Source organism: Mustela putorius, unplaced genomic scaffold (assembly GCF_011764305.1).
Source record: "Mustela putorius furo isolate JIRA1106 unplaced genomic scaffold, ASM1176430v1.1 tig00000054_pilon_pilon_pilon, whole genome shotgun sequence".
NCBI lineage: Eukaryota > Metazoa > Chordata > Mammalia > Carnivora > Mustelidae > Mustela > Mustela putorius.
In genome coordinates this window covers 765,268-835,204 of record NW_025421262.1, presented here as the reverse complement: position 1 = coordinate 835,204, position 69,937 = coordinate 765,268, and the positions used below count along the sequence as shown (strand labels likewise).

General features: G+C 48.1%; 3 protein-coding genes across 7 annotated transcripts in view; 2 read left to right on the top strand and 1 right to left on the bottom strand.

Moving 5' to 3' along the window:
• Window positions 1-17,685, top strand: part of LOC101682667 (zinc finger protein 343) — a 20,200-nt gene extending 2,515 nt beyond the window's left edge. Inside the window, exons 1-5 of one of the 3 annotated variants that reach the window (XR_006606982.1) lie at window positions 4,415-5,995; window positions 6,157-6,215; window positions 7,589-7,646; window positions 10,856-10,982; window positions 15,137-17,685. Coding sequence is in view for 2 of the 3 variants with exons in the window: in XM_045080735.1 (XP_044936670.1) it covers window positions 5,965-5,995; window positions 6,157-6,215; window positions 10,856-10,982; window positions 15,137-15,456 (537 nt within the window). In the remaining variant the exon portion in view is untranslated. Of the gene's footprint in view, window positions 1-4,412; window positions 5,996-6,156; window positions 6,216-7,588; window positions 7,647-10,855; window positions 10,983-15,136 lie in introns of those variants that run through there. The other 2 variants (XM_045080735.1, XM_045080774.1) reach the window with 2 other exon arrangements.
• Window positions 17,686-21,466: 3,781 nt separating this feature from the next.
• SNRPB (small nuclear ribonucleoprotein polypeptides B and B1) lies at window positions 21,467-31,047 on the top strand. 3 transcript variants are annotated; one of them, XM_004772919.3, is made up of 8 exons: window positions 21,467-21,618; window positions 24,311-24,462; window positions 26,800-26,911; window positions 28,781-28,933; window positions 29,434-29,572; window positions 29,902-30,027; window positions 30,769-30,816; window positions 30,901-31,047. In XM_004772919.3, exons 1-7 carry the CDS (start codon window positions 21,616-21,618, stop codon window positions 30,777-30,779), a joined length of 696 nt encoding a protein of 231 aa, XP_004772976.1. In that variant the 5' UTR covers window positions 21,467-21,615; the 3' UTR covers window positions 30,780-30,816; window positions 30,901-31,047. The 3 variants fall into 3 exon arrangements, with proteins under 3 accessions (XP_004772976.1, XP_004772975.1, XP_012901526.1); XM_004772918.3 differs by lacking the exon at window positions 30,769-30,816; XM_013046072.2 differs by having other exon boundaries at window positions 30,769-31,047.
• A 15,446-nt stretch (window positions 31,048-46,493) lies between these two features.
• TGM6 (transglutaminase 6) lies at window positions 46,494-66,414 on the bottom strand. Its single transcript, XM_004772941.1, has 14 exons — window positions 66,387-66,414; window positions 65,531-65,644; window positions 59,528-59,701; window positions 58,788-59,030; window positions 57,930-58,048; window positions 56,627-56,755; window positions 54,872-55,049; window positions 54,212-54,350; window positions 51,771-51,874; window positions 51,450-51,692; window positions 50,465-50,806; window positions 47,937-48,091; window positions 47,502-47,635; window positions 46,494-46,647 (listed from the first exon to the last, which is right to left on the bottom strand). The coding sequence occupies exons 1-14, from the start codon at window positions 66,412-66,414 to the stop codon at window positions 46,494-46,496; spliced, it is 2,256 nt and encodes a 751-aa protein (XP_004772998.1).
• Between the last annotated feature and the right edge of the window lie 3,523 nt (window positions 66,415-69,937).

Here is a 69,937-nt window from a genome sequence, read left to right as displayed (position 1 = left end):
CCGAGCCGAAGGCAGCGGCGTAACCCACTGAGCCACCCAGGCGCCCCTGCATCTGTGTTCTCAGTGCTTGCTTTTTTTTTTTTTTTTTAAGAGTATCTGCTTAGCTGAGATCCTTTAAGATTTCTTTTTTTTTTTTTTTAAGATTTTATTTATTTATTTGACAGAGAGAGACACACACCAAGAGAGGGACCATAAGCAAGGGGAGTGGGAGAGGGAGCAGCAGGCTTCCCACTGAGCGGGGAACCTGATGTGAGACGTTATCCCAGGATCCTGAGATCACCACCTCAGCCAAAAGCAGACGCCTAACGACTGAGCCACTCAGATGCCCGCTCCCTTTTCTAAAGATTTCATTTATTATTTGACAGAGAGAGAGAGAGAAAGCGAGAGAGGGAACACAAGCCAGGGGAGAGGGAGAAGCAGGCTTCCTGCTGAGCAGGGAGTTTGACCCGGGGCTCAATCCTAGGACCCTGGGATCATGACCTGAGCTGAAGGCAGATGCCCAACAACTGAGCCACCCAGGCGCCCCTGGAAATGCTTTTCAAATGTAAGTTTCCAGGAGCACCTGGGTGCCTCAGTTGGTTAAGCTTATCTGACTCTTTTTTTTTTTTTTTTAATTTTATTTATTAGGCAGAGAGACACAGAGAGAGAAGGAACACAAGCAGGGGAAGTGGGAGAGGGAGAAGCATAAGCAGTCTTCCCACTGAGCAGGGAGCCCAATGTGGAGTTCGATTCCAGGACTCCAGGATCATGACCTGAGCCGAAATCAGATGCTTAACCGACTGAGCCACCCAGGCACCCCAACTTATGTGACTCTTGATTTTGGCTTAGATCATGATCTCTAGGGACTTAAGATCGAGCCCCAAATTAGGCTGCATGCTTAGTGTGGCATCTGCTTGAGATTCTCTCTTTTCCTCTGCCTTTCCCCCAACTTGTGTCCGCATGTGCTCTCTCCCTCTCTCTCTCTCAGATAATTAAATAAAATCCTTAAAAAAGATAAATGTAAGTTTCCAGTTGTTTCTACCAGTATTTGTAAGCACAGTTGACGTTTTTAGGTTGACCCTTTATATCCTGCCACCTTGCTAAATTTAAATTCATTTATTCAAATTTCTGTTTTGATTTTTTGGATTCTAGGACACATTCATGTCAATATAAATACAGACACATCTATTTCCCATAGATAATCAGTTTTATTAATTTTCCATGTATCCTTCCAGGATTTTGTTTTTATGAAATCACTCAAAGATTAAACAGATACAATACATGTTTCTGCCACCCCACCTCTTCTAAAGGTGTCTTTGGTTAAACTGAAGTATTTAATCGATAGGTTGTAAGATTTATCCCCCTTCTTCCTTAATGGCTTCTGGATTTTATGTTTTTTTTTCTTTCTTTCTGAAGATCTATCTTTTCTCAAGTTCTGATGTATATTCTCCTGTATGTTACTGAATGTTTATATATTTTTTGTTTCTAATCTTTAGCTCTTACATGCTTGGAATTTATTTTAATGTAAGGTGTGAACAAGGAATGCAACTTCCAATAAGATAGCAGCTTGTCTCAACCCTTTGGGAAGAGGCCATCTTTTCCTGGCTGTGTTGAGATACTGTATCCAGCACTCATTAATCCCCAGATACACATGATCTCTCTCTCTCTTTTTTTTTTAAGATTTTATTTATGTATTTGACAGACAGAGATAACAAGTAGGGAGAGAGAGAGGAGGAAGCAGGCTCCCTGCTGAGCAGAGAACCGGATGTGGGGCTTGATCCCTGGACCCTGGGATCATGACCTGAGCCAAAGGCAGAGGCCCTAACCCACTGAGCCACCCAGGCGCCCCCCCCCTTTTTTTGACAGAGGGAGAGAGATCACAAGTAGGCAGAGCAGCAGGCAGAGGGGGGGGGAAGCAGGCTCCCCACTGAGCAGAGAGCCTGATGTGGGGCTCAATCCCAGGACCCTGAGATCATGACCTGGGTGAAGGCAGAGGCTTAACTCACTGAGCCACCCAGGCGCCCCTGATCTCTCTATTCTGTTCCATTTACTGTCTGTTGCTACACTAAATCACAGTTTTATTTTTTGTGCCATTATATACTTTCCTTTTTATTAACAACACAGGAAACAAAGCCACACCAAAGAGTGTGGATTAAGAAGGAAGTGAACATCCAGGTCAAAAAGGAGAACTTTGTTGGTTTCCCAGATGTTCCTCCATTTGTTTGATTCCAATGAACGCCTTTGTCTCTCCCTTCCAAAAGTAACCTTTTCCTGAATTTCACTAAGGTCAGTGACCTAAGTATGCATCTTTATAGTTTAGCTTTCTTCTTTTTTTTTTTTTAAGATTTTATTTATTCATTTGACAAAGAGAGACACAGCGAGAGAGGGAACACAGCAGGGGGAGTGGGAGAGGGAGAAGCAGGCTTCCCACTGAGCAGGGAGCCTGATGAGGGACTTGATCCTGGGATTCTGGGTCGGAATCATGACCCCAGCCGAAGGCAGATGCTTAAGGACTGAGCTACCCAGGCACCCCTAGTTTAGCTTTTTTATCTAAAAAATCCCCCAAAAACCCAATATGATTTTTAAGGGTCTTTTTAAAGTGTCTTTTATTTATTCATTTATTTTAAAGATGTTATTTATTTACTTGACAGAGAGAGGCACAGCAAGAGAAGGAACACAAGCAGGGGGAGTGGGAGAGGGAAAAGCAGGCTTCCCGCTGAGCAGGGTGCCCGATGCAGGGCTCGATCCCAGGACCCTGGGATCATGACTTGAGCTGAAGGCAGACATTTAACCAACTGAGCCACCCAGGTGCCCCCATAGTAGGTCTTCTGATATTAAACTGTCTTGTCCAGTTCCTGGGATAAATTCTACTTGGTGGTGGTGATGTATTATTATTTCCTTAAGGTACAGCTGGATTCAGTTTGTTAATGTTTTATTTAGGATTTTTGCACCTAGTTTTAGAAGTAAAATTGACCCCTGATTTTCTTTTTCTGGAGTGCCCTTGCTTACTTTTTGTGTCCTTGATGAATGAGTCAGAAAGAATGCTTTTAATGCTTTGGAGATCTTAATCTTTCTTACACAAAGACTTATTCCTTGAAGTTTTGCTATAATTAGCTGGTTTAATTGTCTGAGGCCATTGCCTTTGGGAGAGGTCTTTTGTCTTTTCGTTTTCTTTTTCAGTTAACAGTTTTTCATTTTCATTATCATTTTTTTTACTTGATTTTAGGCAATTTCTATTCTTCTAGGAAATCACCCATTTCTTCTGGTCTTTTCCGTCTCTCCTCCCTCCCTCCGCCTCTCTCTTACTGAAGGCACTGTCTCCTTTGCCTGCAGCGCTGCTTCTTGCCTGGATGTCCAGACTCCACCTTAGGCTCAGAAGAGCAGCGTTCTGTTCACTACTTTGGATCTCCCACGGTAGAGTCTTGATCTTTTTGTGCTGAGTTACGCTCATCCTGGTCATTATCCCTGCTCGTTCTTCGTACAGGGACCAGGGACCAGGGACCAGCACATGTCCTTTAGTTTTATATCCTGCGCACAGCCACAGATCCTAGCACACTGGGGCTGGGGGAGAATCCTGTTGACCTTGTAATAGAAAGCCGTGTAATTGGTCATCGGCTATCCTAGCATCCCTCCTGTGTGGCCTCTCCCTCTAAGTATATGGCCCTACGCTGTTGAACTCAGAAGTGACCATGTGACTTGATTTGCTCATGAGCTGTGGTCCCAGGTATCACTTTGGGTCAAATTTGTAAGTATGGTTCTCTGTTTTTTATTTTCCTCTATCCGTCCTCCTGATCATGTTCCAAACAGGCGCTGCTCCTGCTGTGTTGGTCTAGGACTGAAGATGGCTTGGAGCACAGTTGCAGATGACACATGATGGACAGGGATCCGGAAGGAGAAGGAAATTGTTACTTTAAGCTCTGGAGATTGTGGGGGGAGTATTCACCATTGCAGAATAACTTGACCCATCTTGACTGATACAGACCCCTCCTCCCCTTCACTGTGAGTGTCCTATCTTCTTTAAGGTGAACTCTGAACCCTGTGGAAATCTGGTTACTCTTGGCATTTCCATTGAGGCCTTTGTTTGCTGGGCAGAAGTGAAGGGGATGAGTTTTCGAATGAGAATTCTGGATTCTAGGTTTGGCTTTAACACTTCATAGCTACAGTCTTAAGGATACATCAACTGACCTCTTAGTGCCTTAGTTTCCCTCTTTGTGGAGATGGAAAAAATAGCAGTGTCTACCCCTTGGCTGTGTTGTGATGATTTACAAACTCTGGATAGTACTTGTTTTATAGGCATTAGTATTAATAGGAACAGAGATTTTTCTTAAAAGATTTTATTTATTTATTTGACAGATAGAGATCACAAATAGGCAGAGAGGCAGGGGGTGGGGAAGCAGGCTCCCTGCTGAGCTGAGAGCCCAATGTAAGGCTCGATCCCAGGACCCTGGGATCATGACCCGAGCTGAAGGCAGAGGCTTAACCCACTAAGACGCCCAGGGGACCCAGGAACAGATTTATAGAGATTTACTAGCTTAGGCCAATTTGTCGTGCAGTAACATGTGACCCCCCCCCCCCAGATCTCAGTGGCCCCCACAGCAATCTAACTTTAACCCCAGTCTTATTCCTCCTCCGTTTTCGGTTGCTTTGTAGCTCCGCACTGTGACTTTTTACATTAGAACCTGATCCCTTCTAGGGGACATGCTTCTCTCAGAACACGAGAGTTGGTGGAATCATACGTTGCTCAGAAGTGGCACTGTCCCTTCCAGTCATACCCCATCACCCAAGGCAAGTCACAAGACCAAACCTGATTCAGGGGCAGGGAAGTATAGGCTTTTTATAGAGAAATAAATAATTGTGAACCGTGGTAAAATCTACCACAAAGGCCTCTTGCATCCTAGCTATTAGGATTAGGAAAATGACTGAGATGTTATTTCTTACCAGAAGCTCTTAATCTAGTAAAAATGGTCAAATAAAGAGAAAAATTGCAAACTAGTGTGAGTAAGGTGGGATGCCCAGGTTGGACAGAACAGGAGTGACCTGCCTGTGGAGTTAGGGGATGAATCACAAGGGCTCCTTGGGGTAAACTAGCCAGCCTCATAAGGGTTCCTGGCAACAGTATGACTGTAGTCCTTGGGGATGATATCCTGGACAGGGTATCTGAGGTACTTCTGAAGGTGTTTGAGCTCCAAGGCCACCTGCCTCCTTTGGAGCCACATGGGTGAAGGACTCTTACTTGGGTTCATCTGGAGACGCCAGTGCACAGTTCTGGCAAGGCCAGGTGGGTAGGAAGGTGGGGGTTACCTTCACAGAGTCATCCTGAGGCCTGGAGTCTGACCTAAGGGAAGGGCTCCACTGAGACCCCGAGTCCTCGGAGGACAGGGACACAAGATGGAATGCTGGGGCCTAGGGCCAGAGGAGTCAGAATGCTAGCTTGGTCTGGAAGGAGACATTCTGGGCCTCTTTCTCCACAGGAATTACGCCGTTTCTTCCCTCTGACTCTGACTCCATGTAGTGGAGACTGATACGACACATGGATTGAGTCTGAGGGTGAGGATCGAAGGAATTGCACATCGCATCAGATAAGGAAATGAGGCAGGGGACAGCCTTGGAGGGTATACAGGCTGGAAAGGGATGAAGGGAAGAAATCCAAGGAGGCCCTGGAGCCCGAGGCTCCATGTTGAACGAGGAGATGTGAGAGGACAGGGCCCCTGCAGAGGAGGCCTGGGCTCAGGGCCCACAGTAAAGCTCCCGGCAACACTCAGTGGTCTCTCCGTCACACAGGTCCTGGTTTGGAAGCAAGATGGGCTTTCATAAGGCTCCAAGAAGTACCCCTGGGCAGCAGAAGTTGATCTTGAGAGGAAGTAACTTCTACCTGGCCCCTCTAGCTGAATTTCACAGCAGGCACTAGGCTGACTCTGTCCTGCCCGCTGAGAGCCAGGCCGGGGACAGGTTTTGCCTCTGGAAGACAGGGAAGACACAGAGACCATGAAGGAACGGACTCAAAATCACCCGGCAGGTGGGAGTTGGTGGGTCTGGGGAGGCACCGGGGGTTCAGCCAGAATGTTTCGGTGAGCACAGCTGTGCCCAGAGGCTCCTTTGTCCCTGCCAGGCCTAGAGGAGGAGCTCTGTGAGCAGCATGGGCGGCCCAGCCCCTCAGAGTTGCTCCTTTTCACCCAGGTTTGCCTTCTGGCTCTACTGACTGGCTCCAGGGAAAAGAGGGCAAGGCCCAAATGCTGGTGAGTTGGGTTCCTTTTACTTTTTTTTTTTTTTTTTTTGCCTGAAATGCTGGCTTGTTTCCCAGAGAATAAGCATATATTCTCTTTCTTGAAAAGGGGAAAGACAGCCGTTCCCGTCTGTGTCAGACAGTCTTAGTCATTTGTGTGTTTGATTTTCTTTGTTGAAAAATATACCCCGGGAGCACCTGGGTGGCTCAGTGGGTTAAGCCTCTGCCTTCGGCTCAGGCCATGATCTCAGGGTCCTGGGATCATGCCCCACGTTGGGCTCTCTGCTCAGTGGGGAGCCTGCTTCCCTCCCTCTCTCTGCCTGCCTCTCTGCGAACCTGTGATCTCTGTCTGTCAAATAAATAAATAAAATCTTTAAAAAAGAAAGAAAAATATACCCAAGATTAATATTAAGAGTAACTTTTTAAAAAATTAATTTTATTTATTTGCCAGGGGAGTGGGGCACAAGCAGGGAGAGCGACAGGCAAAGGGAGAAGCAGGCTCCTCGCTGAGCAGGGAGCCTCACGTGGGGCTTGATCCCAGGACTCCATGACTTGAGCTGGAGGCAGACATTTAACCGACTGAATCACCCAGGCACCCCGTATATTTAAGTCTCTTATGGTTTATTTCCCTCTCTCCTCCCCCGCTCCCCATCCCTGGGTTCATCTGATTTGTTCAGATTCCACAGGAGTAAAATCATAAGGTGTTTGTCTTTCTCTGATTTCCTTATTTCACTCAGCGTAATACTCCCTAGTTCCATCCATGTCATTGCAAATGGCAAGATTTCATTCTTTTTGATGGGTGCGTAATAGTCCGCCATTTATCTACACATCACATCTTCTTTACCCATTCATATATCACTGGAATTTTGGAACATGTAGAGAAGTAGCGAGCAGAGTAAATAATAGGCCCTCAGATCCCATTATCCAGCTTCAAGAATCACCTATAATGGCCAGTCTTATGTCGTTTCTACGCCTCACTTTCCTCCATGGATTATTTTAGACAAGTCTCAGACACAGTAACATTTTCTCCATAATTCCTGACAAGAGCTGGAAGAGTGTGGTGATGGTGGTCATGCTCTTTGTTTCAGAAGGAGGAGGTCTGGCCCAGTGGAGTGTGTGATCTGTGCACAGCCACACTCGTCTTCCGCATCGTGGAGCCGGCAGTTAGACTCGGCTCTCTCTGCCTCTCCAGCTCCTGCACCTTCTAATGTACTGAATAGCCTTCTTGCTCTTACATAAATCTCCATCTGAAAATGTGGGAGCATATTTTCTGACCCTTGGGACTGGGTCTGTATCATTTGAGGAGTTTCTCCTACAGAATGGTTTCCCTAGAAATAGCGTCCCATCCCCCAATCCAAACTTCCAGCCTGCGATCTTCTCTTTCAGAAATGTAATGTATTCTTTCACGAGGATGGGGATGAGATTCTGCCGGCCCAACCAACAGGTAGGTAAATCCACCATTCTTGTTCTCGAGCCTCTGAGGTCTCTGGAAAAACGTGCGAAGACCAGCAATGATGGCTGTAACAGTAATTTTTATGGTCGTGGTTGGAATGGCTGCATGATGGTCAGCAAAGGTGTTGGCCAGGTGCTGGCCTAAGGCTTTCAGACCAGGCTCCAGCCCCCGGTAGTGGACTGAGAAATTCCTAGGACACAGAAGCGTTTCTGGAGTGGCGGTGTGAGGCACTTGGTGGACCTTCTCCCCAGCAAAACATCCAAAATGACAAAAAGCACAACTATGTAAAGTCTGGAAATTGTCCTAAGGATGTACAGCAAGCAGAGAAACATTTATTCAAGAAAGTCTGAATCTCAGTAAGAAAAGCAAGTGTGTGTGACATTTGTCCCATGGCCTGTTCCCTCCTGTACTCCGATGGGTGCAGCCAAAATGGTGGGCTCTCTCGCCCCTGTTCTCAGTCTGGGACCTCACATATCCCCCGCAGGGGCAGGCCACCCACAGTTCTCAGTGCTACAGGCAAGTGTGGGCAAGTGGTCTGGGGTCTTCTTCCTCCATTGGCCCCTTGTTGTAGGGTAGAAGCTCTGTCCTGGGCACAGGAGGTCAAGAATCAGGAGAGCTTCTTGCCTTTTCTGCAATTTGCTCCTAAGGCAGGGATCCTGGGCCAGGAGGGCAAAGCTGAGGAGAAAAAACAAAAACAAAAACGGGCTGTTGGGTGCCCAGGGGGAGAGGCAGGCCTAAGAACTGAGCACCCCTGGTGCTTCCTCAGAGGCTTGGCTCTGTTTGCAACAGAGCAGAGGGAAGTTGAAGCCTCAGCCTTGGAAAATGATGGAGATTTCGGTGGTGAGCAGTCAGGAGGAAGCTGGCTGTCCATGAGACCAACTGGCTACATTCTTTCTTTCTCTTCTTTTATTTTAGATTTTTAAAGAGATTATTTATTTATTTATTTGACAGAGAAAAACATAGCAAGAAGGGGAACACAAATAGGGAGAGTGGGAGAGGGAGAAGCAGGCTTCCCGCTGAGCAGGGAGCCCAACTCGGGGCTCGATCCCAGAACCCTGGGATCATGACCTGAGCTGAAGACAGGTGCGTAGCTGTGACGAGCCACCCGGGCACCCCGCCTAGTATTGACAGTTAAAATTCACTTGCATTTGAGGGGTCCTGGGCAAACGTGTGATCACAAAGCACCACTGCTTGGGTGGAAGAAGTCACTTCATGGAGATTTGAAACGTGGAGTCTTTGCCCCGTTCTGAGTTTCAGGAGGGAGACACATTGCAAACCCCTCATTGCTCTTATTGCTTCCATCTGTAATGTCTGCAGTAAGTGGTGACACGCTGTGTGTGGCCTCCAACATTACTGTCCCCGTCAGGCCCTATGTCAGGAGCATTCGGAGGGAAGAACATTCTGGTTAAATGTGTCTCCAGTATGTTCAAGTTAAGTACCTCTGAATTTCTTGTTACAAAAATCTAAATTGTGGACACTTAGTTCATGGAGTATTTAAGTACGTAGATCCCATCCTTTTCCCCTTTTGCCCTTTGACCTGCTGCCACTATTCTCGAGATCGGGCGTGTAAGCTAAAAAGTGCCCTCATCATGCACCACGGCTCGTGGGCAGACGTTGCAAATCGTAAGCAGTTTTCTGGAAAAGAAGCACTTTAAATATTAGGAAAGCATGAACTCTCACCTGACCAGGCTAGGGCATTTTTGTTTATTTTAAATTTGACTGAGGTGTCATAGTCCTATAACAAAACGTGTAGTTAAAACATGTACTGAGACTCTCCGAAGTGAGCACGGCCATGTAACCAGAGCCCAGATCAAGAGACAGACACTCAAAAGAGAGCATTTCACTCGTGTAAACCTTCCAGTCTTCCAGAGAGTCTCCCCCGCAGATAACTCGCTCCTGACTTCTAATATTGAAGATTACTTTTCCTACTTCCTGTTTTTTAAAATGAATGTCATCACACAGTCTGTCCCCTTTTGAGTTTGGCTTCTTGTGATCAACATTATATCTGGGATTCATTTACGGTAGTATTTGTACTTCATTTTTCATCATGGTTTGTTTGGATATGGAAAGGCCCCCACATTGCCAAGGTATTCTTGAAGAAGAACAAAGCTGGAGAAATTGATCAGATACCAAGACCTCTCGTGATGCCGTGGTCATTAACGCAGTGGGGTGGGGTATAAGGACAGACAGGTGGACCAGTGGAGCAGAAGAGAGTCCAGAAATAGACCACATGGAGACGGTGGCCTTAGTGATAGCAAAGGGGACTGCGGTGTGTTGAGGGAAGGTAGACTTCAGAAGAAGTGACGTCACTGGTTACTGGTCACGATGCGCACCTGTCACTTACACAGTGATCGGCGGACTGGAGAGCTAGCGGCAGAGGCTGCTTGAGGCACTTATTTGCCGTTAATACACTGCAGTAACTGACATTTGAACCATTTTGGTCAGGGATTGATGTTATTTAACTAAACCATGGCAACTGAGAGTTGTGCAAGGAGTGCTGGTGCTTAAAAGGAGTGAATTTTCTAAAGCAGTGAATTTTAAAGTATACCTTGATAGAGTGTCAGGCTTTAAAAGCAGAGCAGATTATCTGTAAATGGCCCTGCCATTCCCCTGCCAACGGTTTTGCACACATGACATGTTGCTTTACCTGACAAGTGAAGCGTTCGGGGCTTTATTTTAAAATCCCAGGCAAAGAGAGATTTAGTAAGCTGCCTCCTCCACAAGTGCTCAGTGTGGACCCTGTCTTTTCTCTGCAGTTGAAGACTGTTTCATTTTCTCCTCTGAATCTCCACCAGCCCCTGATGCCCAGCACAAGCCCCGTGTATGTGTGCTTCTCTCCTCTGTGCAGCGCCCCCTCTGTGCTTCCATCTCAGAATTCCTCCAGAACGGATCCTCAAGGTCACTTTCCTGAGCATTTCTTGAGGTCTGCTGATGGAGTCGCAGATTATTTCTCCAGTGAAATCCCAAGTGTCTGAGGGCCAGGAATGGATTTTATGCGTCAGCTGTGCGCCCCTCAGATTTTAACACAAAACCTGGGGATGGGGGGACCAAGGAACCTGACATAGAGAACTGTGTACTCTGAAAAGAATGAGTTCAACTTCTCACATGTCCAGGCTCTCCAGGGTCACAGGAAATGCTCCTCACACTGGGAACATGGACAGTGGCTTTGCTGTGTGGTAACTTACCGCTTGTTTTTATAGGTACTGGTTACATTCGGGGGTGTGGCTGTGGTCTTCACGGATGCTGAATGGAAGAGACTGAGCTCTGAGCAGAGGAGCGTCTACAAAGAAGTGATGCTGGAGAATTACGAGAGCCTGCTCTCATTGGGTGAGGGTGTGTTCTTTCCTTCATTCATTCAGTAGAGACTTATTGGCCCCCTACTACATGCCAGAAAGTGTGCTAGACGCTTAGCACACATTAGTGAGGCATCCTGTGCGTGGGGTCTTACTTTCTAGGAGGTCAAACAAACCAAAAGCTTCCCATGCAGGGATATCATAACATGGTATGTTAGAAAGTGATAAACTCCACAACGTATAAGATCATAATAAAATAGAGCAGGATGAAGGAGTGTTGAGTGTGAGTGGGTGGCTGGCTGAGTTTTGCAATTGAGGGGTTGAAATCAACGAGGAGGGACCATGTGACCAAAGGTAGAATTCGGTAAGGCAGTCGGAACTCTGGGTATGTGGGGAAAGAGGATTTCAGGTGCAGTGACTTGTTGGTGCTAAGACCTTCTGGAAGGGATGTGCCTGCCAAGCATAAGGAACTGCAAGGTGGCCAGTAAGGCTTGGGGGCACAGTTGGCAAGGGGGAGAGGAGGGAGACAATGCCTTTTGGCGCAGAAGAACCTGTATGGCTTTTGGGTTTCGTAAGTCATTTTTTTGTTGTTGTTTTTTCATTTACTTAAAAGCTAACATTGGTTGCTTAAACCTAGATTGGTAAACTCTTTAAAATGGGATGGTATACTCTTTCAAATGGGACGTTACTCTGGATCAGGAGTTGGCCAGTGTTTTCTCTGAAGGGCCACATAGTAACCGTTTTAGGTTTTGTGTGCTGTATGGTCTCTAACTGCTCTGGGGTGTGCCCTTGGAGTGCTAAATTGCCACAGACAACACGTAAATGAATGAGTGAGGCTGTGTTCCAATAAGACTTGATTTGTGGACCCTGAGTTTTGAATTCCACCATCGTTATTCTTTTGACTTTTTCCCAACTATCTAAAAATTCAAAAACCATTCTGAGGTTGTGGACAGAAACAGAGGGCCCCCTTGTTCTAGGTCAGCGCTGTCCACTAGGAATATCCTATGAGCCAGGTGGGAATTTTAAATGTCCTAGTAACTGCATGCTACAAAGTAAAAATATGTGGATGAAATTAACTTTAATAACATTTTCTTTAACACAGTATGTCAAAAAATCTTATCATTTCAACATGTTAATTAGAAAAGTTAATTAGATTTTTTTGGTACTAAGTCTTGAAAATCTGGTGTGTATTTTACACTGAATATGTGAAGAATGAGAGGAAGAAAGGCTGATTTTGGAAGAAAAACGCTACGAACTCAATGTGCTCTGAGAGCATGTCTTCATTCAGACTAGCCCACCTTTCAGCTAAACCCTTGTGACCAGTGGCTACCGTATTAGAGCGTGCCCTATTGGATATTCCTAAATTTCTAGATAAATCATGGAGAGAAGAGTCACATTTTTGGAGACATAAACCAGTTCAGGCAGAAGTTTCTTCAGCCGTTTCCTTCAAATGGCATAGCTATTTCCCCGATATGAATTAATCACACTTTTGTTGTTCCATTTCTATCTTGTCCCATGTGTTCTGATCTGATTCCATCTATTTTGAGTTCTGTCTAACTAGGGATGGCTTCGTCCATTTCAGTCTGGTTCTGTGTGTTTCGATTTGGCCTTAGCTAGTCAGCCTGACTAGACTTTATTTTTATTTTTCCTTTTCTCTTGCCCTATTATTCTCTTCCTTTATGTTAATGCATTTTATGGGTTCAGAGGAAAATGTTGAAATGACCTGATTTAGATTATTCTCAATACTGAAAGCCTTGATTCCTTTATTTTGCTCAACACATAATATTCTACAGTTCTCTAGCCTGGGCTCTTCTGAGCTTTCTCATATTTCTTTCTCTTTTTGTGGACTCATTTAGCGTCACATATGTCTTTTTTTTTTTTCTGTGTCTATATTCCCACCCTTAAACAGTTTGTGAACTTTAATGATTTTGCCTGTCACATGATAAACCCATTTTTTCTGTCACCTCTGCTTTATATTTCTATTACATTACACAGCACAAGTTAGGTTATATTTCTATTAGGTTAAGACAGTACAAATTGGGATAGAGGCTTATTAGTAACACAATTAAAAATAACCTTAAGTAGGGGCACCTGGGTGGCTCAGTGGGTTAAAGCCTCTGCCTTCAGCTCAGATCATGATCCCAGGGTCCTGGGATTGAGCCCCGCATCAGACTCTGTGCTTGGTGGGGAGCCTGCTCCCCACCCCCCGCCCCCGCCTGCCTCTCCACCTGCTTGTGATCTCTGTCATCAAATAAATAAATAACATCTTAAAAAAAATTTTTTTTTTAAAAAAGACAGCACAAATTTATTCTCGGACTTGCCAAAAGTTGAGATCATAGCGTTTTTCTTCCAAAATCAGCCTTTTTCTTTTTCTCTCATTCTTCACATATTCATGTTATGATGTCTCTTCTTCATGGGTACTGCTAGACATAAGTGGGCCGATTTCCACTGAAATAATCTTTAAAGCTTTCCTAGGGCTTTTTTTTTTTTTTTAAAGATTTTATTTATTTATTCGACAGAGAAGCAGCAGTAAGAGAGGAAGCTGCAGGGGCAGTAGGAGAGGGGGAGGCAGGCTTCCTGCTGAGCCGGGGAGGAGGGAACCCGATGTGGGGCTATATCCCAGGACCCCAGGATCATGACCCCCACCCCCACCCACACCAGGAAAGGCAGACACTTAATGACTAAGCCACCCAGGCATCCCCTAGGGGGAGTTTTTGAGTTAGCTTAGACTAAGTAATTCCGTGGTAACAAACCATCTCAAACTTTGGTGGCTTGTCATAGCAAATGTTCCTATACCAACTGTTGTCTAAGTTTAGGTGTGGTTCAGCTCTGTCGGTTCTGGCATTCAGACAAAAGGAACAAGCTCATCTGAGTCATGGGGTTCTTAAAAAAGAGGGCAAAGAGCAATGATAGGACCACATGGTGCCTCTTATTCTTTCTTTCTTTTTTTAAAGATTTTATTTATTTGTGAGAGAGCACAAGTGGGGCAGGGGGCAGAGGGAGGAGAAGCAGACTTCCTGCTGAGTGTGGAGCCCAACGTGGGGCTCAATCCCAGGACCCCCGAAATTAGGACCTGAACTGAAGTCAGATGCTTAACTGACTGGGCCACCCAGGTGCCCACATGGTGCCTCTTAAAACTTGTTTGAGGGGCACCTGGGTGGCTCAGTGAGCTAAAGCCTCTGCCTTTGGCTCAGGTCATGATCTCAGAGTCCTGGGATCGAGCCCCTCATTGGGCTCTCTGCTCAGTGGGGAGCCTGCTTCCCCCTCTCTCTCTGCCTGCCTCTCTGCATACTTGTGATCTCTGTCTGTCAAATAAATGAATAAAATCTTTAAAAAAAAACCACAAAAACTTGTTTGAAAGTGGCAATAGCTTTTCAGTTATCATTGGCCAAAGCAAATCCCATAGCCAAGTCTGATGTCCTCGTGATGGGATTGGTTTGAACATAAGGGGCTGGAATCCTGAAATCATGGACCGTGTTTTTCTTGTCTACTGCTGAATCCACAGTGCTTAACACTTAGATATTTCTTTTTTTTTTTTTAATTTTTAAAATTTAAAATTTTAATTTATTTTTTAAATTAACATATAATGTATTATTTGCTTCAGGGGTACAAGTCTGTGAATTATCAGTCTTACACAATTCACAGCACTCACCATAGTACATACCCTCCCCAATGTCCATCACGCAGCCACCCCATCCCTCCTACCCCTTCCCCTCACTTAGATATCTCTAATAAGTGTTTGTATGTAGATGGGAAACCTGACATTCAGTTTTATTTCACATACAGTCTTTTTAACCACTGATCCATATACCGTTTCCTACGTTTGAAAGCCCTCCAGGCCAAGTGACTTTTTATGTCTATCCACCTTGTTTTGTACTAAGAAAAGACAGGAAGGTGATTTCCGCATAGGTCACAGAGACTGTTACGTCCAAGTAGAACTGAGCTGTGGACAGTATGTATGGCTGTGACTGTCAATGGCTTCGGTTGTTTAGGAGAAAGGGTTGTGGGTTGCAGAAGATGGAATGTGCAGAAATGAATGTAAAGGAATTATTGGTGAGGAACAAATTGTGTTGTACATGTATTGTTAGTTATAGATGTGGCATGAAGACCCTCTGTCTTAGGACAAGGCAGAGCTGCCCAGTGACCCCACATAGGGCTTCTTTATCTGAAAAATCTCTCTCTCTCCAGCAGAACCAAAGCCAGAAATCTATCCCTGTGCCTCCTGCCTTCTGGCCTTCTTCTGTCAGCAAGTCCTTAGCCAACATGTGCTTCAGATCGTCTTGGGCTTAAATGTAGAGAATCTTTTCCATCCAAGGGATTCTGGCCCCAGGCATTGGGAGTGGCAGTATTCGCTCAGAGCTGCTGGTTTGGAAACACAGAAGGTCATCAGAGTGAAAGTGGTTCCTGGCCTCTATGTGTGGGGACAGAGGAGACAGAGACCTCAGGAGCATTCCCCAGCCTACCCCGAGCATAGTCAGCAAGAACTAGAGAAGGCCCCATGGTGGTAAAGACAGAGCCTAGCTCAGCCCAAAGGCTAAACCCTGTGCAAACAGACAGGGGAGGGAGAGACGCCTCAAGACCCAGGGTACTCAGTGGTACAGAACCTGAACCAGACGATCGCCTGAAATCAGACTTTGTTACAAAGCAGATGACCCACTTGCGGGAGAAACCCTGTTTGCAGGGAGTGCGGGTGAGGCTTTAAAGTGGATTCAACCCTCATCAGACACCAGTGGACACACTCAAAGAAGAAGCCTTATGGGCCCAATGAGTGTGGCCGAGGCTTCAGCCAGATGTCAATCCTCATTAATCATCAGAGGACACACTCAGGAGAAAAGCCATATGTGTGTAAGGAGTGCGGCTGAGGCTTTAGCCAGAAGTCCAACCTCAACAGACACCTGAGAACACATTCAGAAGAGAAGCCTTGTGTGTGCGGGGAGTGTGGGCAGAGCTTTAGAAATAAGTCAGTCCTGATTAGATGTCAGTGGACTCACTCTGTGGAGAAGCCTTATGTCTGCAGCGAATGTGGGCGAAGCTTCAGGGAGAAGTCATACTTCATCAGACACCAGAGGACACACTGCGGGGAGAAACCCTATGTGTGCGTGGAGTGTGGTCGAGCCTTTGGTGATAAGTCAGCCCTTAGAAAACACCAGAGGACACACTCAGATGAGAAGCCTTACGTTTGTGGGCTTTTGGGGTAAGTCAGACCTCAGCATACACGACAGGATACACTCGGGGGAGAAGCCTTCCTTGTGCGGTGAGTGTGGCCAAGCCTTAAGCCAGAAACCACTTCTCATTCACTAGAGGACCCACTCCGGGAGAAGTATTATGTTTTCAGGGAGTGTGGGCAGGGCCTTAGCCCTAGGGTAAATCTTCTCATACACCAGAGGATACAGTGAGGTGAGAAGCCTCCGGTGTGCTGGGATCCTGGGCAGGACTTGAGCAATCAGCCAGGCCTCGTCATGCACGAGAGAGCCAGATGGGGAGAATCCCTATCCATGCGTGGAGTGTGAGTAGACCTTCAGAGACGTGTTGGGCCTTATCGGGCTTCGAGGCACCTTCAGGAAAGGAGCCTCGTCTATGTGGAACGTGGGTGACTCGGTAGCCAGAAGTGCAACTCTCACTGCACAAAAAGGATGCACTTAGGTGGGAGGTGCTGTCTGTGAGGCAGGGACTATGGGTGGCGCGATCTGCGTTTACCGACTCCCTGTGGCAGACTTGGGAGACATGTCTTGGGTTCACAGGAAACTGGTAGACCTCAGGGAGCAGAAAAACAGGCAGGCAGGGGGACCTGAGGTGCGCCCTCAAGGGAGGAGCTGGCTGCTTGCCGGGAGCATGGGCGAGACTCTTGCGCTCAGCCTGCCTTCTCCACACACCATAAGGATAATCCCTATGTGGACACCCCAGGGAGCTCTGCCCATGGAACCCCTTCAGGGCTGGCACCCCGGCTGCTCCATAGGACTGCTACTGGTGGCCTCCCAGACGCCTTCCTCACTAGGACTTGCAGTCACAGGGAACTGCCTCCTCCCAACAGGTAGCTCCTGGCCAGTGACCCATTGATCTGGGGAGAACAAAACCTCAATGTCTGACCCAGCTGGGACAATCCAGACGGTTGTTCCAATTCCAGAGGTCTCCATCAGACTGAATGACTTCTTGGTTGTAAATGGGTTGCAAGCCAGCTGCTTCCTCAGCCAGGTCCCACCCTCACTCCTGGATAGACCAGTCAAGTCTCCATTTCATTGTATCCGGGGAATCTACTCCGAGACAACTTACGTGTGCAGGGGCTGGGAGCAGGGTTTTAGCCATAAGTCACCCCTCAACAAACCCCAGAGTATACAGAATGGAAGCTCCACATGTGCAGGAAGGATGGGAAAACAAGCCTCAGTATCCATCAGGAATGGAGGCTTTAGTGGGATGTGAAGCCTCATCTGGCACCAGAGGACACCCTTAGGGAGGGATCATGGCTGCAGCTTTATCCTACCATCTTCTTGACAGACTTCAGGGGACAGAGACTTGCTGGCACAGACCACGCTGCCTCATTCACCTCTGAGGGGCCTTCAGAAGTCTTGACGGCAGGGAAGATGGCGCACTCAACTACAGAGACCCCGGTTTTCCCCTTTTTATAACCAGATGGAGTAAAAATGTAGAAGGCTTTAGTTAAGTAATCCAGGAATGCTCTAGTTGTTTTATTTTCATACACCAATTCTTTCCCAGTTTCTCTTTTTCTTTTGTTCTAGTAAACAAAAAATTTTAAAAGATTTTATTTATTTGACATAGACAGACATGGCAAGAGAGGGAACACAAGCATGGGGAGTGGGAGAGGGAGAAGCAGGCTTCCTGCTGAGCACAGAGCCCCCTGCGGGCCTCGATCCCAGGACTCTGGGATCATGACCTGAGCCGAAGGCAGATGCTTAATGACTGAGTCACCCAGGCACTCCATAAAATCTTTTTTGATAAGTGCAGCCTGCGTACCTAGAAAGGAATTCAAATCCACAATCTGGATTTCCTACATGAATTCAGCCATCAAGAAACAAGTCCCAAATCAATCTAATAGATTTATAGAGGAAGCTGAACCTCTATGCAGGGAGGATGACCCAGGTTCTGGAGACACGTCAGCCGAAGGGAGGGGCTTCCCAGGTCCCCGAGCACTGGAGGGCTGCTGCCTCTCCTAACTGATCTCCCTTTGGCTCTGGGAAAGCTCCTTTCCCAGGGTTTCCTTCCTTCCTTCTTTCCAATCTCTCTTCAGGTCTCTGCTGAATTCCTCTCTACCCCTTGGAAGCACTACCGTTCCTTGATGGTCTCTTCACATTCTCCGATTCCTGGGATCCTTTAGCCACACTCCCTTTGAGGCTTAACCATGCCCAAACTGTTCTCTAGCCACGAATCATGGTTTTGGGCTTCTTAGCGATCCCCCGTGTCAGTTCATAGGTCTAAAGACCCCTAAACACAGCTCTGATACCATGTCCTCTCAGCCCTCTGTTCCTCGGGTCCAGTCCTCCTAGTGAACCCCTCCATCAGCTCTCTGCTCACTGGTCCAAGACAACCTAGCCGTACACTTGCCCTTGTTCGTCAGTAGTGAGATTGCTCGCATAATCCTTTTCCTAATGGAAATGTAATATAATAATACCATGCTACACTATTTTTATTTTTTCCTAATATGTATAAAGTATAGAAGTCCATGTTCTCCTTATATAAAGATGATTTTGTCTTGCCCTGTACTCAATTCATTAATTTTAATCTAGAAATTGTTTTGGAGACTAGCCAAGCATGCACTTAATCTTAAAGAGAAGTTTGGGACAGGTTGCAATATGACATTCTGGAATCCTGGGGAAAAAAAAAGCCAGATTCCTAGAGTTCCATCCACCAGTGTTCTAAAGGATAAGAACATCCTTCTCTGAATGTTGGGGCAACAGCCAAGGATCAGAAGATCTTGCAAAGTCGGGTTATATACAAGGACAGGCTTTGCCCTGCTAATGTAGATCACTGGGGCAGACCCGGCCACCCTGCTGACCAGGCTCCGAGGCAGAGCTGACTTCCTAAAACCCTTTCCGCTGCTACTCATCAGTTCTTTTTCCAACTTCCTCCTTCCTCTGAGAACTAGAAAGCTCCTCGGCCAGTGCAGTTTTCTCCCATGCTAAGTGCTTGCAGGACACAGCTTTCTCCAACCAACTGGCCACCATGTTTTCTCTGGCTCTCTAATCAGACAGTGGTGGCTTAATCGGGAGCCCAGAGTCTCAGCCCAGGTCACTTCTGTTCCCTCCATTCAGCCCCATGGACACACACCCTAGGGCCCCAGGGGGCTGGCTGGCAGGCAGATCACTTGACCTTGATCCTGGGCTCCTGTTTGCTGGTTGCTGCTCCCCGGACCTTCTCCTTAGTTTTGCGTGTATGGGCCACTGGGGTCTCAACAGCCACTCTTAGCTGCCCTATCTCAAACTGTGCACTGAGCACCAGGTTCCAGCAGCACTCCAGTGTCCATTTCCAAGGGCACTTATGGCAGTGCCTTGAGTTCTTCTCACTAGCTCATCAGTCTCCACTCACTTGTGCCCCAGAGGTCTGTTTGCTGCAGCCCTTTGGATGCAGATACTATGCAGTATGTGCTTTGTGTCAACATCACCCTGGCTCCCTGTGCACATCCTACTCCCTCTGTGACTCTGCCTCCTAGCTTTGGTGTGCCTGATGACTATAGATTGGCTCTGGCCCGTGCAGAGGACTCCCCCTGCAACTTCATCATCCCATGGACTGGAACCACGTCTTCTCCCATGAAGGCTGAACCCCAGCCTTAGGGAGGCATCTTTCCTTTACCCTTCTGAGTTTACTCTACTTTCGTTTACCCTTCTGAGTACTCTCCTCCTGCTGAGGGTTTTCTTTCAATATTTACAGCTACTCTCCTACCATTGCATACTCATTCTTCATGCTAAGTTTCCCATTGAAATCACTGTGTGGTTTCTGTCTCCTCATCAGACCCAGATTGATAAAGAAGTGAATGTGCATGCATATAACTTCTATATGAGGGCAAAGACATGAACTCTGTACCTGCATTTATTCAGTGACTCCAGTGACAAGCCAAAGAAACAGTGCAAGTCAAAATTATTAATAATACTAGCTGGGGCTATGGCCTTGAACTCAGACACAGAAATACAATGGTTTGGACCCTGGGATGGCCAACTACAGGCCTGAAGACCAAATCTGGTCTGACACCTGTTTTGGTAAGACCTGTGGTGTAGGAATGATTTTTATATTTTAAATGGTTGAAAAAGAATTAAAAAAAAAGAATAGCATCTGTAAAGTTTTATTGTAACACCATATATTTGTTATGTTCTCTTGAGCTGCTTTCATCCTGTTATGGTTGAATTGAGTCATTGCAACAGAGACCATGTGACCCATAAACCCTAAAGTGCTATCTGAGCTGACCCTTAACAGGAAAAGTTTCCCAGGCCCTGATCTAGACTGAACCTCAGGAACACTTTACCAAACAAAGGCCAGATGAATTCATGACCCCCTTTTTCTTGTTTGTGGAAATCGACAAGCTGATAGTGGCTAGGAGAGCATGGTATAGTGGAGCAGGGGACAACATTCAGATTCAAGATATTTTGTAGGTGAGGCCCACAGGACTTGCTGATGGATGAATTATGAGATGGGAGAGGAAGAGAGGAATCGAGGATGCTTCCAAGTTTGTCATTTTACTTTTTTGCTTTTTTAACTCGAGAAACTCCTGAGTCGGGGAACACTGGTAAGAAGTGGGTTTGGGAAGAAGAGTGAATACAATCAGGAATCCAATTTTCATCATGTTAAATTTAGTAGACCTCCAGCTCAAGCAGGCGGCTGGAGATAAAAGGCCACGAGATAAATGAGGAGCCCAGCATTAGAGGAATGAATTTGAAATTCCTGAGCATTTAGGTAGTAGTCACAATTACCAGGATTGGAGGGGATTGGTTGATTGACTCGTTCAGTCATTCAAATACGTTTTGTTAAGCAGTGTTCCAGGCATTGCTGTAATGAAAAATACACAAAGGAAAATTTACACCCTCAGGATTTCCATTCTAATGGGAGGAGTAATAAAATAACAGAAATATACAGTGTATTAGGGATCAATGTTAAGGAGAGAGAGATAAAGCAGGGATGGGTGGGAAGGTTGTAGTTTTAATCAGGATGGCCAGCAAAGTCCTCTGTAGGAAAATGTTTGAGCTTAAATCCTGCAGGAAGTGAGGGCATGAGTCGTGCACATAGCTGGACGATTAGTATTCCAGGCAGAGGCAACAGCAAATGCAAAGGTACTAAGGCAGGAGGACGACAAGCTAGTTCGCGGAAAAGCAAGGACATTGTCTGCAGAAGAGGCGGGGGAGAGTGGCGGGAGATGATGACCTAGAGGTAATGGGCCCGGGTTGGGGACCGGGACTGAAGTGGAACTAGGAAGGTGACCGAGTATCTCCGGAAAATTCAGTTTGACGTTAGCCCCGCCCCCAAAGACCCCGCGGGCTTTAGGCTCCAAGCTCCGCGTTTTGGCCGGAACTCAAGAGCCGACGCCGGACCGGAAGTTGCTTTTACCCGACCCCATTTTATCCGAGGCCGCACTTCCGGTGGCGGCGGCGGGAAGCGGAGCGCAGGAGGACGACTAGGCCTTGGGCGAAGAGAATCCGGCGGGAATCGGAGCCATCAGAACCGCCACCATGGTGAGGAGGCACAGGCTGGCGGCGCGGGAACTTCCGAGTCTGTCGTGGAGAGCTGACCGCGACTGATCGGGAGTTGGCGGGGGAGGGGGGGAGGTCGTGGGTTGGCCGCTCATGGCGGCGAAGGCCCGGGCCGCGGCCGCCCCGTCCCAGCAAGGGAGACCCGGACCTCGGCCATTCGGCGGGGTCGGGGAGCGGAAGGCTGGAACCGAGGGATGGAGGCCGGGGTCGCTCGGTGGTGGCGAGGATAGAACCGCGGCTCTTGATGCCGCTGTAGCCCCAGTACTTGGGATCCTACGGGCACTAAGTAAACTTTGGCAGAATAAATACGTGTTTGGGGTTCGGAGCAGGCATTAGAGCCTCAGGAGGACTTGTGAAACAGGGTGAGGGTCTGAGGAGCTGTTGCCGAAAGAGGTGGGAGGACTTGTGGCCAAAACCAGGGGGAGTTCTTGGGTCCAGTAGACGGGAGGAGGGAATGGGAGGGCGACCGAGTAGGTTTGGAGGAAGAGTGCAACTCATTTTGTTGAGCGTGCCTTTGTGTCTGAGTTTGTCTGACTTTTCAGGGATTGGGGCTACGTAATGAAATGCTTCCTTCCTTCACCCAGTTCACTTTCTGGTCGGGGACACGGATACTGTATCCGGAGTGGTAATTAAGCATTATGTAAAAGTAACGGCGAGGGAGGGGCGGGACAGGAACGCCCTCTGGGGTAGATGATGCTTGAGCAGAGTCCTAAAATATTGTTAGAGGTGTCTTCCCAGGGAGGATGGAAGGGGATGTTACAGATGGGAAGGACTGCAAGAACCAGGCATGAAGGGTCGCACTGTTGAAAGTTCCTGGAGGGGGAAGGGATGGATGAAGGGGTGGAAGGAGAGATGGGAGGCATTGGCAGGAACCTGGTTTCTAAAGGCTTTACATGCCACCTAACCCTGTTGGTGATGAGGCATGCCATTGAAGGATCGAGCCAGCAACATGTCCTGAACTTAGTTACGTTTAGAAAGAGCACTCCGTTCTGTAGTGTTGGGTGAACTGGAAGCAGGGAATTGTTTGTGGGATTGGTTGGAAGAGTAAGCACTGGCTGGATTCAGTCTGTCCAGGTTCCAACCCAGCTTCCTGGCTGTGAGACAGGGCCAGCTACTTAACCTCTCCTGGCCTCAGCGGCTGTATTTGTAAAATAGGAGTAATAATTAGCCTGATTTCTAGAATTAAATGAGATCTCTAGTGCTTGTCACAGTGCCAGGTACACAGGGAACAGCCATTACAAGGTGGACGGACCAGTAAATGTTGCCATAAAGGTTCACATCTGTGTGGCCAGAAGCTGTGTGATTACAAGCCTGTTAACATGGTCATTTGAGGGAGAGTGAGCCACATATCCTGTGTCTCCAGGGTGTCAGTCAAGGTTCTGATCCACACATTGGTAGATTAAAAAACCTGTTCTTGTCCAAGCCCACAGAGATGAACAGCAAGCCCAGGGCCTGGCACAGAGAAGGCGCTTGGATGGGTCATGACTGGCCCACACCCGTCATACTGACGGGAAGCTGATGGACAAGTCAGATGTCAGGGGGTTTATTTCTAGAGAGATGTAACTGCCAAAGGTGCCTGACAACTTGCATTGTGAGATCTATTTAGTCTCCCTTTTAGCAAAGCTCCATTGAAAGCCAGGCTACAAATTGGAAAAAGTTGTTGGATTGATAAAGAAGTAGACAAGTTATTTATGTTATTTTTTTTAAGATTTTATTATTTTTTATTTTTTAAGATTTTATTTATTTATTTGTCAGATTGAGAGAGAGAGAGTACACGCAGGGGGAGAGACAGGCAGAGGGAGAAGCAGGCTCCCGGCCGAGCAAGGAGCCCCAGGTGGGACTCGATCCCAGGACTCTGGGATCATGACCTGAGCTGAAAGCAGTGGATTAACCAACTGAGCCACCCAGGCGTCCCAGGATTTTATTTGTCAGAGAGATCGGGAGCACAGGCAGGCAGAGACAGAGGGAGAAGCAGGCTCCCTGCCAGGCAAGGAGCCCGATATGGGACTTGATCTCAGGACGCTGGGATCATGACACAAGCAAAAGCAGCTGCTTAACTGACTGAGCCACCCATGTTTCCCAAGTTACATATGTTCTTAAAGACCATTATGAGTTCAAACTGATGAGTGCCCTGGCCACCAGAAAGTTTCCCTACCCAAAGGTAGTCTTGGATTCACACTAACGTTTTTGGTTTAGGGATTCCATTCTCCTCCCCCCAAGCTGATCAGCTCCTTTGTGTTGACAAATTCTCCTTGTTGATTGGATCTTTACTGCCAGCTCCTCTTTCACCCGGTCTTTTAAATGGGCTGTGGGTGTCACAGCACTAGTCACCTGTAATCTGCACAGTGGCAGATTGCTCTTCCGGTATGGGGGGGATTGGATTACACGCTCACGCTCAACCCTGAAACTGACGCAGCACAGGCGCAGGTAGTTGTAATATGAAAAAGACAATTTTAAGGGAAGGGAATAACAGTTGTGGGCAGAGGTTAGGGCTGAACGAAGGGTGATGTGGGAGAATTCCTGGGGAAGGGCTGTGGCCAGAAGCCAGAGCTGAGAATCTAGTGAGAACAATAGACAGCCATGTGGAGGAGAAGGCCACAGCTGGTCTTCAGGAAGGACCAGCGATACAGAGGTCTGAAAGAGCTGGACTCATCCTGCTGATTTGTCCTTGCAGACCGTGGGCAAGAGCAGCAAGATGCTGCAGCACATCGACTACAGGATGAGGTGCATCCTGCAAGACGGCCGCATCTTCATCGGCACCTTCAAGGCTTTTGACAAGCATATGAATTTGATCCTCTGTGACTGTGACGAGTTCAGGAAGATCAAGTGAGAAGTGGGCTGTGTGGGGGTGGGATGTGAGTTTCGAGGGAAGTGGGTGGGTGGGCGGGGTGACAGGTGGTGATGTAGCTAGCTGGTTCCTTGGTTTGTTCCCTGTGTTAGAGGGCAGATGTAAGTGGGGACAGTGGACTCTAAGAACACTCCTTCCTTGCTAGCCCAGCAAGCCTTGCTCTCTAGTCTAGCTGAGTGCAAGTTGTCAGGAGGGCTGCTAGACTTTTGTTTCTCTGACTTTGTCTGCCCCTGGGTACTGGGGTAAAGGGCTCTCATGTTCTCCCCACAGGTGTGTAAGGGGGGAGAGCTTGGTTTTCTGGCCTCATTGCCTATTTGTAAAGCTGTAGCCTAAAGGGCTCTCCCAAGGCAGCCTGGTCTGAAACTGCTTTAAGAAGCCTCTGACCCTCTTCAGGGTAAGTGCTCAGCTTCCCGTGTGGGTTTGGGGCCAGTGATTCTTGTTGGCATTTATAGACACAATTGGAGATATTTTCTACTTTTCTACAATTCCATACGTTATTGGATAACTCCCTTGTTTTAAGACTCACAGATCTTAAGCTTCTGGCCTGTTTAAAAATGTGGGCTATAATTCTCCGTGCATATTACATTCAAGGCATCCTGAGGCCCAAAGAAGTTAGGTGACTTCCATAATCATTCAGCTCTTTTGCCACATCCAGTGGTCCATGTTAGGTTATTGGCAGCTCTGACTCCTCTGATTCCCTTAAGGGCTGTCCTTTTCTTTTTGTGGCAAGAGGTCAAGAAGTACAGGACACGATGTGGTAGGGATGGCTGAGTCCCAGGGATACAATGAAGAGGGGCCAGCTGATCAGCATAGAACTATTGCAGATGGTTCTCCCCTGTTGTTTTTTTAATGAAACTATTCTGATAATTTAAAATTGTTTATTGGGAAATATATTTTAAAAATATGTAAAAGTATATGCAGAAAGATTTAAATACCCAGAAGGGTTTGTGTGTGTGTGTGTGGTTTTTTGGTTGTTTTCATTTTGGGTTTTTTTTTTTTTTTTATGAAAGAGCAATAAATTCTTCTATTTAAAAAAATATAGATAAGGGAAAAAGGAAGAAATGTCCACCATAGAAAAGTGCTTTTTTTTTTTTTAAAGATTTATTTATTTATTTATTTGACAGAGAGAAATCACAAGTAGATGGAGAGGCAGGCAGAGAGAGAGGGGGGGGGGAAGCAGGCTCCCTGCCAAGCAGAGAGCCCGATGCGGGACTCGATCCCAGGACCCTGAGATCATGACCTGAGCCGAAGGCAGCGGCTTAACCCACTGAGCCACCCAGGCGCCCTAGAAAAGTGCTTTTAATTTAATATAAAAAAATACCATAAAAGAAAACCTTTAAGTTTTTAAAAATCAGAGCCTTTTGTCTTTCCTCTATTTTTAGAATATTGGTTTTGACTTTTTTTCCCCTTCCCCTGTCTTGCAGCAGTTACTCTATTTCCCATTTTACATTTACAGTTGACCCTCGCAACAACCTGGGGGATGGGGCACTGGCCCCACGCAGTCAAAAATCCATGTAGAACTTTTGACCCCCCCCCCAGACTGAACTGCTGATAGCCTGCTGGTTGTCTGGAGGCCTTACCAATGAACTAAACAGATGAACGTGTCTTTTATGTGACATGTATTATATACTGTATTCTTACAATAAAGTACGATAGAGAAAAGTTATTAAAATCATAAGAAGAGCAAATACATTTGCAGTACCTATCAGAAGAAATTCCCATGCAGGTGGCCCCGCACATTTCAATCCCATGTTGTTCAAAGGTCAGCTCTATGTTTTGTTCCTCCTTTTCTGGTAATTGCACTGGGAACATCTGTTTTTGCGCTTTGAGGACAGAGGTGTCATTTCTATGTAGTTATTCCTTCATTGTTTCTATTTCTCTGATGAGGTGAGGGCTGTAGTAGAAGGATGCTACGTGCAAGAGGGTTGAGGGGTTCAGTGGATTTCAGTTGTTCAGGCTGCCTCCTCACACTGCTAAGGCCTTAAGCTGAAGCGAGGGAGTAGGGTAATGTCAAAGAAGACTGGACCAAGGAATGGCCTTCCTGATGGTTATGGAATAACATTCGATCCAGGGCTGGGCTTTCTTAATTCTTGTCCTGTGTCTTGGTCAGCACATCCCCTTGGCCTGGAAGACAACCACTAAGGGGTAATTAGTTCAGCCTGTGAAGGCTATCCAGAGGAGCTTAGAGAAAGTTTTTGTACCATTTGTTGGGAGGTACAGTGTAAAACAAATCTTGGGAGGCCCCTAGACAGGTGAATGGGAGCATTGCCCTTTTTCTAATGCTTGCTTGTTTGTTTTCCTAAACCCATCCTCAGGCCAAAGAACTCGAAACAAGCCGAAAGAGAAGAAAAGCGAGTCCTTGGTCTGGTGCTGCTTCGGGGGGAGAACCTGGTCTCAATGACAGTGGAGGGACCTCCTCCCAAAGATGTAAGTCCGTGCAGGGGGCCAGTACAAGGGAGGCAGCCCTGCTGTGAGCCAGGTTTTGTCTTAGGTTGTCTGCCTTTCACTGCATTACTCACAGGCATCCTCTGGTTTTTGTCTTCCTTTTACAGATAATAGAATCTCAAAGAGGTTATCCCACAAGTAAAGGTAGAGATGGGGAACCTTTTCTCAGCTGATGTACATAGCGAGTCAGGAGAAAAAGTACTTGTGGCCATCTGGTCACTTCTTAATTTGATGACATTTTAGCTGGACTTTTAAAACTCTTAACTGCAAGGGGTGCCTGGGTGGCTCAGTTGGTCAGGTATCCAACTCTTGATTTCAGCTCAGGTCAGGGGCTCAGGGTTGTGAGATTGAGCTACACATCAGGCTCCACGCTCAGCAGGGAGTCTGAGAATTCCTTCTGCCATCGCTGCATGCCCACCCCTGCTCATGTTTGCTCAAAACTCGCTCTCTATCTCAGAATAAATGAATCTTTGTAAAAGGAGTGGGGAGCTCTCTTAAGAAAGGATCAGGAAACCAAAGGGCTCATGAACATTAATTGAAAATGCTGGATTGTGGGGCAGTGCGTGGGTGGCTCAGTCACTTGAGCTGTCAACTCTTGATTTTGTCTCAGGTCATGATCTCTGGGTCCTGGGATCCCACCCTGTGTTGGGCTCCACACTTACTGGGGAATCTGTTTGAGAATTCTCTCTTCTTTCTCTCTCACTCATGAGCACTCTCTCAAATTAAAAAAAAAAAAAAAAAAAAAATCTAAATCCAAATAATAGAAGGTATATATTTTATAAAGTTAGAGAATAATGGTTAACATTTATTAAGCATCTTCTGTGTGCCAAGCACTTTAATATTTTAGTTACTCCTTATACATAGTTTATTGAGATAAATTATTCCCACTTAAGAGATTAAAAAAAACTGAGCTTTAGTGACATGCCTGAGTGTCCTAGCCTTAAGTGGTGCAGCTGGCATTTGGTCCCAGGCATTCTTGGTTCCATAAACATCAGCCCACATTTAGAAATAGAAAAGACTTTAGATCATCTAACCAGGTTTTCATATTTTCATTTTAAGGCATTGTCATCAGAGGAATAGTCTTACTTTTACTTTGACCACATGTGTATTTGGGGTTTTTTTTGTATTTAACGCATAATATGTATGCAATACTTTATTCTACTTACTCACTTAACATTGTAAACATATTTCTGGTTGCGGTATACTTTTTATAAGTAATGTTAAAAATATCATCTTAAGTGATGATGGAGTAGTCATCCTAGTCATTTTCTTCTTTTTGGACTTTTACATTGAAGCCTTTCCAGTTAAAATGTTTGCAAGGGATTTACCATATTTTTTGGTTAAAGCATATGTCTATATTTATGACTCTTAGATCTGTTTGTAGTAGAATATACTACTCTTACATAAATCATTGTGAGTCTTCATGACCACAGCTGGTTTTGTCATAACCTCATCATTTACAGATGAGGAAACAGTCCCAGAGCTATAGGATTACCTGTCCACTGTTACCTTCCAGGTGAGAGTCAGAGCTGGGACTGGACCTCGTTTCTCTTTGAGGCCAGGTCAAGTGCTCTTGTCTGCCTACACCCTTCTGAACAGAGCCCTGCCCCTTTGTTGGTTTAATTTTCATAGTGAATATAGGTTGAGTTGTGGTGTATTAATCTCTGGACTTCCTCTTAAGTTCTAGCCTGCTGTAGGAGTGACAGACATATTATCTTGGGTGGAAGAGGAATGGTGTTAACATGTATGGGTCTTTTGATGCCCCATAAATCTTAGGGGCTGTCTTGGCAGTGGTATTCCAACGTGTACTTCTGATTCCCCAGCCTTTTAGTGTATTTCTTTATGTTTTAGACTGGCATTGCCCGAGTGCCGCTTGCTGGAGCTGCCGGGGGCCCAGGGATTGGCCGGGCTGCTGGCAGAGGAATCCCAGCGGGTGTTCCGATGCCCCAGGCTCCTGCGGGACTTGCAGGGCCAGTCCGAGGCGTTGGTGGGCCATCCCAACAGGTAAGGAGTTGGGGAAGGGCACCAACTTCTCCTGGTTAAAATGAAGAATAGAGAGAGGGCCCACAGTTTGGGAAGAGTCCAGAACAATCGACCTCTGACTGTCAGGCTGTCAGTATCTCATTATGCTCTGTACATAGTCCCAGAATCAAGTGAGAAGGAAAACTTAACATTGTAAATTATTTTGTTGCTGTTGAAGTAAAGAGATGCATAGAAGGTGTTGGGGCAGAGTGTTTCCATGACAGCAAAGGGTCTGTGCTGTCTTACAGCCTGTTCACAGTTACACTAACAGTGTGGAGGCTGTCCCTCATTTGGACTGGGCCACCTCAACTCAGGCCTGGAAGATGGGAATGAGCACGCAAGCTTGGTCTTCTCTGGCAGGTGGTTTCAGATAGCCTGATGCTGCGAGTTGTAGCTTAGGGGGTGGGGCGTCTGCTCCGAGTTGTGAGGAAGAGTAGGATGCTGTGTTGTCCTGTGCTTACTTGGCTCCTGTGTCCTCTTAGGTGATGACCCCACAAGGAAGAGGCACTGTGGCTGCCGCTGCAGCTGCTGCCACCGCCAGCATTGCGGGGGCCCCGACCCAGTACCCGCCCGGCCGTGGGGGTCCTCCCCCCCCTATGGGCCGGGGGGCACCGCCTCCAGGTGAGGAGCCCATAAGGAGACCATGGCCACGTGATGGGAGATGCCTGAGCTGGATTCATGATGAGACATAATGTTGACTGAAACTGATGAGGAGTTTATGTAATTAAGCAGGATTACTCTGAGATCCAGCCTGGCTGATTGACCATGGGACTAGCTGGACAAGAGCCATAGGGAGCCCCACCTCTGGCTCAAGGCCCAGTTTCTTAGAAGAGACTGGGAGGGTGGAATGGTCCATCCGTCTCAGAACTTGGTGGACAGCTTTGCTATGTTTCCTGCTGCCTTCTCAAGATAGACACTTGAGCTGTATTCTTGGGGCTTTTCTCTTTTAGGAATGATGGGCCCACCACCAGGCATGAGGCCTCCCATGGGTCCCCCAATGGGGATCCCGCCTGGACGAGGAACTCCGATGGGCATGCCGCCACCGGGGATGCGGCCCCCTCCTCCAGGCATGCGAGGTAAGTGCTAGCAGCAGTGACTTGACTTCCCTTAGAGCATGTTGGAATGGGAACTGGAGGGAAGGTTTGGTTTTTGACCATAACCCTCTGGGCTTCTAGGCCTTAAACCGAGGGAAGTGGACTCTTAGAGGGCAACTTTGTCCACAAAGGAAAGAGGGAAAAAGCATTTCTTAAAATCAGCCTTCCCTCCCTCTTAGAGCAGTTAGAGTAGTCCTATACCCAGGGAACTTCTCAGTGTCCAAGGCAGTATTCTTGGGGCACTGTGAAATAATACATTCTAGAAGTCCCCAACAAGGGTCCCAGGATTGTCTTATGCCCTTAGGTTTGATAATGTCTAGTAATTAAGAGGGAGCCCTGGGCTTTGCTGTACTATTTATTTATATATATCTATTTAAATCCAGTTTGAGAAATGCTGGCATAGATTAGCCCTCTCGTTTTATAGATAAGGAAACAGGCCCCAAGAGCTTAGTGTCCTGCGTCCCAGATTGGTGTTCTTTGCACCAAGGCATAGTGGGTGATCTGTGTGTCTAGTTTGGGTTTTTTTTTATGGGTTTTATAATCATAGGAACCCATACCTACCAGAGAAGTCCCCAGTTAGTATATATGTTATGTCCCTCTGATCACTTGGTGACTTTTGAGGGGTGGTATGTGTGGGAGGCTGGGGTGGGGTGGGGTGGGGGCTGGGGCTGGAGATTGGAGTTGCAGATCAGGCACTGACTAAACTTCTTACTCTTACTTCAGGCCTTCTTTGACCCTTGGCCACAGAGTCATGGAAGTAGCTCCACAGAGGTGCGGGCCTGACTACCACAGACCTGTTTGTTTGCTATGCCGTTGTTCTCAGAGTCTCACGGGATTGTCTGGTTTTCCTTTCAGGGCCCCCTCCCCCGGGAATGTGCCCACCAAGGCCCTAGACTCATCTTGGCCCTCCTCAGATCCCTGCCTGTTTCCCGTAAGGCTGTACATAGTCCTTTTACTTCCCTGTGGCCTGTGAAACTAGTTTATAATAAACTCTTAAGAATATTTAAGTGTATCTGGTGTGTCTGTTTAATTTTAGATAATGGGGTGCTTAATAGAGTTAAGAAAGGTTGCCTTGGAAAAGTTAGTGCTAATCTCAGCTGCTTCCCTTATAAAATATTTTACTACACATTCACAGAGATGCAAACTTCATACCGAGAATTCACAAAATTGAACTATGAGATGTTTTCACATATCAAACTGGCAAAGATTAGTTTGTTGAAGTAAACACTCAATGCAGTGTTAGTGATGGTTGTGAATTGGCAATCTTCTTTGGAAGGCACTCATCTTGATAGCCTCTTACGCACTACTTCAGATGATACTCGTTTTCATATGATAAAGTAGGAGGCAGACACTGAAAATGAAAACCAATCGCACTCGGAGAGGAACAGTTTTGGTATAACTTTCTCCCAGCATGACACACATGCATACAGTCTAACCTTTTAGTTGCGGTTCTCCATGATTTCTTCCACCTAAAGTCTACAGTCAGTGGATAAGATGGTCACTGAGCAGTACTCAAGTACTTAGTACTATCAAGCTTCCAAGGGTACAGAAATACGAAATGCACACTATTCTGAAGGTACTGTCTGGGGCAAGACAATTCTAAAAGCAAAGGAGACCTTGAAAAAGTGTTGTACTGAAGTGTTAGAAATTTCTTCAGGAGTGTAAAGGTGGTTCAGCATAATGGAATATACATTAATGGAAGGAAAAAGCCACATGATCGTTTCAATAGATGCAGAGAAAACATTCGATGAAATCCTGACACCCTTCATGATTAAAAACAGCACATTAGGAATGGAAAGGAACTTTGTAAACATGACAAATGGGTTTATTTGAAAAACCCACAGCCAACACAGCCAACAACGGAGGTGCCCTCTTTAAACACTGCTGTTCACCCTTGTACCAGAAGTTAGCCACAACAATTTGGTAAATATACAAAATTAAAGATACAGAGGTTAGAAAAGTAAAACGACAATTCACCATGTAGAGAAAATCCCAAAGAACCCATGAGGAAACTAGAGATGGTCAAGTCTGCAGAGTTGCAGGGTCCAGGATCACACAGAAATCAATTGTGTGTCTACACCAGCAACAATCTGAAAAGGAGATTTAAATCATTGCATTTACAGCAGCATTCCAAAGAATAAAATACCTAGGAATTGTTTAACCAAGGAGGTGAAAGATTTGTACATTGAAACTAAAACATCTTGGGGAAAAAAAAAAAACAACCCTAAATAAATAGACCACTCGTGCTCATGGGTTGGAAGACAATATTGTTAAAATGGCAATACTCTCCAAGATGATGTATATATAGATCGAGTGCAGTCTCTGTGTAAATTCCAACGGCCTCCCCCGCCCCCCAAACAAGTGGATCGAGGTGCCTGGGTAGCTCAGTGGGTTACAACATCTGCCTTTGGCTCAGGTCGTGATCCCAGGGTCCTGGAATTGAGCCCCACGTCTGGCTCTCTGCTCAGCAGGGGACCTGCTTCCTCCTCTCTGCCTGCCTCTCTGCCTACTTGTGATCTCTGTCAAATAAATAAATAAAATCTTAAAAAAAAAAAAAAAAAACAAGTGGATCCTTCAAATTCCTATGAAGCTGTTAGAGGCCACAATTAGCACAACTTATATTGAAAAATGTTTGGGGCGCCTGAGTGGCTCAGTGGGTTAAGCCTCTGCTTTCAGCTCAGGTCACGATCTCATGATCTCAGGGTCCTGGGATGGAGCCCTGTATCGGGCTTTCTGCTTAGCAGGGAGCCTGCTTCCCTTCTCTCACTGCCTGGCTCTCTGCCTACTTATGATCTCTGTCAAATAAATGAATAAAATCTTAAAAAAAAAAAAAAGTTCAAAGTTGGATGTTTCACGCTTCTGATTTTACAACCCAGTAAAAATCTTCAGTAATCAAAGCAGTGTGATATAAACATACAGACCAATGGAATAGAATTAAGAATCCAGAAATAAACCCTTGCTTATATGACTAACTTATTTTTGACAAGTGCTAAAACTTTTTATTGGAATAAAAAGTCTCTTCATCAAACAGTGCTGGGACAATTGGATTTAACTAGTGCAGGAGAATGAAGTTGGACCTCTGCCTTGTTCCCAGGTCACTCATTAACTCGAAATGTATCAAAAATCTACATAGAAGGCTAAAACGATGAACCTACTAGAAGGAAACAGGTAATTCTTGACCTGGAGTCTGGTGATAGATTCTTAAGTTTGACACCAAAAGCACAAGTAAAACGAAACAATTTTTGTGCATCAAAGGATATTATCAAGAATGTGAAAAGGCAGCCTACAGAATGGTAGAACAATATTTGCAAATCCTATATCTGATTTGGGTTTAATATCCAGACCATATAAGGAACTTTTACAACTCAATAGTAAAAAGATAATAGCCCAATTTAGCACTTAAAAAAATTATTTATTTATTTATTTGACAGATCACAAGTAGGCAGAGAGGCAGGCAGAGAGAGGAGGAAGCCGGCTCCCCTCTGAGCTCTCGAGAACCTGATGCAGGGCTCGATCCCAGGACCCTGGCTCAATCCCAGACCCTGGGACCACAACCCCAGCCGAAGGCAGAGGCTTTAACCCACTGAGCCACCCAGGAGCCCTGATAATAGCCCAATTTAAAAGCAAAAGAATGGAACAGATTTCTTCAAACAAGATCTACACATAGATAACAAGCACATGAAAAAGATTCAGCATCACTGGCTTAAAGAGATGCAAATTAAAACCACAGTGAGAGACCATTTCACACCCACTAGGATGGCTATCATGGACGATAAGGGCGGGGTGGAGGGGGCTAACTGCTGGCTGCGAGCATGTGGGGAAATAGGACCCCTTGTGCATTGCTGGCAAGAATATAAAATGGTGCAGCCAGAATGGAAAACAGTTTGGCGGTCCATCAAAAGGCTAAACATAGAAATACCATACGATCTAGCAATTCCACTCCTAAGTATATACCCGAAGAGAAATGAAAATCTATGTCTATGCAGAAACTTGTATGTGAATGTTTATAGTACATTAATCATAAAAGCCACACTGTGGAAACAACTCAGCTGTCCATCAGTGGGTGAATGGATACACAAACGGTGGGATATGATATTCAATAAAATATTATTCAGCCATAAAAGAAATGAAATATTGATACATGCTGCCATTTGGATGAACCTTGAAAACACTGTGCTAAGGGAAAGAAGCCAGATGCAGAAGGTCACATTATAGGATTCTTATTATTTGAAACATTCAGAATAGGTAAGATCATAGAGACAGCGAATTAGAAGTTACTGGGGCATGGGGACAGGGCCAAGGTCGAATGGAGATGGATTACGTAGTGGATATATTGTGTTTTTATGTGGTGATGAAAAAGTTTTGTAACTAGAGATAGATAGCTGGTTATTATATAACATATTGAATACAACTAAATGCAATTGAGTTCTACCGGTCAAGTTAATAAAGTAGTTACTTACATGTTAAAGGATTTCACCTGAATTAAAGAAGAAAGAAGGGAAAAGAATTTTTTGATTACAAAAAAATTGGAAAAAAAAAAGGGAGTTTCTTCATGTAAAGAGGTTTACCAAGGTTTTTTACTGTGGGAAGGATATTTCAGCAGAGGAAAAGGCTGAGGAATAAGGACATCAGGGAGGTGAGCTTGGCGGCAGCTTTTGGCAGAAGATTGCATGGTGGGCTCAAGACAATGTCATAGGAACTTATGTCCCAAGCAGCAGCAAACTGCAAAGCAGGGCTGGGGCACCCCTCCGGGGAGCCTCCCATTCGCTTATCAGACGTGGCCCAAAAGAATTTTGTACTCTTAGCCTGAGCTGAAAGGCATGGACTCTTCTTTGACCATTCAAATAATACACGTTTTCCTCAACAAAGGAAAAATGTAGTCACGAATTTCCTAGTGATTAGCAAAGTAAAAATACTGTCTGCTCAAAACTAATTGAAATCCAAATTGTGCTTGGTCAGACCCACATGCAAACTCTTCTGTAGTTCATGTATTCTGCTTGTTTCTTTTAAAAATATTTTATTACAGAAAGCTCATTAAAGAATGAAATCTACTTAAAGAAGGAAATCTACTTCGAGGGGAACAGGAAAGGAAGGAAGTTCCCACTGTATACCATGTAGAACTTTTAAACTAGGAACCATGTGAGCACTTTCCCTAGTTAAAAAAAAAATTCAGTATTAAAAAAAAAATTCAGGGCACCTGGGTGGCTCAGTGGGTTAAGCCGCTGCCTTCGGCTCAGGTCATGATCTCAGGGTCCTGGGATCGAGTCCCGCATCGGGCTCTCTGCTCAGCAGGGAGCCTGCTTCCCTCTCTCTCTCTCTGCCTGCCTCTCCATCTACTTGTGATTTCTCTCTGTCAAATAAATAAATAAAATCTTAAAAAAAAAATTCAACTGTAGTTAAAAGAAAAAAATTTAAGTTAACATATAATGTCTTATTTGTTTTGAGAGTACAGGTCTGTGACTCATCAGTCTTACACACTTCACAGCATTGCCATAGCACATACCGTCCCCAATATCCGTCACTCAGCCACCCCATCCCTCCCACCCCGCTCCCAAATGTACTAAAAAGAAAGAAAGAAAGAAAGAAAGAAAGAAAGAAAGAAAGAAAGAAAACCCACCAGGAGGCAGCATTGCTCTGTCGGGAGGGAGGGAACTGCTGGTGTATGAGCTCAAACTGGTGACGGTGCTGGGATTGTGGGTTGTGGTTTTGATTCCTCATTTTCTATATTGTTCTAACTTTCTACAAAGACCCATACAGAAATAAAGTACACTTTATTTAAGGAAAGAAGAAAGTGTCGAGCTCTGCCCCGCTTTGGCTGTGGGGCCATATCTCTGTATGATGTATACAAATTCCTAAAAGTAGACTTACTGAGGAAGATGAGGGATATGTAAAAATGTTGCAAGATACACCAAGTGAGTAGCTCTCCAACTGTATCATCTTGCATCATTTGTAACAGGGTATGTGTGTGTAGGGGTCTGTTTCTCACATCCTTGCTAACTTTGTGTATTGTTACATTGTTAGATCTTGTTTCATTTGATACCTTTTAAAAAAGCACCACTTATTTTTATTAGTAATTACCTAGTTATGAGAGAGGCTGGTGATGTTTTCATATATTTCAAAGAAGCTTACGTTTATTTTTCTGTGAGGGACTTCCCCACTCTGACAAGGGCAGGAAATCCCTCCCCATTGTTTACCCATGGCTCTGTGCACTCAGCACACATTGAATGAATGGATGGGAAATAACTTTTCTAGGCTCTGGTTTCCTCATCTGTAAGATGTGAGTGTTCCCCTATTGGGATACTGACCTCCCACACCCCCCAATTTTGGTTGGACAGTGGGGACTGATGACCTTCCACATTTCATCAAGGGGCTAGAAAAGATTTATTGTTGACATAAAGTGGCTTTGGGGGCAAAGCAGGCATGCTCCTAAGCAGGTCTGAATATGGCTTGAGAGAGCAGGGAGAGGTGACTGGCCCATTTTATTGTGCTTAGGGAGTGGGGCTGTGCTGAGGGGCCCTTGAGAGGGACCCCAGGTGCCCAAGGGAGGGAACCCACAGGCTTTCTCATGGACTTGAAACTGTCAGCAAACATAAACACACGAAGCTGGGCTTCGGATTACAGAGTGATAGAAGAGGGCTTCACTGAAGATTAGATGACGTTATATACATAATAAGGTCAGCACAAAGGAAGGAGCCAATGAATATTTGCCATAATTATTATTCTTGAGTCTTTCGATCCTAACTTTGTAAAGAGAGAGTTTTGTCTTTTGAATATAACCTTAGAATTTTTTTTTCAGGAGTAAGATCTATATAATTATAGGATTTGGCTGCTGTTATGATATGGTTTGCTTGTCCATCTCATCCCAGTGGCCCAGTTACAGTGCTTTGCATGGAATCAAGAGTGTGCTTGTTTCCAGAATGCCTCATAGCGAGGGCCTTGCGTGGTGCTGTGCACGTCGCATGTGCTATGTCAGGGAAGGCTAGTTGATATGAATGGAAGAGAATGTCCCTGGGGCGTGGGGTGGGTGAAGCTGAACATGGCCATGTCCTATGATCCAGCATTTCCACTCCTACATGTATCCCCAACAGAAATGCTGGGCATCTGTTTACAAATAGATGTGTGCACGAAGGTATATAGCAGCTCTACCCGTGATAGCCCAAACTGGAAACTACCTACATATCCATCATCAGGAAAATGGATAGATGGTAGTACACAGTTTGAAAGATATGAAAGACAAATTGTAGTATACACACACATTGGAATATTGCAGGTCAAAGAATATGAAAGATCTACAATACCTCCCAGCAATACAGATGAATCTTCTGTATAAAATGTCCGGTGACAATGATGTGTAATTCCATTCATCTAAAGCACAAACACTAATCTTTGCTTCCACAATTTAGGATTATGGCTACCCTGGGGGGAGGGGTGCGTAAAGGGAGCTTCTAGGGTGCTGGTAATGTTCCATTTCTTAATCTGAGTGCTGGTTACCTGAGTGGGTTCAGTTTGTGAGAATTCAGCAAGCTGCACAATTTTCTAAAAAAAAATTGCATTTTATATAAATTCACTTATTAACATATAGTGTACTATCAGTTTCAGAGGTAGAGTTGAGTGATTCCTTGGTGGCATCTAACACCCAGTGCTCATTTCATGGATGCACACTTTTGATATGAATATATTTCTGTATGCATGTTAAGCCCTTATAAAAATGGAAATGAAATTTTTATCGGGGAAAATCGCAAAGGAAACTTCCCATTATGCTGACCACGGTGGTGTCTAGGGGAGGAGACCCTGGCTGGTGTTTCCCCTTCCTTTCTGTATGTTCCTAATTTACTCTCACTCATTCATTCACTCATTCTGTAAGTATTTATTGCATGCCTATTGTGTACTAGGAACTGTTCTGTTCAACTCTACTGGGTATAGGAATGAACAAAATATTCTCTGTACTTGATGAACCTCATTCTAGAAGGGGAGATGGACAGTAAATAATATGCATGTAAATACATTATGTCGAATGGTAACAAATGCTATGGAGTAAAGTAAATCAGGAAGGGAGATGTGAAATGCTGTGAGTGCGGCTCTTTAATTAGGGGATCAGTGACGGTCCTGCTGATAAAGAGCAATCTGAGCAGAAACCTATTGGAATGAGGGAGCAAGCCTGGCAGGTGTGGTTGGGGATGGACAAAAAGGATCCCAGGTAGGGGGTACAGCAACTGCAAAGGCATTCAGGTGGGAGCGCTCTTTATTTTTCACAAAACATCAACAAGGTCTCGTCAGTTACCAATTTATTGCGTCTCAGCCCCAAACCCAGCCTTTTGATCAGAAGCGCAATGTCATAGTTTGTCGGCAGAGGGCGCTAGAGAGACACGACAGGGTGCTAGGGCTTGCTTTCCGCTTCTGGTGAGTTCTCCCGGGATCCTGCAGCTTGCACTGCTTCTCTGGGGCCCGGCTCCCACAGCCCGGGTGGTCTCAACAGCACCAGCTTCTGCACGGAGGAAGGCTTTGTCAGCACCGGCTCCTGCGACGCCCTAGCCATCAGCCCCCCATGGCCAGCAGCCTCTCCGGGACACCTGTCTCCCGAGGTTTTGTAAGAGCGCCCCTGGGGAGATACCTTGCCACCAATGGCTTTCCCTTGCATCTGACAGGGCAGATTTCCAGCAACTTCCACTAGAGAGGCCACAGCTCACTTCTCCACAGATGTGCTCACCATAGCATGTCCTCTACAGCAAGCGAGGTCTCAGCCTTGGTGGAGGGCGGGAGTGGGCTCTTCCTGGGGGCTTTTTCTGCGGTAAGGCTAGTCACAGCTCATTAAATGGGAAGTTTCTAAATTATTTGGAGTGCTCTTTATATCTTATTATCTAATCCCCTATTACTCCAACCCGCATTATAGTCAATAATCTTATTTATTTATTTATTTATTTAGAGAGAGAAGTGAGGGTGGGGAGCAGAGGGGCAGAGGGAGAGAGAAAATCTTAAGCAGGCTCCATGCCTAGTGCAGAGCCTGTGGCAGGGCTTGATCTCACCACCTTGGGATCATGACCTGAGCAGAAATCAAGCATTGGACCCTTAACTGACTGCATCACCCTGAAGCCCCTCAATAATTCTTTGTATTAAACTTTCCCCATACAGATGACTGCATGACTAATCAGGTCCTGCCTGATACAGTCCCTCTGGCTCTTGAGGAGTGGGTAAGAAAGACAGTGATAGGAAAGGCCAGAGAGAAGCCGGGGGCCCTGGAGGACCCTTGCTTTCACTCTGAGTGAGATGGGAAGCCCATGGAGGGGATTGGAACAAAGCAATGACATGATATACCTTACCTTTGGAAGGCTCCCTTGGTTGCCTCGAGGAGAAAGGAGAGAAGGGGAGTAGGAGCTGAGGCAGGGAGACTAGGAGGGAAGCTACTGTAATATTCTAAGCAAAAGACAGTAGTGGCTGGGATCCGAGTGGCTTGGTGGTGGTGCCAAGAAGCAGATGGATTCTGGGCATCTTTTGAAGGCGGAACTGACAGGATTTGCAGTTGGATGTCATGAGATGAGAGAGGAAAATAGGGGTAAAGAATAATTCCAAGGATTTTGACCCAGAGGGCTCCCCAGAAGCGGTTCCCATCTACAGTAGGAGGTGACAGGAATCAGGGATTCGGATTTGGATTCAATTCTGGATGTGGTAAGTTAGACACAAATTGAGAAGAGTTTATTTAAGAAAATCTACCAAACCTCTGTAAGACCCATGGGAAATCCATGGCATTTTAGCTTAGAGCTTCTGGTCCCCTACCCCCAGCTCTGTGGTCCTATCAGGGCAAGGCAGGCCTTGAGGGCTGCATGGATGAAGAGACTGGACTTTATTGGAGAAAAGTGTAGAATATTACATGCCCTGCAGCGATGTCAAATCCAACAGCAAGATCAGTGGCAAACTATCAGAGAAGACCATGTCTCCATTAGCCTAAGGCCTCTGAATTGGTTGGAGCAAGCACCAACAGATAGACCAGCCAGAAATTTAATAGTGGATATGTGGGAAGGAGGCAGCCAGACAGGCTTGGTAAGATCCTGCTTGTCCCTGGTGGTCTGGAAGGCTGAGGTCATAGCTAAGGCTGTGAGCCCTTAAAAAGAGAGCATAGAGAACACCAGCCAGCTACTCCTTCCTGGCTGAGTGTGAGGACAAAAATTCGGGGCACCTGGGTGGCTCAGTGGGTTAAAGCCTCTGCCTTCAGCTCAGGTCATGATCCTGGGGGTCTTGGGATCAAGCCCTGCATTGGGCTCTCTGTTCAGCAGGTAGCCTGCTTCCTCCTCTCTCTCTGCCTGCTCTCTGCCTACTTGTGATCTCTGTCTTTCAAATAAATAAAAATCTTTAAAAATAAAAAAAAAAGAAATTAAAAGATAGGGCCCTCTTGTAAATTGCCTCGACTTTGAATGCATTCCTGAAACCACCCATACATGCATCAGCGAAGGAGAGGAGGCATGCTGGCTCAAGGTGCTTCACCCCAACCCTTGATTCATCATGTGCTGACCCAGGGATGACCTCTAAGAAGTCAGACTTAAAAACAAGAACGAAAGAACTCCGAACTCTAAGTTGAGAGGTCAGCCACCACACAACGCAAGGCAAAGAGATGCCACAGTCCAGGCCAACAAAAGGAGGACACAGAGAAACAAAGAAACAGCAGTAGCCACTGCCCCTCCTGGGAGGGATCAGAAGTCAGAGTGGGAGGAATATCTGATGTAAAATGTCTTCATTTAAAATGAAGTAAAAAATGCTTTAAGACATGCAGCGCGCACACACACACACACTCACACAAGCTAGGAAAGCATGACCTCCCCCTCTCCCTGCAGGGGTAAAAAAACAACAACAACAACCCACAAACAAAACAGTCAATGCACACAATCTCTGAGCAAAGATTTCAAAGCAGCTCTTACCAATATGCTGGCCTAACAGAGCTATGGGACGCCCCGCCCAACCACCGCAGAACACACCTGCTTCCTAAGCATGTGGTAACACTCCTTTTTTTTCCTTGGAAGATTTTATTTATTTATTTGACAGAAGAGAGACAGCAAGAGAAAGAACATAAGCAGAGGGAATGGGAGAGGGAGAAGGAGGCTTCCCGCTGAGCAGGGAGTCTGATGCGATGCGGGGCTCCATCCCAGGACTCTGGGATCACTCACAACCTGAGCCGAAGGCAGATGCTTAACTGACTGAGACACCCAGGCGCCCCACATGGTAACATTCTTGAGGGTGGATGATACACTACACAATAAAGCAAACCTCCATCAGTTATTTTTTAGATTAACATTTTTATTTTGGGATAACAATAGTTTCCATGCAGTCATAGGAAACAATACAGAAAGATCCCAGGTAGCCCTCCGCCAATTTGCCTGAACAGTAACATCTTGCAAATTACAATACAGTATCCCAGCCAGGATACTGAACTTGATACAGTCAAGGGTGACAACCTTCCATTACAAAGATGCTTGTGCTGCTCTGTTATACCCACCCTGACTCTCACCCTCACACCTCCTTAACCTCAGACAGCCACTAATCTCTCCTCCATTTCTAGCATTTTGTCATTTCAAGAATGTGGTAGAAATAGAATCATATAGTATGTCACCTTTTGGAATTGGCTTTTTTTTTTTTATTTGGCATAATTCTATGGGGATTTCTCCAGGAGTATCCATAGTCCATTCCTTTTAGTTGCTGAGTAGTAGTCCATGCTATGGATGGACCCTAGCTGAATTAGCAGTTAAGGACATCTAGCTTGTTTCCGGTTTGGGGTTGTTACCAATAAAGCTGCTAGACATCCATGCACACGTGTTTGGGTGCACACTAACTTCATTTCCTGGGGTAAATGCCCAGGAGTGCAATTGCTAGTTTGTGTTTTAGTGGTTCCTTCCTTCCTTGCTTGCTTGCTTCCTTCCTTCCCCGCCAAACTATTTCTACAGCGACTGTAATATATCACATTTATTCCATCAAGATAAGAGCGATCAGGGTTCTCTGCATCCTTGCCAGCATTTGGCATTGCCACTGGATTTTAATGTTAACTGTTTTGTTGATCTATAGCAATGTCTCATTGTGGTTTTAATTTGCATTTCCCTACAGGTTAATAATATTGAATAGCCTTCCGTGGGCTTTTGTTGCCATCTGTATATCCTCTTCAGTGAAAAGGTTATGTCTTTTGCCCATTTCCTCAGATTGTTTTTTACTGTTGAATTTTTGAGAGTTCTTTATGTAGTCTGGATTCTAGTTCTTTGTCAGATAACATGGTTTGCAAACATTTTTCCCCCCAGTATGTAGCTTGTCTTTCATTATTTTAACAGCATCTTTCATGGACACAGAAGTTTTGAATTGTGATGAAGTACAATTTATCAAATTTCCTGGCTGGGATTTTGATGGGAATTGCACTAAACCTGTATAACAACTTAGGGGATAATTGACTTCTTATCTTTGTTAAGCCTTCCAATCCACGACCAAGAAATGTCTCTCCAGGGACGCCTGGGTGGCTCAGTGGGTTAAGTTTCTGCCTTCGGCTTGGGTCATGATCCCAGGGTCCTGGGATCAAGTCCCACATAGGGTTCTCTGCTCAGTGGGGAGCCTGCTTCCCCCTCTGCCTCTCTGTCTGACTCTCTGCCTACTTGTGATCTCTCTCTCTCTGTCAAATAAATAAACAAGTAATCTTTAAAAAAAGGAAATATTTCTCCATTTATTTAGATCTTCTTTGATTTCTCTCATCTCATCAGTTTTCAGCATGTAAATCCACATGTTTTGTTAGATTGACATCTAAGTATTTCATATTTTTTGGTGGATTGTGTGTAAATTAAAAATAAATTTTGGGTTGGATTATTCATTGAAAGTCCATAGAAATAGAGTGGATTACAGAATTGGCTCACACAAGTATGGAGGCTGACAAGTCCAATATATACATCCTATTGGTTCCAATTTCCCTGGAGGACGCTGGCTAACGTGAGTACCACAATTACGACAACTACCTTTCTACCTTGCCTGCTTCAATTTAAGAAATAGTCCTAGAACCACTGACTCTCTCCATTGAAGAGGAGGCTTCCTCTTCAATGGTCAGAGCCTTTTCAGGCTGCAGCATGGGCACAGATAATATGCATGGGAAGCTATTGGAGGGGTCAGGGTCAAGGTGCTGGCCTGTAGATCCTCTTTGCTGGTTACCACCTAGGGACTGAAGGTTAGGACTGCTGACCAATATAAAGAAGAAGGTAGTGAGCCACAGGACACTTGGAACACATTGGCCTTCACTTTGTTCCTGGGACAGACCAAGTTCATGTCCACCTCAGCGTCTACATGAGTCACACTTCCTGGTTGCAAGCAGAAGAAACAGATCCTTGTCGGCTTAAGAAAAGGGGGCAGTGTAGAAATTAAGTGCAAACTGGAGAGGCTACCAAGAGACAGATGAGACACAGGTCAATATGGGATTTTGCGAGTCTTCAGAGCATCTAGGAGCAGGCAGAATTTCCAGTTCTACAAGTTTTTCTGGGATCTTTCCACTTTTTATCACAAACTGGGTCTATTCCCTCTTAAAACTTGGAAGAACTTTGTCACAGCCTTGGTGAAAAGAATGTGGCAGAAGTGGGACTGGACGACTTCCAGCCCCAAGGCCTAAAGGCAACATGGCTTTCACCTGACTCTCTCTTTCTCTCTCTCTCTCTCTATATATGTATATATGTTTGCCTTTGTCCCATGGCCACCATGTTGTGAGGAAGTCCAGGCCATGTAGAGAGGCTGCAGGTAGGTGTTCTGGCTGACGGTCTAGCTTGGTACTCATCTGACACCCACCCCCAGCGTCCATCAGCAGACATGGGAGTGGATAAGCCTTCAGACGATCCTGGCCCAGCCCTGGCGCTGTCCCTGCTCCACAGAGTCCAGCAGAGACAAGTGATCCCGACCAAGCCCCAGACCCAACTGCAAATTTATTCACAAAATAATTGTTGTCATTATTTTAAGCCTTAAGTCATGGGGCGGTTTGTTACACAGCGATTGGTAACTGGAATGTGTGGCAACTATGTCAGAGCAGGAAATACCCTGCGCGGGCACTGCCTGGGGTGCTGCCACCTCCACCGTCTCCTTCTCCCCCTCCCCGCTCTGTGATGCTTCCAAACACCCCTTCCATCCAGATCTCTGCTGGAGTCATTCATGGTGCCCAGCCCTGGCTGTGCCATGAGGCAGGTGGAAGTTGGAGATAATAGTATGTACCTCCCTGAGTTGTTAGGAGATTAAATAAATTAATATAGGTAAGGCACCTGCAACAGTTCCTAGTATGTAGTAAGCCACTCATTTAGTTTTTTAATCATTTTTTTAGTTATATTAAAATCTGACCTCGAATATCACTTCCTCAGAGATTCCTTGAGGTCCCCATGGGAAGTGATGCTATTCTGTCCCCCACAACTCTGGGAGACGTGATACTGGCCTTTATTTTCTCTTTGACACACATCACTATATGTATTAGCTTACCCATGGGTTTGTCTACTTCTTTACTCTCGTTTCTCATTTTAGCTTTTTGTGCCTTTTAAAATGTGGTGATCGAGCCCTGTCTCCACCTGTTGGAAGGTAAGCACAGGGGGCTGGTAATGTCACTGTTCTGTCCTTGGGTGAACAGAAGGCAGGTGGAGACTCACCATCTGGCCCTTCCTTCAGTGGAGGGCTTGTTGCCCCACCAGCATGGCTGACTGCAGATGATCAGGGATGGCCTCCGCCATAGAGGGCTATCTTGCCTAAAGGCACGCTTCTTCTGGGGCAAATCAGTGACTGATGCAGGCACAGAAAGGCACAGCCACTTTGGCCCAACCTGGGACAACTCTCATGGGCCTGTTGTGTGGGCCCAGGCTGCCAATGGACCTGTGTCATGGCTCGGTTCTTCCCTCTGCCCATCCTGCTTTCTCCCCGTCCCGTCCTCTGTGTGGACCCCCAGGTCATTCTTTACTAAATGTCCTGCACCCTAGACTCTGTCTTGGAGGGGCAGCCTGATACAGCCACGCCTGAGAAACAAGGGCAATTGGAATTTCCTTGAAGGACAAGATGTCTGGGGCCACTACAAGGGGCCGAGATGGTTTCCTTGCTGAAAGGAGAGTCCCTTTTACTAAGCATGAGAGATCCCCTCGATTGGAGTCAGGCCCCTGGGCCCCTTCCTGCTGCTCACCCCTGAGGAAGTGGCTGCCCACTCTGGACCTCCAGTGACCCCTCTTAGATGGATGGGATCAGCATCCCAAACTTCAGTTTGGACAGGGGGTCCTCCATGCCTTGGGGTTCTCCAAGCTGTCATGCTCATAGAATTGTCAGACAGATGCCTTCACCGATGCCTTGGTCACAAGGCATGGGTCACACCACCCATTGCACAGTGTCTGTGTATTTGCCTGACTTCTTTTACCAGAGACTTTCTATGTAAGTTGTTCCCACTTTAATTCACGTCCAAGAGATGTCTCACTGCCGATGAGCCTGTTTTGTTGTTGTGCAGATGACTTAAATTCTATGATTCGTTGTCGTTCTTTTGGCTATCTAGAACATTCTGAGCTGATGTCCAGGACCTGTGTGGTTATCCTCAGGTCCTGGTGGTCTCCACTCTAGTCCTTGTCCCAGAGGCCTCTGTCCTGTTTTGAGGCTAAGAACACGATTGTGTGTAGTGTATGCTGTTGGCGGTGTTTTTGCACACTGAATGCTGTTCTCATTCTCAAAAAGTCAACCCCTGGGCCGGTGGTAAGAGGCCCCCGATGACCATGACGAGATCAGATTTGGGGCTTTGTCCTCAGATGCCATCAGCCTCTTCTATCTTCAGGGTCCCCTCGGATGCTGGGCCCAGGTCTTCACAGAGGGAAGATCTCCCATTGCTTCAATTCTAATGATTTTTCAGCACATGACTTTGGGGTAAAGCTTAAATGGTATGAGTGGCATGCGGGCGGGCCCCAATTCTGCCTCTCACTCGCCCTATGGCTGTGGGCAAGGCTCTTCCCTCTGTGTAAAATGGGAGTGTTGGGGATGTTAGGGGCCAGCTCTAACACTTTAGGGTCCTTTGCAGAGCTGGGGGGATGTTCTTGGGTCTGGAGCTGGTCAGAGGAGCTGAGAGAGAAGCAAGGGCAACACAGGGGTCGGCCAGGGTGATTGTGAGCAGATGGGATAGGAGGTGGCAGAGCTGGATGGGCCTCGGGTCCTGTGAGGCTTGGTCTATCAGCCTCCCAGCCAGGAGGGTGATTGCTGAAGGTGAAAGATGCTCCCTACGTCATCCGTCATTGTCCAGAAGTTCAAGGATTGCTGAGTTTAACAACTCATTTTACAGATGGGGAAACTGAGGCTCAGGAGAGCAAGGGACTTGCCCAGATTCACCAAGTAGGGCAAAAACAGAAGAACTGGAACTCGGACCTCCTGGCTCCCACGCGGGAGAGACAAAGAGGTGGATAAGAAAGGGATGGGGGCCATCTCCTCCCCTCTCAGTCCCTTGTGGTGGCTGGTCACTTGGCTGTGGCCACATGGATGATCACAAAGCCCTTGATGTCCGGGAAGTGGGGGCTGACAAGGTCCACCTGAAGCTGCCTCGGGCCGCTCTTGGTCGGGGTGATGTTGAACTGGACCGAGGCCCTCTCCTGGGGCTCCAGGGTGGGCACACTGGGGAAAGGGGATGGGAGAAAGGCAGATCATCAGCTCCCTCCCCTTCTGAGTCTAGCCTGCCATCTCCAGAACCTTTGGGATCAAGGTCAGACCTTGAGACTGACACTCAAGCCTTATCAGTATGCTTCCAGCTTAATTTTCCCTTCCACCACTTCTTGCTCTTTCCAGCCAGCCAGGCTTGTCCTCTCCCTGTGCCCTGGACACTACCTTACGCTTCCTCTCTCGGGTCTTTTGTCTGCACTGTTCCTCCCACCTAGGATACCCTTCCTATTTTAATTGTACCCAAGGACAATATCAAGTCCTTCTTCTTCTTCCAGGAGACTTTCCCTGATGACCCCAGCCATTGAGACCTCTGGCTGGAAAGCCTCCATCCTTCTTGATGCCTGAAAAGCTTCTTGATTAATCATTTAAGGCCAGCTCCACTGTGGCGTTTCCCCTGGTTTCACCCCATTCCCAATTCAGGGCTGCCTCTGCTTCCCTGGGCCCTGGGGATTGATTCATCTCTCTGCACAAATTGCACTATCCTCATCTGAAGGACCATCCGTCTGTGAGAACACTTCTCCAGGCAGAACCTCATCTGCTCATCTTGGCATTCCCAACAGTCACCAGAGAACAGGCCCTTCTGATTAAGGGTCATGTGAATGAGTGGGTGGGTGAGTGGGTGAGTTATACGACCAAGCCCATGACCGAATGAACAAAGGAATGAATAAATAAAGGAAGGCTGGTGTGTCTAGGCTGTGAGCTGGTTCCTAGGGGTCCAGAGTCTCTCCCACCCTGCCCCACCATTGGCCGCTTCTCCATGGCCCATTGTATAAGGAAGGTAGGTTTCCCACTCCCAGGCTGACACTTACTTGATGCTGAGCTGTCCCTGGAGAAGGCCACTGCCCTCCACCATCAGCACACAGTCCTCCACTTTCTCCAGAAGAGGGTTGACCACCATCACTTTCACCACAACATCCACCCCTACCACGGCGGGGCCCAGCACCTGGAGGGGTGATTCCCATACATCATTGTCCCCCTCCACGCTCCCAGAGGAGACCCAAGGGTCCCAGCTAGGATGCTGGCTGGAGCCTGGAATGGGCAGGAGTCACGGCTACCCCTTGCATCCACTTACCCCCTTACTGAGCTCCATCATTCTATCGATCCTTCTGCATCCATGCCATTTGTCTCTGCCCTGGAGAGCTGAAGCCAGGGCTAAAAGCACAACTGCCCCAGCCTCTGATGCTCTCCCCCAGCTGTGAGGGGAGCCTGCCGGGAATAGGGTGGTGGAGGCAGATGGGACTCACCTTGATGGTGATGAAGTCCTCCAGAGTGATGTCCTTCTCCACCAAGAGCTTCTCTCCTTTGGTGACAAAGCACATGGCAGCCAAGAGGATCTTCTTGTCCTCTGTCAGATCTTCCTTATATTGAGAGTAAGATATTGTGATTGGGATCTGTTTCTCTGGAAGGAAAAGGAGAGGCAGAAGTTAGGGGTCTTTCAACGGAACCCAAGAGGAGGAAGGGAAGGCTCCATTCCTTACCACAAACCCAAGACAGGCATTATTATTGTCAGTTCACAGGTGATGAAACCTAAGGCTCAGAGAGGTTAGTTTCTTGTCCAGTGTTACACAAAAAGTCAATCAAGGAGCCAAGATGAGATGGGATTCAAATTCAAGCCAGTTGGCTACCATGACACTAGATTGTTTCTCCAAGAACTCCCGGAGGTGTGTTTAAACTTTTCCTAAAAATTCCAGATGCAAGTCTCTCCGGCCATTATCAGGAAGCCACTCACTATTTACTGAGCACCTACTATGTGCTAGGTGCAGAGAAGGAGGGGGTCAAAGGTCTGCCTCCATCTTCCAATTCAGTGAGGAGGCCAATCTTCACTGTTTCTCCTCCCTCCCTCCCCATTAAGGCCCATCCTAGTCGGCCCCCTAGGAGGAAAGCCTTCACGGGTACCCCACTCAGTGATCTCACGCCCTCAGCCTTCTGAGCTCCTGTGGTCCTGGCCATCTGGGTCTCTCACCAGCCACAGACACTCTGCCTGTGCTTTTCTGTCTCTTGAGCATGGGTCGCCATGGGCCCCAGCAGACTGCCAGTCATATCTGGGTATTTTGGGACCACTGTATGTTCTTTTCCCTTGGGTACAGTATGTTCTTTCTGATTTGCCTCTGGCCCTACCACCCCCTGCTGCTCTTTGAGTGTGTCTGTTTCTGTTCTGCCCCTGAGGGTATCAGGTTTCAACCTGTGGAAAAGGTCCTTAAAGGATTTGAACTTGGCTCACTTGCTGGTCTTCCAGGGCTTTGCAAAATGTTGGGTGCTTCTTGAATGCCCTAATTCCGATCCACCTGTCAAAACTCTACACTGCTTTATGGACTTCCTTAGTCCGGTTCATCATGACTGGGAGAATCCTTAACACAGTAACAGCAATAATTAATAATTATAAAAACTAACTTTTACTCACTTTTGTGACTGGGCACTTGGAAACACACTCGCTGATGGACTCATTCAATCCTTGAACAATTCCATGAGTCAGTGTTATTATCTCCAACTTATCATCTCAATAATCCTGCCAATCCCTATGATAACTTACATGTTCCTTAGGTGGCAGGCATCCCACCAAATGCTTTACATGTGTTACATCATTTACTCCTTGGGTGGCGGGAGATCAGGGCTTCTCAAAAGCGTGGTCCTGGGACCAGTGGCATCAGTATCATCTGGGAACTTGTTAGAAATGCAAATTCTAAGCCGCCTCCATAAAATATTATCAAATTGACTCCCGCTGCGTATCAAAAGAGCGATCTGTATATTTATTTAAAGATTACACATCTACTAAAATGATGGGGATGAAGAACTTATAAAAATATGTAAATAACAATGTAATGTGAACAGAGAGAGGCACTAATAAACACAGAGTACCCACAATGTAATCAGACGTGTTTGGCAAAAAAGCAACAGGCATTAAAAATAAAGAAGGAAAACATGTTCACAATTTGTAGGTGGGTGGCAGGATCACAGCTGATCTCTCCCTGTGCCCTCAAAATCTTTAATGAAGACGTATTGCTTTGAATACGAAGAAAAGTCAGGAGAAAGTGCGTGTTAGTTAATATTTCCTTAGGAAGTGTTGTTTTGCGATTTGGATTTCGTGAGAGATAAAAAGCCAAAATGCGAAAAAGTGTGTGATGTCTCTTTGACATGTTTTCCCTCTGTCAAAACACACAAGCTTCTGAAACAGGGCCCAGAGGAACAACGTCTTTGCTTAATTGAATCCTCAGAACGCAGAATGTTATGTGAGGGGGAGAGGGAGAGAAACAGACAGACAGACAGACACAGGAGAGGAGGAAAGGGGGCCTGAGGGCAGAGAACATCGTGGAGATAGCAGCTGACATGTACAGAATTCTCAGGACAGGGCCTGGCTCACATAAGCACCTAGTAACCACTGCTTTTGGTCCATGCCCCTCACGTGGGACACTGGAAGCCAGATGGGCTCCCAGAATTTTCTGGATTTTAGGCAGGTGACGAGGGATCCTCCATAGATTGTGAGATGTTCCCAGCAGGGATTCATTTGGGGTATAAGTATTCACAGAGATTGAGATCACTTCATCTCCCTATGAGTTTACCACCAGATGACTGTGGACTTCTATTATTAATCTCATTACTTAGCTCCTCTGAGCTCAGTTTTTTCACCTGTCAAGTGGGGACAAGAGGCAAGGCTCTGAACACATGCTTAGCATCATCCCTGTCTTTCCTGGGAATGAGCGCAGGATGCTGGGAAATACCCCCTGGCGTCCCCGCCCCCAATAAGGGGTCCCCCCACAGGCAAGGGCCTTCCTACCTTCTTCTGGCCCCAGCCGCACTGAGTGGGACTTGCGCAGGATCTCGGCCACCGGCCTGCGGGTGTACAGGATAGTGGCTGCGCTCAGGTTGACTCGGACCTTCTGGGCCCGGGAGGTGAGGTTGGCCAAGCACAGAGCCAGGCTCAGGTCGTGGCCCAGCCTGGGCGGCTCCAGCATCTTGAACTTGCCGGTGATGTTGGGCTTGGTGGCGGGCTCCAGGAGGTCCTCTCGCCAAAGACCACGGCCACCCGCTCTGCGGAGGCGGGTCCTCCTCCCGGAGGCTTCCACGCTGAACAGCTTCCTCACGGCCTTGCGGTACACCTGCCTCTCCTTGCGGGACCCTGCGGGCATCATGCATGGTGAGGCGGGCACCCCTTTCCTTCTCCCCCCGTCCTGGGGCCTCACTGCTCAGTCCCCCTCCTCTCTAGGCAAAACCACCCCTCCTTTCCCTCTTCAATCCCAGGAGCCAGATGCATGTCTCAGCCATATACACTGCGTTTGGTTCTGGGACTGTTTAAATACATTTAAAATCAGTTTTTAACAACTTCAGATTGGGAAATTTCGCACAAAAATCCAGGTGGCAGCTTCTTTGACAACTGGGTCCGAAGGCTCATCTGATAAGGAGAGCCGGCCCCATTGTGGACTGGCTGTGTGCCAGGGGTAGAGTTCTAGACGCTGTATTCCCCCCACCCCCACCCCCACCAGAGGTCAGTGCTACTCCCATTCCCATTTTACAGATGAGGAACCCAAGGTGCAGAGAAGTACAGCAACTCATAAAGGACTCAAGATTTGAACCCAGCAATCTGGCTCCAAATTCCATGTGTTCAGTTATGCTCCCTTCCCACTGTCTACACAGCAGTGATGCTCGAGAGCTGGGTAATGGCTGCTTCCCTTGCCTTCATAGGCCCAGGCTGGCCTGCGGTTGCCTCTCTGCGGCACAAGGTCACCTTGGGAAACCGACAGAAACTGCCCTATTGCCCTTACCTTCTGGATACTTGTAGAGGCCGGTGATGTCCACGCGGGAGTCGCTGCCCACGGCCTTGGTGCTGATGCATCTCCCGATCTTCTTTGTGTCCGAGTACACCCGCTCCCAGCTCTCATCCTCGTGCCACAGCCACGTGATATAGTCTGCGTTCACCTCCGCGAACACAAAGGGGCCATCGTGGGCCAGGTGCACATCGCCTTCGCGGATGGCGGTGACTGAGGCTGGGCCGCACCGGAACACACCTGAGCAGGAGGGATGGGTGTGAGCAGCATGGGTGAGGGAAAGCAGGGCATCTGTGACCCACTCGGCTGAGACCCTACCTTCACTCTCTTCCTGGGGGGTGGCGTCCAGAACCTGCCAGCCATTGTAAGAGGGGCCCAGGTCCTGGCGGGCAAACCAGCTCTCATTCCAGACATGGAAGTTCCTGTTGCAGAGAGAGGAGGGAGCGGTGGTTGGGGTGGGGGGTGGGGGGGCTTCGGTGAGGACCAAGGCCAGAGGATGGCAAGTTCCTATTGTGAGCCAGGCCCTTGTCCCAAACTCTGAAATCCTGGGGGCTCCATCTTGGGAACCATTCATTGAACCATACTGGTGAGAGTCCTATATACAATCTGGTAGTGAAATATATGTACGTGTGGATACATGTATGTGTGTGTATATGTATACACATAAATTTGTGAGTGTATATATATATCTCAATATATGTATACACACACACATATGTATCAAGAAACTGTTGTTCAAGGTACCATAAATACCATCACAAATAAGACGGAAGATCTTGCCTTCATGAAGCTTACCTTCTAACAAAGGAGAAAGGGGAACAGGAAGAGAGGTAAAGATGAGAAAGCAGAAAAATAAAACAAACGCAAGTAACAATAAACGCTGGGAAGAAAGAGAGACACCTGAGCGGCGAGTAACCCATGGAGACCTACTCTAGGAAAATGACATCTAAGATGAGGCTTAGATAAGAAAGGATTAGCCATCTGAAGACTGATGGAAACAGTGTTCCAGGCAGAAGGATCAGAACGTGAGAAGACCCTGAGATGAGAAAAATCTTTGTGTCTTCAAGGAAGAGAAAAAGTACGTATCTCTGGGCTTTGGCCAGCAATGGGGGGTAGGCAGGAGTCAGGTTATGCAAAGCTCTGTAGGTCTTGGTAAGGAGTTCAGACTTTAGGTTTCCAACACAAGACTGGCAAAGTGACATCATCTGCACAAGGTTCACACAGTAAGGAAGCAGGAGAGAGAAAGCCTGGTTTGCCTGATTTGGTATCTTTACAGCTGACCCCAGGACTTCTCTTAAGGAGGCAGTGGTCTTTGTGTGGGGATGTATCTGGATAGCACTTGGGTGTACAGGGGCTCCAACATCAAAAGAGACTTTTTTTTTTTTTTTTTTGGTGCTTCTGCAGGGAGAGGGAATGAGGAGAACCAAAAGGAAAAGGAAAAGGGAAGAAGAGAGGCAGAGAAAAGGAATGAGACTAGAGATCCGGTTTTTCCTGTTTTTTTTTTTTTTAAAGATTTATTTATTTATTTTTTTGACAGAGAGTGATCACAAGTAGGCAGAGGGGCAGGCAGAGAGAGAGGAAGGGAAGCAGGCTCCCTGCTGAGCAGAGCGCTCGATGCGGGACTCGATCCCAGGACCCTGAGATCATGACCTGAGCCAAAGGCAGGGGCTTAACCCACTGAGCCACCCAGGCACCCGGTTTTTCCTGGTTTTGACCATGGTTTTCAATACAATTGAAAGGCAGAGCAGGCTCATGCCCAAGTACTTCCACTTAGTTTGCTGTGTAGCCTTGGACAAGTTACTAACCTCTCTGTGCCTCGGTTCCCGCATTGGCAAAACAGGGCTAATAATGCTAGCTTGCTTGCAGGACTGTCTGGAGGAATACACAGGTCAGTATATACACAGCTCTTGGAACTGTGGGCCTGGCATAGACTAGGTGCTCACCAAGTGTGGCGTTATAATTATTTCTAAAACTTTATTTTAAAACTGTGAAGTGTAGGGACAAGATGAACAGTATTACGTTATCCTGCCGATACCATGTGGGTAAAAAGTCTGGGAGCGAGGGACTGTGAGTATGTCTGTCCTTGTATCTGCAGAGCCTCCCTGTGAAGCAGTGTAAGAAGCTAGTCTCAGTGTTGCCTCCGTGAGGAGGACGGGAGGCTGGAACCTGGCGGGAGGGAGACTTATCCCTGTAGCACATTTGGTGTCTTTTGAATATTAATGCATATGCATGTATTTCCTATGTAAAAAAAAATTAAATTAGGGCGCCTAGGTGGCTCACTTGGTGAGGCATCTGCCTTCAGCTCAGGTTGTGATCCTGGGGTTTTGAGACTGAGCCCCGCGTGGGGCTCCCTGCTCAGTGGGGAACCTGCTTCCCCCTCTGCCACTCCCTCCTGCTCATGCTCTCTCTCAAATAAATGAAGTTAAAAAAAAAAAACACAAAAAGTTAAATTAAAATGAATTGTTTAAAGTTTTGTGGGAAGAGTCTTGATGGAGCCTCAGAGGGAGGTCATCTCCCCTCCCCCACCCCGAGACATGTTCAGGGCACCCGGCTGCTGACAGAGGAGAAGGGGTTAGGTTATAGGGGTGATGACTCAGAGGGGGTCTTGGGGAGGGCTCAGAGTCCCACAGAGGGGGAACTGGGGTTCAAGGCAGTCCAATCTTAAGTCCTCCCACACTTGGCCTCTGGGTCATGTGTCCCCGGGGCCACCCCTCCTGCAGACAGAATCGGGGAGTCCTTGCATTGGGCTGGGGACCCACCACATGCTGTCTTCTGTCAGGTCCTCCAGTGTCCGTCCAAACGAATCCACATATTTGTCCACACTTAGGTTCCTGTCCGTATCATGGGCCGAGTTAAAGTTGGACACGACCCGGGTGGCGATCCCCAGGCACCTAAGGACTGAAAATCAGGAGGCTGGTGCAGCCCCCAGGAGGTAGTAGAGACCCCCTGCCCCCCTGCCTGGCAAGTGGCAGGAACCCACATCTGTCACAGCCCCTCCGTGTCTCTGCTTTGCCTGCTTCAATCTCAGAAATGCCCCCTTCCCTGTACAAACTCACGGGGGACTCCCCAAGACACTACACCACTCCCGTATGAATAGGCTCTGAGGCTGGCTGGACCTTGGAAGTCCTACAATAGCCACGTAATTGCCCATTTGTTTTCCCCAGGACTTGGGCGGAGTTCTAGGGGCCGCAGGACTTGCTCCGGGACACTCAAAGAACACAACAAAGGAGGAGCTGGGCCTCCTTCTGCAAAATAAAAATCAAAAGTCACATAAAGGAACTAACTGTCTGGTTTCTCTCATCATTAACCAGATTTCCACCTCCCCTTGCCAGAAAAGGGGTGGAGTCTAGGCAACTGTATGCAAATGAAGGCAAAGGAGGGAGAGGCTCGGGGTGGGGGGACCTTCTGTCCCTGGGTACCTGTGCACATGACTCCAGCGAAGACCCAGCACTGGCCATATTTGACCGGCTTGAACCTGCCCTTGAACCACTTGTGCAGAATGGCCACGCTGCCGCTCCAGTGCAGGGGGCTGGTGCCGCCGCCGTACTTGCCCTGCCATTGGCCTTGAACCACGCCCCGGTCATTGTTGCTGTTCACCTGGGCAGAGGAGGGCATCAGTTCACCAGCCGCTAGGGCTTCCCTCTCCGGGACCTCATCATGGTAATACCATCTCCCACTTTGGATGGCCTACTCAGTGGGGGCCACCCCTTCCTTTTAAATCCCCTGAAAACTGGGGGCATCTGCTATCTTAAATTACCTACTTTAGGTACCATTTATCATTTTCTTTCTTTCTTTTTTTTTTTTTTTTTTGAGAGAGATCACAGGTAGGTAGAGAGGCTGGCAGAGAGAGAGAGGAGGAAGCAGGCTCCCTGAGAGCAGGGAGCCCGATGTGGGACTCGATCCCAGGACTCTGAGATCATGACCTGAGCCGAAGGCAGCGGCTTAACCCAACTGAGCCACCCAGGCGCCCCCCATTTATCATTTATCATTTTCAATGACCTTCTGTTGGGATACACTATTGTTGAAAATTACCTATGATTTTACAGAATTTCTTCTTTTAAATGATCTGTTTTGGGGCCTGTTGGTGGTATCATTATGGAGGCAGTTAGCATTCATTAGATGCTTACTGGATGCAGGCAGTATTCTAAGGGTTCTGAGAGTTTAATGAACCAGTCACAGTCAAGCAACAAGTTAGCAAAAAGTGTGGGCGACCCTCGAGTTCAGGACTTTTGACTTGGAGGCTGTACCGCTATCCCACAGGGCTGTGACTCTCCACTGTCTGGAACTGGTCACTGCTTTTGAGTCCCTGGGCTCCCACATCTCTCCAAGATCTCAAGGAATGAAGAGTATCAACTATAAGGAAATCTGCTTCATACATTTTTTGGAATTACAGATACCCACCCACTGATTTTAGCACCTGCGTGCAGTGGGCCTTCTGGCTTTCTTTGGGAGGAGGAGACACTGTTGCGTGTAGGAGAATAAAGACGACACTCCTCCCACGGAGAGATGGGCCTGTTCCCCGCTCCCTGAATCTGGGCTGGCCTGAGACTGCTCTGACCCATGACTATGGCAGAATGGGTGCTGTGTCAATTTCCAGGCCCTGGCCTCCTGCATCTCGAAGCTTCCAGTGCTTCTGTTTTGAATCATGGTGTGGCGAGAAGCCAGCTGCTCTGATTACCAGAGATCGTCATGCTGTGAGAAAGCCCAAGCTAGTCACATGGAAAGGCTGCATGGAGAGAGACTCACAACTGGCCAGGCCCAGCGGTTCTGACCAGCCCAGCCCAGGGGCCAGACCCACCGTGAGCAAGCCAGCTTGCCATCCTATCTCCAGCAGACACAGCATGGGGACAGAACCGAAGAACCCCTCCCTGCCTGCTAGAACCCAGGCCCCAGACACATGGTCTCATGAAACCTGTCCAGCCATCGGTGGCCATTCAGACCCTCCCGGCTGGAGCCTCTTGGGGCAGAGACAAGCCATCCTCATGGTGCTCTGCCCAAGTCCCTGATCTATAAAATTTTAAGCACAATAAGTGGCTGTTTTGTACCTCTGAGTTTTGGTTGTGTTTTGGGGCAGTGGCAGAGAATTTGAACAAAAGGCGACTGGGAAAATCAGAGGGTGTGTCCCCGGGGTTGGCTGAGGGACGTGTGTATGCAGGGATGGTGGGGCTCCTCACCATGGCGCTGATGACCCTGCTGACATAGATGGGGTCGTGGCGGTGGGACACGTCAGTGGCGGGGTCGTTTTGATGAAGAGGACTTCGGTCCAGGATGGAGAGGCAGATGTTCAGGATATCCTCCTCAAACTGTCCCCAGAAAGGCTGTGCTTAGAGGCTGGAGCCTTGCCATATTCCAGAGCCTCCCACCATGCTTACCCAGTGGGTCCCTTGTGTCGTGCAGGGGAATTTGCCTGCTGCTACTCTGGGAAGTTCAACCTTAACCATGTCCCTCCCTGCTCAGGAACCAGCCCCCCCACTACCCACAGTGAAGTTTGTGGTGAACAAACCAGCCACATCTAGGCCCCCAGCACAGCTCTTTCATTTAAATGACTTTGTCAAAGACATTTGAATGAACTGGCAACACTTAAAAACTGGAGGGCTTTTGCATACAAATGAAGATTCCTGGTCTCTTTTTGCAGGTCTGGGGATCCCTGGATTCACTTTCCCACATGCTGGGGAGTGGTTTTCCCCTAAGTGGACCCCACACTCTCCAGTACCTGGTCCCGACCCAGCCCCGGAGCCCGTGATTAACCTCTGGTTCCTTCACCTGACAATCAGGGTCCCTAACTCACCCCGCCAAACTTTCTCCAGGGCACCCAAAGCCCAGGCGGACGGGACTCCTCTAGCAGGGTCTCGTTGCTTCCTGACTCCCACCTCCATGCTGCCGTGGGCTCTGCTCTCCGTCCAGCCGCGCCGTGCCCGGCTTGGGACACCCAGCCCCGATACCACGAGCCTCTGCCATCCCCGAGGTGGTTTTCCTTCACGCTTTTCTGATTTCCCCCGGCCCCATCTCTACCACTCTGATGCCCTCCTCCCCTCTGCCATCACACCTTTTATTGTAACTGGTTATCTGGGCAGTGGCTCTTAAGTGTGGTTCCAGACCAGCAGAGCAGCACCACCTGGGACCTCGTTAGAAATGCACATTCTCAGGCCCCACCCCAGATCTCTGGGGGCAGGGGGCAGCCATCTGTGTGTTTTAAAGAACCCTCCGTGGGGTTCTCGTGCACCCACAAGGCGGAGAACCCCCTGATGGAGGCGCTTTATTCCTCTATGATGCACCATACCCGAAGCACCTCTTCTTCCCAAGGACCCAGCCCAGGCTTTGGCACAGCTAATAGTAGGCTAGTGACTGAGCAGATGTGCTCTAGGAGTCAGCCCGGCTTGTCCCTGCTGGGAGGAAGTGAACAGAGAGAAGGGCCCCTGGGCTGACTTTCCGTGCACCCCAGCCTGCATCCCCCATCTAGCCTGTGCCCCTGGAGACCTGCCCGTAGTTCCAGCCCTGGGCTCGGATGTGCTTCTCCACGCCTCGGAAAATGATCCCGCTGTCGTTCAGCACGTACTCCTGTCTCTCCTCTTCTGAATCCAGAAACACGTCGTCCTCTGAAAAGCAGTTGTTGGGCCCAGCATGGGCTGGGGCTCTGGCCTTGCAGGCTTGGGCCAGGGGCTACATCAGGGAGAGCAGCAGGATGGTGCCCGGAAGCTTGGGACAGGGTAGGGGAGGTGGGGGGAGGGCAGAGGGGCTGTGGGCTCCTAGGCTGCCTTCTGGTCAAGCCTCATTTCACCTGGGGGCTCCATTCCCGAGGCAGAGACCCACCCCAACCCAGCCCAAGGCTGAGGGCCTTTAGGAATCCTGACTCTTTGGGTGACCCTGCTTGGTGTTGACAGCGGCCTCATGTTTCTTAAATATTAATCGGAGTACTGACCCTGGTACTCCTTGTAGTATACTTTGTACATCACAAGCATTAGCACTATGACTTCTCACTGTAATCCCTCGAGGGGTTACGGCAGATGGGGAAACCAAGACTCACAGAGGGAGGCGGCTTAGCAGAGTGGGGACTAAACCAAAACTGTTGATGGTGGGAGCCTGGGCCTCTTCTCTCACAAATTCCCATCCCTGCTGACTGGCCCCGCACACCCAAAACCACTGGTTCCTGTCCCTCTGGCACAGGATCATTGTAGCACCTGCTACCAGGTTCCTCTGCCTAATCCCAGCTCTCTCCAAGCTCTTGGCATTCACCTCTGTGTCGCTTAGCTTGCCTGCCAGATCCCCCGCTAAGGGCAGGCCCACCTCTAGGACAGCTTCCCGGAAATCCTCTGCCTTGGACGTGCCAGCTCCTACCTGGGCACCACGGGTTGAAAAGGAGAATGAATTCACCCAGCTTCCGGTCATTTTGTTTTCGGCGAGAGGAGACCCTGGTGCTCATCAGGTAGCGGCCGATGGCAGCGTTGGGAGGGCTGGTGATGCTGACGGTCACGGTGTTCTCCATCTGAGCCTCCTCCACAACTGTCCAGTTCTTGCCCGTTTCCGGCTCCGATACCTGGAACACAGCTTTGGTGTGGCGGTCCTCAGAAGCCTGGGGTCCTGGCAGAGAGGAGAGGGAATCAGGAGACCCAGCCATCCCTAGGAAAGCCAGCTCTAGAGAAGCAGAAAAGCTACAAGCCTGGAATGCCAACCTTCACGCCCTGAACCGCCGAGCCACTGCTGGGGTCCACCTCCGCTGTTCCCGATTTCCCACCCACCTCCTGGATCTAGGAGAAAGTAACAACACCCCTGAAATCAAAGTCTGTCATTTGTCTGTCTAGGAAAGAAAAGCCTGGGCTCCAAAAGTTCCTGAAGAATTTCCATAGTTTTCCAGAGCCCTAGATTCCTTAGCAGGCAGAGAATTCCAGCACAGGCGTCATCTCTCACCATCTGCAACAGGTGGTCAGCAAAAGCCTCTAGGGGTCAGAGCTCAGCCCATCTGTGGGGACTGGGACTTGCCCCCTTCCAGTCTGCGCTGATGACCAAAGGATCTCAGATCACTGGTCACAGAACGATCTCGGATGTAGACCAGCGGGGGTTGCTGGCGAGACGGTTACCTGTCTCCACAGTGAAGATGACGGTCTCCTGGTCCTCCAGGGGTCTGTTTAGCTCCAGCACCAAGGTGAATGCCTGGCCCCTGCGAACCACGAGCTCTGGGCCGGGGTACTCCTGGGTGTGGTGGGCGGCACCGTTTTTCTGGCTCAGCCAGTCCACCTCGGTGACTCTGATCCCTGAGCAGGGAGAGGACAGGGAGGTGAGGCCAAGCCCTGGACACGTGTCTCATCCACGTCTGCCGTGCCCTCCCGTCTGCTTCAACCTGCCAGTCATTTGCTCATGCAGCTACTTTTTATCATATGCAGTCCGTTCTGGTTATTCACAGTACTTAGGTTACTTAAAGTCGCCGGGAATGCTGAATTAGTGAATACTGAACCATGACTCTTAGCCTGAGCCCCAGCCCCCAGCCCCCCGAGTGCCCAGCTGACAGCCAGCACCGACTCAGCAGCCATGGGACAAGCCATCTTGCAAGTAAATCCTCCAGCCTCTGGTCATGTGCTGCCTCCACTGATCCCAAATGAAGCAGAAACCAGTTGTCCCCACGAAGCTCTGCTCAGAATGTGGGTTTGTGAGTGAGAGGATGATTGCTGTTGTTTTAAGCCTCTAAGTGTTGGGGCGGTTTGTTATACAGCAGTAGGTAGCTGAAACATGCAGGCGGCCCAGGAATCCCTGGGATGGAATTTTCCAACAAGCCCAGTGGGATCAGGACCCAAAGTTTGATTTCATTTAAATAGTATCAGTAAACGTGATCATCTTTCCTTTTTCCCTCCTTCCTTCCCTCCCTTTCTTCTTTTAGATGGGGGAGTGGGGGTGGCTCAGAGGGAGAGGGAGAGAATCTTAAGCAGGCTCCATGCCGTGCTCGGAGCCCCATGTGGGGCTGGATTTCACCACCCTAAGATCATGACCCGAGCCAAAATCAAGAGTTGGATATTTAACCCACTAAGCCATCCAGGTGCCCCTGTGATGTGCCTTTCGCATGTAAATTTGGGTTGTCAGTTCATAGTGTATTTTACTGACAAAAACTGAGACCCAGAGATGGAAAGAAAGGGGCTTCTTGCCTGAAGACACCAAGTCCAGCCACACCCTGTATGGGGACAAGCCAGAACAGATGCAATTGTTTTTTTGTGTTTTGTTTTGTTGGGGATGAGTGGGGAGCAGGGGGTAATTATCTCAGTGTGGCACGCCCCAGGGATTCTTGCAAGGCGGGTGGTTAGGAGCTAAAAAGAGTCCCTGGGCTGAGGGTCATGGGTTCAAGACCTAGGGATCCCATCTTGGCTTCCCCTTTCCCTGTCACAGTCCAAACAGCTCCAACCGCTCCCCCCTGCCCCTGCTGCACCCCCCCCCATCCCTGGGCTCCTGGAGCCTCATCATAGCAGGGCAAGAGGGGTGGAATGAGTCACAAATGCCATTATCTGTCATTATCCCCAAATCTCAAAGACCATCTCTCTCACAGCTTCCTGCCAGGGTCAAAGTCCCTCCTCTGAATTCTGGGTGACTGCAGGGTCATAGCTCCTGCTTGTGTACCTCTGAGAGGCGGCTCATCACCTGCCCAGATGTGAAAAAGTTCTTCCTTCCCCAGAACCAAAGAATTTTCTTCTCGAAACTTCCCCTCCATTTGTCCCCATGCTGCCTTTCCCTCACCCTCCCAGAACACTGCTGTTCCTTCTAGCCCAGGACAGCTTCACAGAGCTGTGACTGAGAAATCCTGCGCTGCCCCCTCCTCACACCATACCTGCCCTGACCCAGGAGGTCCCCGCTCCAGTCCCCGTTCTGTCTGTACTCGTGAGCATCACACCCTCGTGACCTGGCATCCGTGGGCTGATTGTGTATGCTGGGGGCGGGGTGTGGCGAGATTCCGTGGGGAGCGAGCAACTCTTCTGGTGATTACAGCCCAGGGGGCCCTAGCAGGTGTCCTCCTCAGCTTGCAGGGACCACTGGGCACAGAAAGGGGGAGCCTACATGTGAGGCAGCCCAAGGGCAGGAGATAGCTGCGCATGTGGGATGGCTTCCAGAACCCCAATGTCTCCTTTTCCATATACTCAGCTCCAATTCTTCTGAGACTAAGACTGCGTCTCCAATCAGTCATCAAGGACGTCCAGACATAACTGTTTGCTTACAGGTCTCTCTCCTCCTCTGTGAGTGCTGTGAAGGCAAGGCATAGGTCTCCTTCTCTCTGGGTGGTCTGAGCCCCGCTCCCGGCCCAGAGCAGTGTAGAGGCTCAGTGAATGTTGGTTGGATGAATGAATGTCCCTCCCTGTCCCTCGGTGGGGACAAGGGTGTGAAAAGGGGAGCTTCTCAGCTTCCTGGCACACCCTTGGGATGAACACCTGTGCCCTGTCAGTTGCCCACACCCTGTTCCCCCCCACCACCCATAATCCCCTCTGTCAAGTCGCCACATTCCAAAGCCTGCTCTTCCTTCCTGTCTTCCTTCCCTCTGCAGTCCTGGGCCTAGGTGGGGTTCCTGCCACTGGTTCCCTCCATGGGATAAGGGTTAAGGTGCTTCCTCTCTCTGGGCCTCAGTTTCCTTATCTGTGAAATGAGCCTAGAAGAACTTTTCCTATTTGGGTTGTTGGTGGTTCGCTGAATTGAGTGTTTCTGATTCCCTCGGTATTCCTCTCGGCCTCTCCCACAAGATGCCCCCCAACCCCTGAGCACACACCTACAGAAGCTTGTTCCACCGACCCCGGGTGGGCGCCAGGGAAGGGATGGGAGACGCAAAGTCCCATCAAGGACTTCTCTGCTCCACAGCACACCTGAGGCCCTGAGGATAGAATGGAAGACATCTGTCTTCCCCGGGCCCCCACCTTGGACAGATGTTGGGCAAGTTCTGGCCCTGAGCTCAGGGTCCACGGATGCCCAACCCAAGGCTGTACCCCCCGAAACATGGAAAGAGGGATGTGGTAAGAGCATTCTCTCTGCCTGACCCATCACCCCAAAGCCTCATGGCCCCTCCGGCTGCTTTTCTTTCCTTCTCCCGCCTACCTTCCTCTCTCAGCCTTCTTTTGGTCCGGGACTAGGCGCCCGATTTCAGAGGCACACACCTCAGTTCAAACGCAGACTAGTTCACTCGCTGTGTGACCTGAGGCAAATGACTGAACCTCTCTGAACCTCAGTCTCCTGGTAAAGATGGGCATTGTGATAGGAGCCGCCCCCTCATATTGTAGCCCTGAAGCGAAACAAGTCATGTGGAGTGCTGGGAGCAGCGCCTGGCACACAAGAGGTGCTCAGTACGCATGCGTGCTGGGACTCCGATGATCGTCAGCACTTGCCAAGGGCCACTGGCTGCCGGTCCCGTGTTCTGCCAATCAGTGTTCTCCGGAAACTTCCACTTATTGGCTGTGTGGCCCTGGCTAAGTGAAGGGACCTCTCTGAGGTTCAGATGGCCTTCCCTGAGAAGTAGCAATAAGACTAATACTTTGCTTATAGACTTTTCGGGAAGACGGGGTAAGGACCACAAGTAGGGCAAGGAGAAAATGCATCTCCTAAGCCTGGAAATCCAGAGAGTGAGAGGAGCCATTAATAAACACTCTCAGGCAATAAGCTTCAGCCAGGGTGAGCTGTCTCTGTATGTGGTACTTAGCCCAGTGCTGGGTTCCCGGTTCGCTGGGTCAGTGCATGGGTTGGGGGGCCTCCTACTCTCTCCACATCTCCTCCACTGCCTCGGCTCGCCCCTTCCCTGTTCCCACACATATTGTTTATCTTTGTACTGTCCCTTTTCACCTCTGCTGAAATGACCGCACGGCTCCAACAGTCTTTCAGCATTTTCTAGCTCACACTGTTCAGTCCATCCTGTTACTATGGAGAAACCCAGCTTCCACGAGGAGCAGGGACTCTTCTGACTGCACAGGGGTCAATGTGTCATTTTCCCTGCTCCAGAGCCATCAGATCCACAGCCACGATGCTGCCATTCAAGGTCCCCCACTGTCTGCCCCTGCCTGCAACTTCCCACCCAGCCAAGGGCATCTTCTCTCCAGCTCATTTGCTCACTAGCTGGCCCCAGACCTCAGCTTAGGAACGAGTCCTACTTGGAGGAAACAGTTGCTGCCCGCACTCCCAGTCTTCACCACCAACCCCAGCTCCTTGGGTGACACCAGACAGCTAGTAATGCTCTCCTCCCCAGATCTCTGTCCCAGCCCCAGGGCTGACCCCCAGTGGGGCTGAGCCCAGGAGGCTGTGCTGACGCCAGTGATCTCTCCCAGACTCCCGACTCGGCATAATTGTTTTTTAATGGGCCCCATTATGACCCTATCCTTAGTGTGCATCACAAGCACCTGATCTCCACAGCTAAATGATTAATTGGGGAGTTGCCTGGGGCCACTGCCCAATCTCCCTTTCCTTTCTGGTCCTGTTGGAAGTGGCCAGCCTCTCTAACCAGTAGGCAGTAGTGAGAACATCTCAGCTGGAACCTGCCCAGAGTATGTCCTTCGAGTCTTAGAATTTCCGAGCTGAAAGCTTATTATAATCCAATAATGGCAAAGGGGTCTCAATTCATTTGCTGGCACCGATTGGCTGGTAGGACTACTTGAAGAACTATGTTGGGGAGAGTGCCAGGGCCATATCCAGGCCCTGTAGGGGAGAGTTTGGGGCTCAGCTAGAGATATCTGCCATAGAAAGCATGCAGGCCATGCACTCTGCTTTCAGAATCCGATGTCTTGGTCATTCACACACGGATTCCATGGTGAGCAGGTGCCTTCTGTCCAGAGGAGTAGGTCCCCAAGAAGCCAGGAAGACCCAGAAAACCAGGGCACTGAATTCGACCTAACTAACTGTCACTTCGATGTGATGGGTCTCCCCTGTTATGGTACAGTTGGAGAAACTGAGCTTCAGAGAGAGGACTGACCACCCAGCAAGGTAGTAATGGATCAGACATTGGATCCCCCCCCCCGACTCTGCACCCGGAAGGGTCCCTTCTCAGCAATTAAACTTTGCCAACTTTAAGGCGGATAGTATATCAGATAATTAGAGAAGAGGGACCTCTAGGTGTGCCCTGAAAGGTAGGAAGGAAGCAGAGCCAATCCCCCTGGAACCCAGGGCTAACAGGGCAGAAGCAGCCTCCGCCCTCGAAACAGCAGTCTGGGCTGTGAACTGGGGGGCCCCCGCCCTCAGTGAGCAGACAGACCCAGACTGAGAGCCAGGAAGGCCCAGGATGACCCTGAATGCTAGGACCTGCCAGGGTGGAGTGAGAAGTTGAAATATGACAAGGAAATTGAACTACCTGCCTTTGAAAGTCAGAAAATAAACAAGAGTTGACTCATATGATTGTCACATGACCCTGAGCACTAGAAGACAGAAGGGATAAAATTAGGAACATCGTTTAAAGACCTATGAGAGTAGGACCCCTGCGTGGGCTGACTTGCTCACCCCTGGACCCCAACACCTAGCAAGAGGAGGCATAAAATATGTAATCGTTAGCTAGAAGGTGAATTCCTGGGGGTGGAGGGGAGTTGGCCCCTCCCTCATTGGGCCCTACAGCGGGGGGCGGGGGGGCACATTTTCTGGGTCTGCTGCCTGCGAGGCCCCATGTGAGATATTGTGGGGCGTTTGGCACACTTGGTCTCATCAGGTCCTCACAGCAGTCTCTGTGAGATGATTTGTATTATAATTCCCATTTTACAGATGGGAGGATGGAAGCACCAGGGGTAATTTCTCTGGCTCAAGGTCACATAACTCTTTTCACCTCAGACAGAGCTGCTCCTGTCTTCGAATCTTCGGGGTGGGAATTTGAAGAGGACCCAGTCCATGGGGCCTTTCTCTGCCCCGTCTCTCTTCCCCTGTTTGCCAGGTGGGTGGGAAAGGCCTGGCTGCAGGCCGGGAAGGGCTCTGCCACACGGCCTTGTTGGGCCATCTGCGGATGGCCTCTGTGTTCTCAGGAACATGAGGGAACAGCGCGTGGATTGTGTAGCAAGGCAATCCTAAGGATCCATGCTCAAAGTTTCACCACACAGACACCGCATTTCCTGAAGCTCCCCCCTGTGCCCTGAGGCCCCCAGGCCCTGCCCACTCACCTGCCATGCCGGGACCGGCCTGCTCTTGCTTCCTTGGCGTGCAGTGCGCAGACTGTCTGGACGGTGTGTCGGAGCACCAGCCCGACCCGTGTTCACAAGGCAGATCTCGGGGTGCTGCCCGGCAGGACAGTCAGAATCCTCAGGGAGGCGTGGCCCTTCTTACCCTAGCAGTGACACCTAATCACCCACTAATTGTCCTGGTTTGCACCTCAAGGGTGTCCCGCGTGGGAGTGGCTTCTGCCAAGAGGCTTTCCGAACACAGATTTAGGAGGTGGTCTGTGGGAGAAACTGAGGCCCAGAAAGGTCACAAGCCTGACATGAACAGAGGAAGGGGGAGAGGAAAGCCAATGGGAACTGGGTGTGTGGTCTCCCATTGTCACCCTCCCAGCAGCCTTCTGATGAGAACACAGAGCCTCAGAGACAGTGCCCTCCAGGTAGAGGGTGATAAGCTGTGGGTACTGGGCCGGGACCCAGGGCTCACGGCAACTGATCTGGGGCCATCTTCTCCCATCCTGGGTGAGAGGAAGAGGCTCTGGGGCCACAGTGCTCTCTTCTGTACGGGCTCCAGAGGTAACTACAGGGGTAAGGCCTACTGTCCTCCCTGGGCCATGCCCCCAACCATGCCACACCCTCTGTCTCCCATATGCCCCACTAACAGGCTCGGCCTCTGGGGAGGAGCTCTGAGTTTCAGAGAGAGAAGCTTCAGACCCACAGTGGCCTGGGTTTGAAGGCCAGCCTCTTCTCCCAGTCACAGGAGCTGTAAAATGAAGACAGAGGCCTCTCCTTATAGGGCGACCCTGGGGGTGCCTGGGATAACACGGGGACAGGATCCAGATGCCCAGGGACCTTGACTCACCTGTCTCTCCTCTCTTGTAGTTGCTCATGCTGTGGAACTTGGCCCATTTCTGACCTTGTCCACCTCTTCAAAGTCTGCAAACTTTCCAGTTTGGGACTTCTGAGCTTTGGGGTGGGGTGATGAGGTTGGCATGCCGCCTTGCCCCTCTGCCTGTATGAAATCCACCCTGGAAATTAAAAGGAGAAACTGAGGTCCAGTTTCTCTCTGGGCCCAGACAGCCTGATTGCTTGGACTCCTCTCAGGGTCTCCCCGTGTTAACGCAACTGCCAGGAGTGAAATCAACCTAGGCTATTGGGAGGAGGTCAGTAAGAAAGAGGGGAGTGGCCCTTGGCTTCAAAGCCAAGGCTAATTTACCCGACTTTGCGAGCTGGCTCCAGCCCAAAGCTTAGAGACCTGGCAGCCTCCGGTGCCCATGACCTTGAGCAAGACCTCCTCATCTCAGAACCCTGCCTTCTCCAACTGTGACCTAAAAAGGCCAGCTGAAAGCATGAAGCACCCTCTTAGCTCACAGACTAAGATCCCAGCGCTCCAAGATTCCCGACCTCAACGCTTCTGAAAGTCTTACCTCGTGGCATGAAATAGAAGGAATTTTATTTTCCTGGGAGCTGGGACGGAAGTTTCTCTCTATTGGTATGTGCCCTGAAGGGATGACTTGGAGCCCACAGAGGCTTGGGGGGGGGTGGATCAGGGAGGAGGGGGGAGTCTGGGAGAGGGGGCAAGAAGGAGTGAGGTCAGCAAGTGCTGTGCACCATGGCTTCCTGCGATCACCTCGCACGCAAGAAAGTGTATAAAACCCCCAAGTGTTTGATGTGGAAAGTGAGAGAGGGGTTGAATTCTGCTCACCAGTTTGATGCAGGCCAAAACATCTTTAATGGGCTGTTCGCGGGCCTGCACTGCCTTTAATTACTGCCTTCTGGCCCCGGGCCAGGCTGTTCTTCCCCCTGCCCTGCTGCCTGAGGACCCGGCCCACTAAAGCTGCTTGTTGGCCTGTGAGGGTCAGGCTCCGCCCCACTAATCACTGTCTCATCCAGGGCCCTTTATCTTTCATCTTGGGTTTTCCTGGACTTGGGCTCCCAGAAAATAGGGCCTTTAAAAGCACCCCCCTGCCCAGCCCCAAACAACTCCAGACGACAAGACAATTTGTGCTCAAGCTTAGAGGAGACCAGTGTACTCTGGGATGAGAACCAGGAGACTGGGCTCTGTTATCTCCCAGCCTAACTGGCTGTGTGACCCTTGGCCAGTCACTTACCTTCTCTGGACCTTGGTGCCTAATGAGATTGCAGACTAGGTCTCACCGGTTCCGACTTTCTCTGATTCTACATGATCACGCAGGAACCAAAGACAGGGACAATTCAGGATACCCCAGTGTTGCATCACAAATTAGATCCATGCCTGTGGAATAAACACATGCTTTAAGAATGGCATGCTTTTCCAGGACTCCTGGATGGCTCAGTCGGTTAGGAGTCTTCCTTTGGCTCTGAACATGATCTCAGGGTCCTGGGATCAAGCCCAGAGTTGGGCTCCCTGCTCAGTGGGGAGTCTGCTTCTCCCTCTGCCCTTCCTCCCTGCTGGTGCTTTCTCTCTCTCTCAAATAAATAAAACAATTATTTTTTAATATTTTATTTTTCTATTTGACAGAGAGAGCGAGAGAGTATGCACAAGCAGGGGGAACAGCAGGGCAGAGGCAGAAGGAGAAGCAGACTCCCTGAGCAGGGAGTCCGATGCCGGCTCTGATCCCAGGACCCCGAGATCCTGGGGTCAGCTTAACTCACTGAGCCACCCTTGTGCCGCTAATAAATAAAAATCTTTAAAAATTGTTTGCTTTTCTGACTGTAAAGATAATATACACTTGTAGAAAATCCAAGCAATACAGAGAAAGAAGAAAGTATACAGGCATGTCACTGCAAACATATGTAAAGAAATTCACATGCATCCAGCTGTACAGAGACGGGAGTTTATAGCCTAACCTTTTCACTTAACCGTATGATGTGCTCATCTCACGCTCCCTTTCCAGATCACGGAATACACACGCGCACAGTCATGACTAGTGGCATTTCTAGTGCTAATTTACATACATTTGCTTACTTTCCCTGAATTGATGGGAATGTCATTTTTTTTTTTCCGGGTTTTTGCCCTTAGGAAGAAACGTCATGCTCTTCATGGAGCGGTTTTGGCATCCTTGCATTTCCGTCCCGTTGACGACAGACATCGAGAGAGCTTCTGTTCTCTCATCTGCTCCCAGCATCGAGCCGTCGATCTGGTGGGAGAGGGCGGGTCACGCTAACCTCCCCTGTCTTTTTGGTGGGGGAATACAGAAAAACAGAGGCCTCCTTGTAGACAGCGGAGAATAGGGGAGAGGTTTTCTCCAGAGTTGGGCAGAGCAGCAGAGACCCAGGTGGGGCCTCTGCCCTTTGAACAGTAAAGGGATTACTCACAGGGTTTAGACCAGCAAAGTGTGGGCACCAAAACCAAGGTTTTTAAAAATAATTAAAAAAAAAAATCTAAGCGATTACTTTGGGAAAAAGGAGGATCTGGGGGTGGGTATTTAATTTCAAGTTTACTCTTGTTTTAATTACATGGATTGGAGGGCACCATGACTTTTTCTCTTGTCTGGCTATGCTTGGAGAGTCTCAGAAGCAGAGCAGTGATTCTGAGGGTTTGTGGTCCTTGGACCAGCAGCATCTGCATCCTCCGGGAGCTGGTTAGAAATGTAGACTCCTGGGCCCTTCCCCAGACCCTCTGAAGCTGAATCTGCATTTTAACAGTTCCTCTCATGATTCATATGCATGATATAGTTTGAGAAACTCTATGGAGAGCAGCTGTTCTCAAAGGGAGGTCCAGGGTCACTAAGGTTCTTTTAGGGAATCTGTGAAGTCAGTCCTATTTTCATAGCACTATTAAGGTTTTGTGTGTATTTTTTTTTGTAATTTCATTTGTATCCTCTCATGAGTGTACAGTGGAGTGTGTGATACATGATATTGCAAAAAACTGAATGGAAAAGTAGATATGAGACTATAGCTGTAGCCCTGTGAAGGCTTCTATTTAAAGAGATTTTCTCCAAAAAAAGAAAGTAAAATAATGCCACTGTTACTCATATTATTTTTTTGGTTTGGAAAATACAATTATTTGGGGCACCTGGGTGGCTCAGTCGTTAAGCGTCTGCCTTCAGGTCAGGTCATGATCCCAGACTCCTGGGATCAAGCCCCGGATAGGGCTCCCTGCTTGGTGGGAAGCCTGCTTCTCCCTCTCCCCCTCCTCCTGCTTGTGCTCCTTCTCTCACTGTGTCTCTCTCTGTCAAATAAATAAATAGAATCTTTAAAAAAAGGAAAATATAGTTATTTTTCATAAATGCATATTATTTGTGTTAAGATGCAGTGGGTTTATTTGTTTTTAAATAAGTTAATGAATAAACATTTTTTTAAGTTTCTCTATATTAATTTCTGAGTTGATAAATACTCAGAGCTATAACCCACACAAGTAAAAATGTTCTTTGGAGTTCTCAGAAATTTTTTTTGGAGTGTAAAGAGGTCCTAAAACTGAACTATCTGGGA

What these genes read in the sequence shown, in the direction of transcription:
- SNRPB (XM_004772918.3), top strand. An exon ending in TTGGTGGGCCATCCCAACAG is followed by an intron (nt 28,934 to 29,433) that starts GTAAGGAGTTGG and finishes GTGTCCTCTTAG; the next exon opens with GTGATGACCCCACAAGGAAG. An exon ending in CCGGGGGGCACCGCCTCCAG is followed by an intron (nt 29,573 to 29,901) that starts GTGAGGAGCCCA and finishes TTTCTCTTTTAG; the next exon opens with GAATGATGGGCCCACCACCA.
- TGM6 (XM_004772941.1), bottom strand. Translation starts at nt 66,414, where the DNA reads ATGAGCAACTACAAGAGAGGAGAGACAG. An exon ending in GCAGGGTCATCAGCGCCATG is followed by an intron (nt 55,050 to 56,626) that starts GTGAGGAGCCCC and finishes TCCTCTGCCCAG; the next exon opens with GTGAACAGCAACAATGACCG. An exon ending in CTGACAGAAGACAGCATGTG is followed by an intron (nt 51,875 to 54,211) that starts GTGGGTCCCCAG and finishes TCTCTGCAACAG; the next exon opens with GAACTTCCATGTCTGGAATG.